Source organism: Prionailurus viverrinus, chromosome B4 (assembly GCF_022837055.1).
Source record: "Prionailurus viverrinus isolate Anna chromosome B4, UM_Priviv_1.0, whole genome shotgun sequence".
Classification (NCBI taxonomy): domain Eukaryota; kingdom Metazoa; phylum Chordata; class Mammalia; order Carnivora; family Felidae; genus Prionailurus; species Prionailurus viverrinus.
Genome location: NC_062567.1, coordinates 61,224,829 through 61,285,776, shown reverse-complemented (window position 1 = coordinate 61,285,776; position 60,948 = coordinate 61,224,829). Strand labels below are relative to the sequence as shown.

The following is a 60,948-nucleotide window of genomic DNA, read 5'->3' as shown; positions in this document are numbered from 1 at the left end:
CCATCGATGGATGAATGGATAAAGAAGATGTAGTATATATATACAATGGAGTATTACTTGGCAATCAAAAAGAATGAAATATTGCCATTTGCAACTACGTGGATGGAACTGGAGGGTATTATGCTAAGTGAAATGAGTCAGTCAGAGAAAGACAAAAATCATATGACTTCACTCATATGAGGACTTTAAGAGACAAAACAGATGAACATAAGGGAAGGGAAGCAAAAATAATATAAAAACAGGGAGGGGGACAAAGCATAAGAGACTCATAAATATGGAAAACAAACTGAGGGTTACTGGAGGGGGTGTGGGGGGGATGGGCTAAATGGGTAAGGGGCATTAAGGAATCTACTCCTGAAATCATTGTTGAACTATATGCTAACTAATTTGGATGTAAATTAAAAAAATAATAAAATTAAGTATTATGTTGAAAAAAATTAAAATTAAAATAAAATAAAATTTGGTCAATTGAAAAAATAATTTTATATTTTGATATCTAGGAGAGCATGTCCCATATGTTTATTCTTCTATTCAAAATATTTATGTGAATCTGTTTTTCAAGACATTCTTTAATTTTGTTGTTGTTGTTGTTTGTTTATTTTTGAGACAGAGAGAGAGAGAGATAGAGCATGAGGAGGGGAGGGGCAGAGAGAGGGAGACACAGAATGTGAAGCAGACTCCAGGCTATGAGCTATCAGCACAGAGCCTGATGCAGGGCTTGAGCCCACAAACTGTGAGATCATGTCCTGAGCCTAAGTTGGATGCTTAACCAACTGAGCCATCCAGGCTCACAAGATGTTCTTTTTTTATTATTATTATTAATTATATTCTTTGGAATTAATAGAGGTGGAATTTTGGAGTTGTTGGATATGTTTAATTTCAAACTGTTTCTCATACATGTTATACCAGTTTATACTCCCAACAGCAGGGCACAAATGTTCCCATTACTCACTTTCTCACCAATATGTTATTTTATTAATTTTTTGAAACCCAGTCATTTTGGTGGGTATATAAACAAAACTTATTGTGGATATAGGCACAACTTATTATGCTTTTACTGATTATTGCGGGATTAGCACATTTACCCATCTACTTGCCATTTGTAATTTCTGTTTTATGTAACGCTTGTTCAAGACTTTAGCATATTTGGGGAGGAGAGATCTATCTTCTCTTTGTTTTCATTATGGCTTTAAGTTTACATTTTTGATCCACTTATAATTAATTTTGGTGTAATGTAGGTTGTAGGAGTTTAACTATCACTTTGAATTGGCTAGTTACTTGTCATAATACTACTTACTGAATAATCCATCCCAGATCATTGATAACTATAGAATCAATTTTGTACATGTGTATGTGTGTCTGTGTATAGCATATGTGTATATATATTCTACGAAGATTTCCTTTGTATGCATAGAATACATAGATAAATTAGAGAACTTCCTTGTGTTTTGTTTGGTTTTTTTTTACATTGAGTCCTCCAATCCAGGAACACTGAATGTTTCTCCATTTATCCGGGTGTTCTTTCATGCCTTTTTAGTCAGTCTTATACTTTTCTTCCTAGATAGTCTAGTTTCTCTTACTGTTACAAAGATTTCTGCATCATTTGTTTTCTAATTTCTTCACTTATTCTACACACTTTATTATTTAAAAAAATTTTTTTTACCATTTATTTATTTTTGAGAGAGAGACCAAGTGCAAGTAGGGGTGGGGCAGAGAGAGAGGGAGACAGAATATGAAGCAGGCTTCAGGCTCCAAGCTGTCAGCACAGAGCCTGATGTGGGGCTCAAACCCATGAACCATGAGATCATGATCTGAGCCAAAGTCAGACGCTTAACTGACAGAGCCACCCAGGCGCTCCATCTTCTACACACTTTAAAAAATTGTGGTAAATATATATATAACATAAAATGTACCATTTTAACCATTTTTAAGTATGTAATTCAGTGGCATTAACTACATTCACAAAGTTATATGACCATCACCACTATCCTCTAATTTATTCCTATCTTTTTCTTATTTCTGGCTACTTACTGAAGTCTAGCCATTCTGAGAGCTCCTGGTGGACAACCTTAATTGCAAAAACTTTCAACTAAAAGTTTGAAAGCATTCACAACAAACTGTTATATTTTCTATAAATTACTTTTATAACGGAGAGCTTTCTACCAAGCCTAGACCAAGGCAATGAAAGATCTGATGACTTCAGGGATCTACTAGTTTAATCAAGAAAGAACAAGTGGTTCAATAATTGTTGACTGGGAAAGGCTGTGACAAGGCCAGATACACAACTCTTCTCCTTTGCCTGAACCTGCTTTCTACCTAGCCAACTTCTCTTTCCTTGTCTCCTTATTTTCAGCTAAGATTAGAACTATTTGTCTCTTTGCAACTAGCTAACTAGAGACAAAAGCATTTGTTACAATAACTGGCTGATACTGCCCCTGCTTATAAAACAACCTCGACTGTAAAACACCCCAGCTATAGCTGGTTTACCCTTGCCTATGAAAGTCTAAGCCAATATTACCCTGCTGAGATACTCTGATCTGAATAAAATCAATCCCCTTACTTGTGTGGTTTTTGTTTTTGACCACTGCAAAGGAATACTGCGTGCTAACAGGAAAAGTCACACTTAATCAAGATAAAGCCATCTTTTCTTTTTTGTTTTTTAACTTAAAAAAAAGTTTATTTTGAGAGGGAGAAAGAGAACAGGAGAGGGCAGAGAAAGAGGGGGGAGAGAGAGAGAATCTCAAGCAGGCTCTGCACTGTCAGTGCAGAGCCCGATGCAGGGCTTGAACTCACAAACTGTCAGATCATGACCTGAGTCTAAGTCAAGAGTCAGCCACTTAACCAATAGAGCCACCTAGGTACCCCAAACCATCTTTTCTTAAAAACTTTATTTTACACACCCACTCATTACTTTGCAAGATGTAGGAAGCAAAGAATATATTTATCAGAGCCACCATAAATGATTTATCTTCTTCATAGGGCCTAACAAACCTAAATCATATGAGGTGAATAAGGAATTGAAAACTTGACTTTAGTACTCCTGGGAAATATTAATTAAATCCTCAGGAATTCATCCAGAGAGATCATCTTATCCAGAATCATTAAAAGAAAGCTAAACTCTTTGTTTAGCTGTCTAAATTGCTCTCTCACCTCTTAGCTATTGACCTATGAGACAGAGGTTGGGGTGTGTAATGAGGCATCTTGTAAAATACATACCATTAGTTTATGAATCAGAAAATCTGAATTACAGTTCCAACTCTGATGCTAACTAACTTTAGCAAGTAAGTTAACTTTTAAGCATTTGATATTTTTCTTTACTATTTGTTTATTTATTTATTTATTTATTTATTTATTTATGTTTTGAGAGAGAGAAAGAGCACGAGCCAGGGAGGTGCAGAGAAAGAGGGAGACGCAGAATCTGAAGCAGGCTCTAGGCTCTGAGCTTTCAGCACAGAGTCAGATGTGGGGCTCAAACTCATGGACTGTGAGATCATGACCTGACCTGAAGTCAGACACTCAACTGATTGAGTCACCTAGGCACCCCTTTTCTTTAAAAACTCAAGGAGTTGAACTAGATTGCTTCCAGATCTCTTTGCATCCCCAAACTATAGCATGGTACAATTAGCCTATAATTAGCAAAGCACTTTTTTCAAGGAAACCTAGACTCTAGGCTTTATTCTTTCACATTTATCAGGTCACTGAGCACGACCTTTCATTTCTAATCTAGTCACTTGCTTTCTCCTGTTTTGTTCTGTTTTCTTCCTTCCCTCCTTCCTCTTCTCTCCTTCCCTCCCTCAATCCCTTCCTTCCCTTTCTTTTCTTTTCTTCTCTTTTCCTTTCCTCTCTTTGCTTTCATCATCATAAGGAAATTCATTATTTCACATAATGGAAGTCCAGATGTAAAGTATTCTATCTTTTAGTTTAATGCAACAAATACAAAAATGTTTGAGATTCCTTGGGGAAAAGGAAAACTTGATCTTCATTACCCATAGGATGGCCTAGGTATGGCTTGGGGATGTAGGTGCCTTTGGGGACCACCCTAGGTAAGCACACTAATAATGGTTACTTTTTGCCCACTAAGTTTAGAAATAGCCATTTAAATAAAGCTGCCACCTGAGTCCTCAGTCTTGTAATCCTCCCCCGGGGTTTATTAAATTCAGTTGTTAAGGGCTCTTTTTACAAGACAAATCTTTATGCTTCCCCATCTCACCTTACTAAGATCCCACAAGAGGACTCCACTATTTCCAATACAGTGAATTAAGACAGAAAAAAAAAAGAGCAGAATTATTCAAAAAAATATGACAGAAATTTGTGTTTCCCAAGAGAATTAATTTTGTCAACAAGTTAAGTTCAATCAAATTTGGATCCTCATTTACCTCTTCTTAAATCTTTTCCCATATCCAACTTGTCCTTGGTTTACTAATTCTTACCTCAATAGATAGCCTATTATATCTCAGTCTTTATTCCTGTTACAATCCAGGCTTCTCACTGCCAACTCACATACCTCACATATGCCATAATATGGGCTGTGGGAGGAAAAACATGATATAATCTTGACCTTATGAAGCTTGGAATTTTAGAGGAAGTGAGACATATAGATAGGAAGCTATTATAAATCAGTACAAAGAATTGTTTTGAAAATGAGAATTAATGATAAAAAAAATGGAAGTTCCCATCACACGCCATGAGCACTGAAAGTTTTTAAACTGAAAAGACAGGAAGCATAAAGAAGACAAGGAAATTTGACAAACTATAGATATTTACATTTGAAGAATCTCCAAATTAAAAGACAAACTAAAAACAAAAATTTAAACAACATGACAAAAGCTAAATATCCCTACATAGAAAACTGAGTATTAGAAAGTTTTTAGGCTCCTCGAAGAAAGATTGACAGTTCTACAGCCATGAAAACAGGATAACCCTCTTAAATCAATTTGCTTTTGTGAACATGAAAACCAACCAATCAGAGACAGCCCAATATTCCTGAAAGCCAGCTAGTCAGCAAGGTGTTGGGGAGGAAAATTTTTTCTCTATCATTCAAGATTCATCTGGCTGGTCTAAGAATTAATATGTCATGAGAGACATTAACAGAATTACAAAAAAAAAAAAACCCACAAAGTTTAATTAGGTGCACACGGAGGTCCAATGATAAAATTGAGACACAAAGAAATGACCAAGACAGGCAGTTTTTGAGGAATTGATAAGATGAGAAAAACTGGGAGCTTCAATTAATAAGGAATTCTAAACAGAATTTGTGCTGAGATAGTAAATTAGTAGAAGTAACAAGGTTTGTCTATATAGGCTTCTTCAACACTGAATTCCCATCTCTGGTGATAAGGATACTTCTCTCAGTCTTCAGGTAAAGGGTTGGGGAGGTATCCTTCACATGGGAGATTTATTTCCTGCATTCAGGGAGAAAAGGGGTCAAGATGCCTTTCTTGCACTGGCTGCTTTTCAAATAATTCAAAATAATCATTATGCCCTTGTGCCATATTTTGGGGTGGTTTGCCCTGGGGCCCCACAAAGGCTTGCCAGAATAACCCACTCTCTTCTTTGTTCCTAGGACAAGCCACATATCTAGGGCTGATACGTGACAAGCCACATATCTTGCCTCTATAATCAAGACAACCACTAGACAAATGCTTCCCATGAACCTCATAAGACAGTTTGCTTTCTTCAAGGATACTGTGCCTGAATCAGTACAATATTCCCCTATTTAAGTAAGTCATAAATTTCTCTACAGATATTAAGTAGTAGTCCCCACCTTTGATGGAGGGAGGTATAACTATGCAAAAATGCCATCAAATGTGCAAATGATATGAGACAGTAATTCATAAAGGAGGAACCCAAGTGCCATCCCCCAGTTCAAACTTACAGGTAATCACAGAAATTCTAAATAAAACATTATACTTTTTTTCCCCAAAAAGATTAATGTTGGTAAGGGTTTACTGAAATAAACACATTTTTTAAAGTAATTTCTACACCCAATATGGGGCTCAAACTCACAACCTCGAGATCAAGAGTCAGATGCTCCACTGACTGAGCCAGCCATGCACCCCCACAATAAATTTAAAGCCTTGAAAATCTTTATTTTACTCTAACTCAGGAGTCTTATTTTTATCCCATCTTCCTCCAGAGAAAGAAAGAGAAAGGGAAAGAGAAGGGGAGATGAAGAGGATGGGGGGGGAGGGTAGGGAGGAGAGAAGGATAAAGGAGGAAAAATGGGAGGATGGGGAGAAGGACAGAAAGGAGAAGAAGAAAGTTGATGAAGAAAAAACATGATTTATGAACAAATCTTTGCTGTGATAATAGACATATGAAAGATGTCTTTCATGGTCATTTGACCATGTTTTGATGGTCAAATTTATATAGTTACATGGATGAGTAAGCCAAGAATAGTCTTATATTCTTTTCTTTTTTTGTTGTTGTTTTGTTTTGTTTTGAGAGAGAGAAAGAGAGAGATCTCATACAAGTGTGAGCAGGGGAGGGGCAGACCGTGGGGGAGAGAGAGAATCCCAAGCAGGCTCTGCACTGACAGCATGGAGCCCAAAGTGGGGCTCAATTTAACAAAGGAAACATAAGATCATGACCTGAGCCAAAATCAAGACTCAGACACTTAACCAACTGAGTAACCCAGGTGTCCCTAAACCTTTCTTAATTCTTCCATGCAGTCTATAAATGAATTTTTAAAATCCAATCTTCTTTTAACAACTAAGGCATCAAATCATCTACCTTTACTTTATGAAATTAGTTACATAAAAATCTATGGGAAATCAATCAGCCATTCACTGGGTTAGGAGATCATAGGGAACCCATTGCAAAGCAGAACACTGCTTTCTGGCTGTGCTGAAAACAGCACACCAGACTTCACTTACCTAGTTAATGTACACATAGGGGGAACACCACTCTTCGCTTATATAGTTAATGTATGTATATCTAGGGGTTAGATCCTGTCAGTGCTCATAAATTTCTTAGATCATGTTATCACATGGAATATTTTACTCTGTTTTCTACAACTGCTCTTTTGAATTCTTGGGAAAGCCTTAACGTATTTTTCTGCATGTTTTCCATATGTTCCTACTGACATGTAGCACACTGATGTATTGCATATTGTTTACCTAAATATATGCTTAATAAATATAGGAGCTTGAGAGCAATTCAGGGAGACTTCCTTTGGCCTCCCTCTCATCTCTCTTGACTTGCATAGAGTCTTGAGTAATTCTTTCTGCAGCCATCGACTTTAAAGAACAAAGCCAAAAGCCGAACCCACAAAAATCTACCATCCTAGTTTAGGCTGTATTTACTTCCTACTCTTTTTTTGTCTTCTTTTGGATTAATTTTATTATTTTTCCTACTAGTTTGGGAGTTATATATTCTATTTGTTTTGGGGATGTGGTTTTTGTTTTCGTTTTTTGTTATTGATTACCCTATACATTGCAACGTGATCATTTAAATTACAATGTCTGAAGTTAATAAATATCTTTATCTCCTCCAGAAGATGGACCTGACATATATTACTTTGGATTTTTTTATTTTAAATATACATATCATTAAATGTCATCATTGTTTTATAGTTGATATTTGTTTAGATTTATTCAAACATTGGGGCACCTGGGTGGCTCAGCCAGTTGAGCACCCGACTTCAGCTCAGGTCATGATCTCGCGGTTCATGAGTTCAAGCCCCGCTTCGGGCTCTGTGCTGACAGCTCACAGCCTGGCACCTGCTTCGGATTCTGTGTCTCCCTCTCTCTCTGAGCCTCCCCCACTTGTGCTCTGTCTCTGTCTCTCTCAAAAGATAAGCATTAAAAATATTTTTTAAAAAATGTATTCAAACATTTACTACTTTTTTTTTTTTTTTACCTTTGTTTCTTCTTGAACTTAGACTTTTCATCTGGGATCAATTTCCTCCTACCTAACCTTCCTATTTTAGAGACTCAGTTTTGTCTGAAAATTATTTTATTATGCCTGCATTCTTTTTTTTTTTAAATTTTTTTAATACTTATTTTTTTTTTGAGAGAGAGACAGAGTACAAGCAGGGGAGGGGCAGAGAAGAGAGGGAGACACAGAATCTGAAGGGGGCTGCAAGCTCTGAGCCGTCAGCACGGAGCCCAATGTGGGGCTCGAACTCCCGAACTGTGAGATCATGACCTGAGCCGAAGTCTGATGCTTAACCAACTGAGCCACCCAGGCACCCGTAAAAAAAAAAAGATTTCTGAATGGAAATGATAGTATGTTGAGCCAAATGATTATAAAAATATCACAGATAGTAAATGCAGAATGCAACTAAATAATAGAGAGAAATTTATAAACTTAAAAAGCTTGTATTAGGAAGTAAATACAGTAAACTGGGAGAAACATAGCAAGACCTGTTTATTTGGATTCTTCTCCTTGTCTCTTTGTCCTTGGAGTAAGGGCACTCCTTTCCTTCAGCATAGGGAAAGCTCCTCTTATATGATGGTTTTACGACCTTTGTAGGGGAAGAGGACAGAGGAAAGGTCAAAGTGACCTTTCTGTTTCTGTTTTCTCAAACTCCTTTAGCTCAAAATATTCAATATGCCAACGTGTCATATTTATAGGTAGCATGTCCTAAATCCCAAAAGGAGAAAAACACAGAAATAAATCCAACTTAAAAGGAAGTTATTTTAAAAGAATACACAAGTCTGGCAAGAATGATAAGAGAGAAATGTGAACAGACACTTTACCAAAGAAGTTATATGAATGGCAAATAAGAACATCACTTAATCATTGGGAAATGCAAAATAAAACCATGAAATACCACTTCACACCCGCTAGAGTGATTCAAATTAAAAAGACTAATAATATCAGGTGTTGGTGAGAATGTGGAGCATTTGGAACTTTAATTCATTGCTGGTATGAATCTCAAAAGTATTATGCTGGATGGAAAGAGTCCAACACAAGTGATTATACTGTATGATTTCATTTACATAAAATCCCAGGAAAGGCAAGCTATATAGTGACAGAAAGCAGATCCACAGTTGCCAGAGACCAGAGTAGGACAGATTGACTGAATGAGCACCTGGCTGGCTGTCAGTAGAGCATGCAAGTCTTGACTCAGGGCTGTGAGTTCAAGCCGCAAACTGGGTGTAGAGATTACTAAAAGAGAGAGAGAGAAACTAGAAATAAGAGCTTAAGGAAAAATGTGGAACAAACGTAGGTTAGTATAAGTTGATGTGCAGCAAAGCTTAGGTCTTAGTGTTACAGGAGGGTGGGAGAGACGCTGGTCCTTGTCTCATGGAGTTGAAGAATGAGTCTCTCAGACAGGAGAGAGTGAGCAAAGCGATAGAGTTTGTTGAGCAAAAATACAAAGCTCTGAAGAGTGAGAAGGGTCCCCGACTGGGTTGCTGCCAAATATTTTTGTCTCTTTTTATTGGTACCTTATCAGGAACTGGACAACAGTTTGTGAGACTATTCGTGGCACCTAGCATGGGCAGGTCTGGAATGCATTTATCCTTTTTTTCCAAAACCCGCCCACAGCTAGAGCCTCCCACAAGCATGGTAGACACTGTGAGGAGTAGGAGGGCTGAGGGCCCCTAAGGTGAGCCTTGAAGTCTAGGGCATGGCCCAGGTGGAGCCACTGCAGCTGCAATCAGCCTCAGGGAGGGTCCCTTATCTATCCCTGCCTACTGCTAACCCTTTCCCTACTTATTGAGGTTTTGCTGGTGACACAATGATGGGATAATCTACTGCAGTTGTTTTCAATTTTCTTTATTTTAAAGTTTATTTTTATTTATTTTGAGAGAGTGAGAGAGTGAGCAGGGAGAGGCAGAGAGAGAGGGAGATAGAATCCCAAACAGGTTCCAAGCTGTCAGCACAGAGCCTGATTCCACACTCGAACTCACAAACCATGAGATCATGACCTGAGCCCACGTAAAGAGTCCTTCACTCAACCCCAAGTGAGTCATCCAGGCTCTCCAGTAGTTTTCAATTTTCAAGTTACAACCCATTGGTCAATTCATAAAACCATAACCATATGGTGGTGGGTTTTGACCAGAATTTTTAAAAAACGAAGTGGAATCAAATGGACTAGAATATAACAGAAAAGAGTAGACTATGAAATACCAGAATTCATTGCAAGATTGTCTTGCAATTACATTGTGAAACTTTTCTTTCAATTATATATGCATCTATGTCTATATTGGGTGGTGATATAAAATTGAACTTTAACTATGGGTTTACAACAAAGTTGAAAAAATGTTGACACACACACACACACACACACCCCACATTGACTTGGGAATTAATGTAGGAAGGGGTCTTGACAACACTGATCCTAAAAAGAACAAAAACATACTGAGGATATGATCAATCTGTATATTTCACAAAGGAAACAATAACAGAGGTAAAGTCATGCAGACAATGAGAGGAAAAGCTGAGATGAAACATTAAACTGCAAAACCATTAGCAATTATTGGTGTCCTATGTAGGGGTTGCTTAAATAATAGGGAGACTTCATAAATGATCACCCACATGAGGTCACCACTGAGAGTGAAAGCAGAAACCAAGACAACAGGTCAAATGGGGATCCTGCCAGGCAACTGAGGATATACTTAAAAACACATACTCACCAATTAACAGTTATTTTTTAAGTATGAAGAATGAATGAGTGTTAAGATTGACCGTCTAACTACAATGTTTCATCACCACCACTGAGTTATTAAGGGCTTTTTCAGTGTCTGCCTTCATTACCACAGCTTTGCCTAACTCTGTCTGCCTCTACTAAACCTATCCTTGTCACAATTAGGATGACTCATCTAGTTTAAAGTTTAAACTACTAATCTGATTGTGCCACTGTGATATTGTGATTTATTAAAGAAATATCTATTTCTTTCTGTCTACTGTTCCTGCAAAACCCTTGCAATTTTCAGTATTAAGAGTTTTAGGGGCATCTTTTGTTTACAGTATTGATTTGGGTTCCCAGTTCCTGAAATAGCTCCAGGTTAAGGAAGAAGAAATGGGTGCCATTTGTTATTCATGTAACAATCCCTTTTCAGCCACACCTGAGTTCAAGTTAATGAGACTTTTGGAGTGCATCTAAGAAGGGGGCTGATTGCCAGTGGAACAAACTCTGTGATTAGAGGGTTGGCACTTTCAGTCTCTCCTCACTACCCCCCATCTCCGGGGAGGAGAGAGGGGTTGAAGGTCAAATCAGTCCCCAACGACCAAGGATTTAAGCAGTCCTGTCTGTGTGATGAAGCCCGGGCCTCAGGGGTATGTGAGGGTGCTGAGAGTGGTCTTTCTAGAGAAGACACAGAAGCTAGGTGTACTTCCCCACCTTCTCCACATGCCCCGCCCCATGTAGCCCTTCATCTGGCTGTTCATCCGTATCCTTTAATGCCCTCTGCAATAAACTGAGCAAATTTGAAGATCTAATTGGCTTTATTCAATATGTGAATTGGACAGCATCCTTCCTAGCAAATAGGCTTTCTGAGGAATTGTACCAAACACAAGGTTTTTCTAGGCAAAAAGCAGGGGAGCAGGGAAGTTATTAGCAAAAGAAAAGGAAGGTTGTTTTAGGGCTTCTGTGTTTTGGGGGGAAGGGAATACAGGGACTTATGGAGATTATCTCACAGGTGCTGATCAGGACATTTCAGATCAACTGCTTAAAGGTCACATTTATTTCTGGGAGAGGTTCAAACTGCAGTTAAGGTTTGATGTGCTGGGGGCAAGTGACTACATTTGGGGCCCACTGTTTCTTTCTTCTTTTTTTATGAAATTTTCTTTCTTTCTTTCTTTCTTTCTTTCTTTCTTTCTTTCTTTCTTTAAGAGAGAGCAAGCAGGGGAGAGGGGCAGAGGGCTTAAGCAGACTCTGTTCTGAGTGGAGCCTGCTGCTGGACTCCATCCCATGACCTGAGCTGAAATCAAGAGCCGGATGCTCAACTGACTGAGCCACCCAGGGCCCCAGGAACTGTTGTTAACTCTTTTCCTAAGTTCTATGAGCCGCTCTAGCAAATTAATTGGAGGAGGGGGTGAACCTCTACGTTATAGCCTGTTGGTCAGAAGCACAAGTGACAACCTAGGTTTGTGATTGGAGTCTGGGGTAGAAATGAGGGGACAGTCTAATGGAACTGAGCCCTTAACCTCTGGGACCTGGTGCTATCTCCAGGTAGAAAGTGTCAGAATTGAGTTAAATTGCAGGATACCCAGTGGGTGTCGCAGAATTGCATGATGTGTAGAAAACCCATATATGGCATCGTGAGTGTTTGTGGAGTGTTCTTGGTGTGGGACACAAAGGCAGAAAGAAATGACAGATAAAATAAATTTCCTGAAAACCTGCAGCCCACTGACAAATACTTGAGGCTGGCAGAGTAAAACATTTCTCCAGGAATTCCCCAAAGCTTATGCTTTGCTAGAGGGAAAAACAACCTTAGCTTGACAATAGCTAGGCCTCCAGTATCCTGTGAGTCTTCTTTAGCATATGAAAATCTGATTGGAAGCTTGCCTTGAACTTTACATCCCCCAACTCCCAAGTTTATAACCTGTGTCTCTTCATGGTCCCAAGGCAGCTCTTTCTGCCCACGGGTCCTGTCCCCATGCTTTAATAAAATCACCTTTTTGCACCAAAGATGTCTTCAAGAATTCCTTGACTGTTGGCTCTGGATCCCCCCAATCACTCCAAAACCTCATAATTCTGAGTACTGAAGTGGTCTGAATATCTGGAGGTTAGTGTGTATAATATAAATGAAGACCTTAGTTTTCCTTTACAACCAGACACAGCTTTAAACTTTTTCATCACAAACTGGAAAAAAAGATTTGAAGCTCCATAGCATCGTATACAATGGAAGGCTCTTCATAAACTCTCCAGCCTCTCAGGTAGCTGATACTCTTTTGGAATACCCTTCCAACTTTTTCTTACCCATCCTTCAAAATTCATTCTAGCTTATCTTTTCCTAGAAGCCTTCCTCAGAGTCCCAAGATAGACTAAGAGCAGAGGTGCCTGAAATTCTGGGTAAGGGAGCTTTAGCATGGCAGCCTGTTTGGATGGGTTGAATGCCTAAGGGATTTATTTTGAAATACCATTTGTAAAAGACGGACACTTTGGGAAGAGGGAAAATATCCTCCCAAGACTGTTTGGTTCTTGTGACTGGTCTAATAATTAAACTGACACAAGACAGGTTAACAGTGAAAAAAGCAAATTTAGCTAATTCATGCAAAGGTCTCATAGATATTGGACTTAAGAAATGACCAAGGCAGGCAGCATTTATACTTTTTATACACAAAAACAAATATGTGAGGAATCGATAAGACAAAGAAACATAGGTTTGAATCTATCCAGAGACTTTTAATTTATTTATTTATTTTTATGTCTTTGGCCCTGAATTCCTGTCTCTGATAAGGATGCACGTTTCTACCTCTTGGTTCAGGGAGCATACCCTTAATATTGGAGGTTTATTTCTTGCTTTCTGGAGACAAAGGAGGGTGTTCTTGCATTGGCTGTTTTTATTCTTTTATTTTTATTTTTATTTATTCATTTTGAGAGAGAGAGAAAGGGGGAGCAGGGGAGGTTGAGAGGGAGAGGGAGAGAGAGAATCTTAAGAAGGCTCCACACCTCATGTGTCTTGATCTCACGATCCTGGAATCACGACCTGAGCCAAAATCACAAATAACCAATATGCCAATGTGCCTGCCCCAAGACCCAACAACATACTTTTTTGCCTTAGGAGGAATAGTATACTTTTCAAAAAAATAAGCATTAAAAAGAAAGTCACAGGCCCAAAATGGCATCATTTAGGTTAAGGCCCCAAGTCAGTAGAGCAAGATTTAATACCTAACCTACCTACAGTTCCAACTCTCCAGGAATGTAATCTTTAGCCAGTCAACGTGGAATTTACTGGTCAATACTAGAAAATTTATTTATTTAAGTTTATTTATTTATTTTGAGAGAGAGAGAGAGAGAGAGCATGAGCAGGGGAAGGGCAGAGAGGACAGAGAGAATCCCAAGCAGGCTCTGCACTGTCAGTGTGGAGCCTGACATGGGGCTTGATCTCACAAACCGTAAGATAATGATCTGAGCCAAAATCAAGAGTCAGACGCTTAACTGACTGAGCCACCCAGGTGCCCTAATACTAGGAAATTTATTGATATATCCCTTCTACACTGTCACAAGTATACTATTGTCACAGGCTAGATCCCAAGACCTGACTTTTACTGTACAGCTACTTGTGTACTCACTGACCTTTGTCCCACATTTTTCCTTAAGCTCTTCTTTCCAGTTTATTTCTTAACTTAGGCAAATGGAAAGCAAAAGCACCCCTTCAGCAATGGTGACAGCCCTGGCAAGACTTCCAGAGGCCCAGACCACCCAGAACAGTTTGAGCATAACCCTGACTCACAACTGTGCTGATAGACTATGCAGTGACCTCTAGAATGACCGACAATTACCTTTACCTCATTATAATACTAAAATCTCTGCCCAAAGAGGAGCACAAGCCTCATTTACATAACATACAATGTATGTGTAGGCATGTTTCCTTAAAGCACATGCACAACCTTATGCCCCTTGATATATATAAGAACCCCCTTTTTAAATATTTATCCTAACCCTAAATAAAAGGAACCCATCCACCGTCACTTGGAGAGTCACAGTTTTAGAAGTTATTCTCTGTGATCTCCTTATTTGCTGCAAATAAACTTTACTTTGTGCAACAACTCAGCCTGGTGTAGTTTCTATCTGTGACTCACCAAGGAATGAACTCACGTTGGTTTGGTCACTCTATGAAGATGAACACACACAAGATGTGTCTCTCCACAATGTCAGCTTTATTTAATTGCCAGAGTCCAGCTCCAGCAAGTCCAGGGGTTCCCGAAGGATGAACGGTGTCGGCGAAAAAGTGAAAATAAAACAAAACTAAAATAAAACAACTAAAATAAAAAATAAAAATGGACACAGACAACAGCAGTGTGTTGAACTGGCCGATTATTGCAGCAAACGTGGCATTATATTTGCTAGTGATTTCCTTGTAGCATACGTCATCTATGTTTTCTGGCATTACCCAATTCTAAAATTGTTCCTTTGTGTAATCATCCAATAAGGAATAACGTGGTTGTTTTTTTGTAACGTTCCCTCCTGCCCTTTGCTTATTGATTAATTTCTTTCATTGTTTTTATTACGTATCTACGTTTATCTATAAGCTAAGAAGTATTTGCTTTGCTGTTTTCATGAAAGGTCATCTATCTCTCAACACCTCAAGTGGAACAGTTACAGGGACATGACCTCTTAGTTGTTTCCCTGAACCATTCATGGTTTTGAAGAACAAAAGTGTTCGCCTGGGTCCAAGGTGCGAGGAGGGGGCCAAAAGGGCCTTAGGAACCCACGCCTTATGCATTCTCAGAGAGACAATGCACCTAGGAACTAATGAACCATTCTGTACCTTAACCGATTAGGTTCAGTCATCATCTGGAATGCCTCCTGGGGGCCAAGTGGGCCTACGGGTTAGAGTGACCTGTGTCCATAGATACACTCCTTAGTTGCCAGAGTGGGGCTTTCAAATCCATATGTCTCTCCTATACAGGCCCTCTTTGCTGGCAAATGTATGAGGCTATCCTTCCTGTAAGTAGAGGAGTCTCCATAGGGGATGGCGAGGGCTAAATGTAAGGCCGCACAATTTCTTACGGAACCTTATTTTCTTTCCTAACGGTTCTTTTCCCAGAGGGTCTGTCGAGGGCAATTCTCCAAAAGACAATACCCCAGGTAGTTTTAAGGCCAAATTACCTAAAAGCGGGAGTACAAGAAGCTTCACTGTCGGCGGGCCACCCTGTAGTCACCAATCCGTCCACAGCCCGGGCCTTGCCACTCAGGCTGGGATAGCTCGGCTTCCAGCATTTAATCATAAAACAAGGTTAACTTAATTGTAAAGCAGGTTCAGGATTCCAAACTCAATGGCATTTCACCACGCATTTAACTTGGCTTCATGCATATCAACAAAGCAAAGCACAAAGTCACACAACAAACAAGATACATCAGGAGGTAAGAAGTTAATGAGCCAGAGTAAAGTCAGTCTGTAAGTACACAGTTGAGATGAAGCCTGTCTAGTCCGGGTCAGCTTTTGGCATGTACTGCTTATTATATTCTGGCATTGGAGGCTCCCTATAAGGTTCGGAGATCAACTGAGAGGCAGGTGTCTTTCAAATTCGGTCAGAGGTGAAAGGGTCTGTGTCTGGAGAGTCTGATATTTAGATGCAGAAGTTCTCCCTTTCCAATGGAGTTTAATCAGTGTTAGGCCTTTGTAGGCCCTTTCTGGTTCTAGTGATTATCAGCTCCTGGTTCTTCCAGGTTCCAGTGGTCGTAGAGATTAGCAGTCCTTGGAACTGCTAGTCTGTGCTGGTTTTGGTGATATCTGGTCTTAGTTGCAACACCATTGGCTGCTTACATCACTGCTTGACATGAGTCATTGCTTGACATGAGTAAGTCCATCTTATTCTCTACACACTCCCCTTAAGAGGGCAACCTTGCCTAAACAATGCATTTCATGCTAATAAATTCTTTTCTTCTAGTTTTATGCACCTTCTCTGCCTTTAAAAACCTTTCTTTTGTTTAGTTCAAAGAAATTCCCTTCTACTTGCTAGATTGCATGAATCATTTAATAAAGCCAATTAGATCTTCAAATTTTCTCAGTTGAATTTTGTTTTTAATTTTTATTTTTAAATATTTATTTGTTTGTTTAAGTAATCTATATACCCAACGTGGGGCTCAAACTTACGACCCCAAGATCAAGAGTCATATATTCTTCTGACTAAGCCAGTCAGGTGCCCTGAATTGTGTTTTTTAGTAGAAGGAACAGTGAATGTGAGATTTATTTATTTATTTATTTTAATATTTATTTATTTTTGAGAGAGAGAGAGACCACAAGCAGGGGAGGGGTAGAGAGAGAGAGGAAGACACAGAATCCAAACAGTCTCCAGGCTCCGAGCTGCCAGCACAGAGCCCAATGGGGGGCTCAAACCCACAAACTGTGAGATCATAACCTGAGCCAAAGTTGGACACTTAACCAACTGAGCCACCCAGGATCCCTGAATGTGAGATTTCTGAAATGGGAGCAATCTTGACATTAGGCAACAAATTTGAATTCTGTAAGAAAATGGAAGACATCTAAATGTCATTTTCTATTTGATACTGCTTTGGAATGCAGAATGAAATGAAACAGATGTAAAATGAAATCATAGAATGCTGATGTATTTATCCTGCATGAAGTTTTAACTCATCACCAGGCATCCATGATCCTCTTCTTCACACACACCCCAGCTTTACTACTTAGCTTGAAGGCACCACTCTGACGTTCCCAATACAGTGGGAATGGTGGGAATGATGTTCCCACTCCCCACCCACAACCCCACGCATTTATTCACCCTTCAACTTCAAAATCAATTTATTAAAATCTCACTCCAAAATAATAATAATCTGGGGCACCTGCGTGGGTCAATTGTTTAAGTGTCTGACTTTGGCTCAGGTCATGATCTCATGGTCTGTGAGTTTGAGCCCTGCATTGGGCTCTGTGCTGACAGGTCAGAGCCCGGAGCCTGCTTCAGATTCTGTGTCTCCCTCTCTGCCCCTCCCCTGCTTGCACTCTTTCTCTCTCTCTCTCACTCTCAAAAATAAACATTAAAAAAAATTTAAATACTAATTCAATAACAGTTGCTAAAAATAAAATAGAAATGACTCTCGTTACTCTATTTTAGGATATTAAAGTTAAGTCGACTAAAATACAAAGTAATCCACCATGAAAGAACATTGATGGAACCAATGAGGTAAGTATTCATATAAGGCACACACAGTGACCCAAGCATATAAGTATGGAAATATGAAATGACTGTCAGCTTAATATTGTAAAACCTCTCTATATTAATATGAAATATTCTGTTAATCATCTACTTGATTTATGTTCTGAAGGGTCACATAATGCAATGGCAATAATATAAATTAAGCTAAACAAAAGACAGTGTGTATAAATAAAGATAGCTCCCAAGGAAGCTTCTGTTGATATTAACATAGATTTTCTGTATCAGAGGCCATTTTAGTTGAGGTGGCTTTTTGGAGAGGCCAGTAAAGATTAGGACTGCAAAATTAGCCGTTTACACAGCTAATTGGCAATCACGTGTTATATGAAGAAAATCTGCCTTCTGATGAGGCTGGAAATTCTTTAAGGGCAGGGACATTTTCTGTCTTACTCTTTGTTTCTCCAGCTGATATCCAATAAATATTGATGATAACTAACTCTTTGTTGGGGAGTACCAGTAGAGTAGCACAGTGTCTAGGCATAGGGAAAATGATCAATGTTGTGTTCTAAAGGATGCTGGAGTCAAAGCTTAGAGAACGAATCACCTGCTGTAGAAATACTGAGGAGAGGTGCTAAAATGGGGGAGGTCTACAGCAGTGAGAGTTTTAGCAATCTGTCTCCCAAGAAAACTACAGAATAAGTAGGCATCCTAGATTTGTGTAGGGGCTCTATAATGAGATTACCCAACTCTGTAATGAGATTAACCTGTCACTGCTGAGATAACTTTAAGGAATAATTTAGGGAACTGCCTTTCAAAACTCCCTTATTTCTTTTTTAATATTAGGCCACACCTCCTAGCCTGATTCTTTTTTATTGACTAGATAATGGGTCAATAAATTACCTGCAGCCTATTTTTGTATCACCTGTGGGTTGAGTGGCTTTTTAAGTGGTTGGGAAAAAAAAAATCAAAAGAATAATAATACTTAATGACCCATGAAAATTATATGAAGGTCACATTTTAGTGTCCATAAATGGTCTTATTTGAACATAGCCATGCTCATTCATTTATGTATTACCTGTGGCTACTTTTATGCTGCGATGGCATAGTTGAGTACTTGTAACAGACACTATATGGACCACAAAACTGAAAATATTTATTATCTGACTCTTTAAGAAAAAAAAAATTGTCAACCAGATTCACCCATCCATAGAAAAGTTAGTGTGAAGGTGGTAGGTTAGCCAGATAAATGGTGTAAAAACTAAATTCACAAGTTTTCTTTGGTGTTTTTGCAGTGAGAAGTCTTTTTTTTTTTTAAATTTTTTTTTTTAACGTTTATCTTTGAGAATCAGAGACAGCATGAGCAGGGGAGGAACAGAGAAGAGAGGGAGACACAGAATTCAAAGCAGATTCCAGGCTCTGAGCTGACAGCACAGAGCCCAATGCGGGGCTCGAACCCACGGACCGCAAGATCATGACCTGAGCCGAAGTCGGACGCTTAACCGACTGAGCCACCCAGGAGCCCCACAGTGAGAAGGCTTTAACCCACGGACTACTAGTGTTCAGTTCCCTTTCACAAATCTCATTTCAGCCTGATACCATTAAATATTTGATCATCTAGCTTCCTTTATTCTAATGATTTGGCTTCAAAGGTCAGACTGTAGAGTACATTTTAGGTACTTATAAGTTGTAAGAGTACAACTTATGTACATCATAAGGTTCTTGAGTATAGTATTTCCCCTCCCTGTCATAGTAACTTTTACCTTGTAAATTAATAATTGAGCCCTTGGTTGGGGTTGGCCTGCTGGATGGCTTGAGTACTGGAAGAGAATGTGCTCTTCATACAGAATTGAGCATTCTGTGCTCAATGTAATTGTAAATTGATACATTGACTCTCTAGTTTTTCAAGGCCATCTCAATAGCCTACTTAACACTAGTTCATTTTTCAGAGATGGACTCACTCCTGGTGAACTCAGGGCATTACCTGGAACATACTGAGCCCCTCGGAAGTTATACTGATTATTAGTATAGACTTACCTCTAGGGGAGACAATGCATTGATAGGAGTTCTTTTTCAATAAATTGCATTCTGGTTTATACACTACTTTGAGAGTCTATTTAGTATGATTTAGTTCTGTTAAGCTTGCTTCTTCCTGAACGTTTAAAGAAACTTGAGGTCCTGGAACTGCAAAACAAAGGATTAGAACCTGGAATTAGTTTGTCTGAGCATAATTTAGTCATTCATTATTCACTTATCTAACGTTCACTGAATATCTCCCATGTACAAATCACTGCACTGGCCTCTGGGGTTCACAATATGAATAATACATAATCTCTGCTCTCAGAGAATTTACAGCAGTGAAACAAAGTTATAAATGCAAAGATATAGATAGATATGAACAGAAGTTATCCCAAGGACACACGAGGAGCGCCTTAACATAATCAATGGAGACTTTAGAGAAGTAATGCCAGGGCTGAGCCTTAAGAAATGGATAGTGAGGGGCACCTGGGTGGCTCAGTCGGTGAAGCATCCGACCAGCTCTGGTCATGATCTTGCGGTTCATGAGTTGGAGCCCTGTGTCAGGCTCTGTGCTGACAGTTCAGACACTAGAGCCTGCTTTGGATTCTGTGTTTCCCCTTCTCTCTGCCCCTCTTCCCATCATGCTCTGTCTCTCTCTAGCTCTCTCAAAAATAGTCAATCTGAGAAGATAAAGACTCCTGGGAATAGAGGAGGTGAAGGCATGAACAAGGCAGAGACCCAAAGAACATCATAGTTTGTGGAAGAATGTATATTCCATTTGGTACACTGGGGTAATGAGCATGAGCCAGATTAAGACTTTGCCATCTTAAAGAGTTTCACCTTTAATATTTTTAGGATAATGGTGGGGAGTCACTGAAACTGCCACTAATATTTATTGAGCATGGTACTGTTTTACGTTTTTTAAAGTCATTTAATGTTTTCAGTGACACAGTAAATAGACACCATTATTATCCCCATTTGTCAGATGCAAAAACTAAGGCTCTGAGTAGTTAAGTAATTGTTCCAAGACTAGGTAGCAACACATGGCAGAACAAGGATTTGAAACAGTCTTTCTTTTTTTTTTTCTTTAAATTTATTGTTTCTTTTTGAGAGAGAGAGAGAGAGAGAGAGAGAGAGAGAGAGAGAGAAAATGAGAACATGAGCAGGGGAGGGTAAGAGAGAGAGGGAGAGAGAAGGAGAGAGGAATTCTAAGGAGGTTTCATGCTGTCAATGCAGAGCCCGACATGGGGCTCAAACCTATGAACTGTAAGATTATAACTTGAGCTGAAATCAAGAGTTAGATGCTTAACTGACTGAGCCACCTGGGGAACCCTGAACAGAAGTCTTTTTAACCCCAGAGGTCATGTTCAATAGAAGCACTGTGGAATAATGTCAAGCCCATGTATTTTGAAGGAAGTCATCCAAATACTGTCATCCATTCTTTCTGCCTTGATTTTCAAGTTAGACTTTGAAGAGTCATCCTCAAGCTTCCCTCCCCTTGAAAACAGGACACAAAACCCTTTTCATATGATGTGAATCTACTTGAGGAAACATATGTGGAAATAACACAAATGCCAAGTATGGGTAAATCATGTTTTACAAAATTTTTTCTATCCTGCCCTTTGAAGATAATTTCAAAGATGGTAAATATCCCAACTGTCTTTTGCTTTTCACTTACTCCTTCATCAAGCCCTATCCAAAAGGGCTCCACTCTTAAACAGTCAACATTTGAAGATTTCAAAATATAAAAGAATAAAAAATTAGTGTTTTAAGTGACTTCAAGGGATCAATTTTCAATGTAAAGGAGTAACTCTGAATTTACTAGCTCATAAATTTCTTTTAGGATTTTGTCTGGGAGAATATTTAATTAAAGTACAGTAGACACTTGAAATTTTTAGATTAACATTCATGATGTAAAAAAATCATCAGAAATATCCTTTAAGCAATTTGCAATTTTTCTGAGTCATAATTTCAGGTTTTAAGAGAGCAGACTGGTCTCAAAGTCCAGAGTTAAGTCTTAGATCAAAAGCTAAACTTCAGGAAATTAATGTCCACATCTTTTTCTAGTATCAAATCTTGCATGTCCTAGGATGTCCTAATGGACACTCAGAAGCTTGACTCTCTGTGGAAGACCACAAAATATATTTTCTTCTACAATTCTTGCTGTTCTGTAACTTGTGTTAAAATCTCTTATAGACTTTATATAATAGAATTGCAGGCCTCAAGTTAAAGCACTCCTTTTTCTAGGTAGAATGGAAACCAAAGCTCCAGACTAGCTTAAATTGTAAGTTTCTTGCTAAACTTGAACATAATTAACTCTCAAGCCATCTACCTTAGGTAACTAGAAATAAACTTTTGCCTTGCCTCACACATTATATTTTTGTTCCTCATAACCTATAAAGTTTCTGCTAACTACCAGAAAAGGGAGGAAGGCGAGTCATCTCAATTTCTGACTGACCCTTATAGGGGATGGAAAAATTTTCCTCTACCTTTCCAGATTCTTTTGGCTGGTCTACTAATTAAATTAACATAAGACAGATTAACAAGAAATAAACACATTTAATGATGTAGTATAGGGCACCATAAGAATGTGAGACTCATGGAGTGCCTGGTGGCTCAGTCAGTTAAGTGTCTGACTTTAGCTCAGGTCATGATCTCATGGTCCATGAGTTAGAGCCCTGTTGTGAGGCTCTGTGCTGACAGCTCAAAGCCTGGAGCCTGCTTCAGATTCTGTGTCTCCCACTCTCTCTGGCCCTCTCCTGCTCATGCTCTGTCTTTCTCTCTCTCTCAAAACAAATAAATAAACATTAAAAAAAAAATTAAGAATGAGAGACCCACAGGCAGTCAGGCAATTGAGGCCTCTATGCCATCTTGAGGTAAGAAGAAGGCAGTCAGGGTCTGAGACCTCAAAAGGGAAGAAGACAATTCACAGGAAGATGGGAAGAACAAATGTTTGGTAAACAAACATGGAGAGACAATGGACACAGAGAGTAATCTGATCCACAGGCCCTGACAAACTTCCCCCCAGTTTACCACACCTGGCCCATATTCTTTAGAGTTATCTCAGGTGATAGTTCTCTTCCTAGACCTTGCTCTCTATCTAAATTCTTGTAGACAGTTAAGAGGGGAGATAAAAACCTGAGTCTTTTGGACCTTGATTGATTTCAACTCAAAGTAATCCATCCAAAATGGCACGTTTTGGAGAGGCTTATTCTGAACCTCTTCACCTTTCAGCTGGCAGCTAATGCTATGTTCCCTTTTCTCACCTATTTTCTTGGGTCTTACTGTAAGACCCTGGACAAAGTGTTTAATCATCTTATGATGGCTATTAAGATCAAGAAGAGGTTTGATTGAATTGAGGTTATTGCAGAAGATAATGTAATGTACTAAGAGATTCATCTAGAAAAATATTTGTAAATGTCTCCAACTCTTAGTCAGACTTGAGATTGGTACACACCCCTCCCATGATGCCAGTGGGGCTTACACTTTCAGTAAGAATATTCCATTATTCTCAAGTTTCTATCTTATTTGGATCTTGGTAATTATGATAACTGAAACCAACATATTTCTCTGTTTCTATGTTAAATAATTCTGGAAGAAAGCATTCTTTCCTGCTTTTGTGCTATCAATATTAGGATCTAGCAAAAATAACTTAGCTACTTTCTCCAAGAAATACTTCCCCTTAGAAAATAAAACTATGAAACAACTAAAATAGCCTATTCATCAAGCTGACTGGTTAGTACTTACTCAAGAACATCATCTGGCTCTCCTAAACAATTCAAAACTATAATGGGATACATGTTATCTAATCCCACTCAACTCCTTGTTTTGCCAGACCCACCATAAAATCACCCTGCCCTGGCCTAAAACCTTATAAATATTGTCTCCTGACTTTTGCCTTTTGAGCTGCTGTTAGGACTCTGTCAATGTGATGACTTTCCTTATTGTAATAAGGCTAATAAACTTAATTTTGTTTGATTAATGGGGCTTTTAGCTGGTCTTTTAGGAAGTATATTACAAATTAAGGAGCAAAGTCCTGATTTTACCAAGGTAATTTGCCTATATCTCCCTTGTTTCCTCTTAAATAAAACACTCTCCTGGTCCTTCTCTCCTGATTTTCATGTTAATCATGCCCTTGCCTTTCTTTATAACTTTCACAAATTCCTTTTTCTCTTAACAAACAGAGAAGGAAAAAAGCTTTTAATGAGAATTATGCCATAAAGTACCTGGCAATTGTTTCTCTGCTCTCCAGCATTCTCAGCAAGCTAACCGCAGATTCACCTGGTCACTTCATTATTCTGGCAGTGGTAAGGCCCCAAATCCTATGCAATTCAATCTTGGGGTGCCATTTGCATTACACTAAGAAAGAATTTACTGATAGTTTTCAGTTGTGAAACACTGAGTGCAGCAAGAACAAAACTATCTAGATAAGAAAAATGCAATGTTGTCACTATTTAGCAAATGCTCACAAGACAGAAAAGAGTGTCTTCTGAGAGTTTTTAAGAACATCATCCGGGGCAATTTGGAGACATGGTCCTGAAAAACATATACAGGGTTGTAGTGTGCAAGCCTAGGACTGGATATCCAGCAGGAATACGGTCAAGGAGTGGGGAATGTTCTGTATTTTCTATTTCTGCTAACTGTGGGCTACATCTTAAGTCTCAGGAGTAGAGCAAAGCATAACACTTTTTTAAGGTAAAATGAAGATTCTCAGATGATCCAGGCTGCAAGGGAGAAGGGGTAAGAAATACAAAAATGCCACGCATAGACAAGAATCTCACCTCAGGTTAAACATGGCAGTAGGCATCGTGGGGGTGACATTCTCAGCATGTCTGTGTCTCTCCCAATCTGGACCAGTTGCCTTCTACCCTTGGCTCTTGATATTTATTTGTGATTTCCTTTCACTGTCATGTCAGGCATTCCCTTTGCCTCTGTCCCATTTCCTATGTTTAATACCTTGTTCTTTCTTAGTTTTCTCATTTTGGTGGCACATATCCTCCAGTGGTTTCTTTTTGTTTTTCATAATGTTTATTTTTGAGAGAGAGGGATAGAGTGCAAGAGGGGAGGGGCAGAGAGAGAGAGAGAGAGAGAGAGGGAGACAGGATCCAAAGTGGGCTCTGCACTAACAGCCCAGAATCTGATATGGGGCTTGAGCTAATGAACTGTGAGATCATGACCTGAGCTGAAGCTGGACGCTTAACCAACTGAGCCACCCAGTCACCCTTCCTCTAGTAGTTTCTTAAGGAAGGGTATATGGAGATTATTTTTATAGTCTTTGCAAAGTTTTCTTTTTTATTTTTTAGGTCTTTGCAAGTTTTTATATACACCAGCACTTTTTTGATAATTTGGCTAAATAGAGAGCTCTATGTTTGGGATAAATTTTCCTTCAGAATTTTTAAAGTACTACTCTAATGTCTTCTAGCATCTCAATGATGGGGTTCTAGACACACAACCCCAACATATGGCACCTTGGCATACTGAATATATTAATTTGGAGTTTGAAAAAACAGTAGAAGCAGGAAGGTCACTCTGACCTCTGTGCTGTCCCCCCCTTGTTTCCTCAAAGGAAGAGATAACTCCTCCATGTGAAAGATACCGTCCCTCCACTAGGAGAAAGAGAGGTGTTCTTATAACCAAAGACAGGGCATTTAGGGCCCGGAAGCCTGCATAAATAAGCCTTGTCGCCTATTTACCATTTACTACCCATAACCCAAATTCCTTTGTCTTGTCATCTCCTCACAAATTTATTGTCCCTTTGTCTAAAAGGTATCAAAACTTCCTGCTCTGGTCACTTTTTCTCGTCTTCGTTCTCTTATGAAGGCTCTTGTATACATGTAAGAATTCTACAAAATTTGTATAATTTTCTTCCATTAATCTATGTCACTTTAATTTTTAGACATAACCAAGAACCCAAACAGGGTTAAAGAAAACTTTTTCCTCCCCTATATCACATTGCTGCTGAAAAGCCCAAAGCAATTCTGATTCCTGTTGATCTGCTTTTTATCTCCTATCTCCTCCTGTCCCTTTGCTGGAAGCTTGAGAATCTCCTCTTTTACCTTAAATGTTTTAGATTTCACAATTATATGCTTTGGTGTAGGGCAATTTTTATCTGTTAAAATGGGCTCTCTTGATTTGGAAATTTGTGTCCTTCAGCTCTGGAAATTTTCCTTGAATTATTTCATCATTGATTTCTTCCCTTCTGTTTTTTCTTTCCTGGAAATCCTATTATTTGTCTGCTGAACTTCATAGACTGATTTAATATTCTTACCTTTTTTCTCCTATTTCATATCTCCTTGTCTTTTTTGTTCTGTGTCTGATTTCTTCAACTTTATCTCTTCAAATTTATTAAATTTTGACTTATTTTTAAAAATAATGTCTTGTTTTAGTTTTAAAAATAAAATATATTCTCTTACCTCTCTCAGGACTGAGAAATGGAAAACTACTGAAACCACAACTTGAAAAACAAAAACAAAAAGCACCAAGACCACATTTGCAAGACAGACAATTTCAGCAACAGCTCATGGGTTCAGGAAAGATAAAACCACAGACTCTTTCACAAACAGCCTTGCCTAACCAATCAAAGCAGTCAGAGGCTTAACTCACTTGCAAATTCTGACCAATTCTTTCCTGTCATAGCCCTACCCTTCCTTCCTGCCCCTCCCCCATTCTTACTAACTTCCACCTAAAACCATCCTTTGAATAACTCCTCCCCAACAAAACTTTATAAAACTTAAGTGCCAAAGCTTCTCAGAGTCCATTTGACTGATTTCATTAGGCCATTTCCCTTGTCTGGCACATTTCTAATAAATTATGCTTGGTATGCATTGTTGTAATCATAATAGACTTCTTAGGTGGTCTCTTCTGGGAAGTTTTGAACAGAAATTATGTAACATTTTCTTTCTCCAGCATATTGTTTCCTCAACAGGTGCTTCTTCTGCCTATTTGGTCTTTACCTTTCATGATAGAGACTTTCTTTAGAGTTCTGGTAATCTTTGGTTTTCTGCTCATGATTGAGGGCAAAAGACAGAAAAGCTGATTGGAAGTTCTGAGTACATGGAGAGCTTTTGTATACTTTGAATTTACTCTAGGGCCATTTATTTGTTGGGCAATCCTAAATGTCAGTTTCTCTTTCTTCTCTCTTAGGTTGCACATATTCCCTCAGAGAAAGGTGTGCAATATCCTGCCTAGAGGGTAAAGATACAGCTGCCATGGTTTGGAGGCTGAGTAGTTGATAAAGACTGTGGAGTGGAAGATAGAGTATTAGCACACACAATGCATGTGATTATGTTGCCAGAGGGGAAGACCTCCTTCTGCCATATGGTCCTTCTAGCTGGACTTAGAATCAAATTGACATGAGACAGATTAACAGGAGAAACTCAAATTTAACAGTTGTAAGTATGGGGAACCCACAGACACGAAATTCCAAAAAACAATGTGGCGACATGAAGCCTACATGAACTAAGGTGAGGGGTAGGGTCAGAGGATACAAAGTGGGGGAAGGCCATCATTAGCAGGAAGGTGAAAGATGTTTGTGCAGATAAGTTCCTTAGGTAAAGTGAAGTCTCTGTTAACAGTTCTCTTGCTGGTATAGGCTCTTCTTCACAATGTAAATTTAGGCAGTTGATGAGGAAGGAGACAGCTTTTCCTGCATCTGTTGGGTTTTGATTACTTTTAACTCAAAATAATCTTTATGCCAAAGTGGCCCATCTTGGGGCACCCTGCCCCTCAATGTAAACCTCCATTTTGCATGGTACTAATGACCTCAATTGTGCCTACTATTCCCCAGTTCACAGACTCATTTTTATCCTCTCCAGATATTTCCAGCCTCTACTAGAGTCAGGGAGAAATAGTCACCCACTAGCATGGATTTAGGGAGAGGATTTTTTCCACTATTGCCAGAGAATTCAGTTTTCTCAGTTCTTCTAAGTTAGTTTGCAATCAGTTTGCTTTCCAGTTTCCAAAGGTTTATTTTTGTTGTTACTCTCCCTATCTTTGTGCTTTCATGCCTTTTTTTTTTAAGATGCCTTTTTTTTTTTTAAGATACCACTATTGTAGTTTTAGAGGAGAAATAAAATTAGATTGGTATATTCTATGTATCACTTTAACCTACAATGCTTCCAATGCTTTTTTTCTTCATTAGCCATGTCGTCTTCCTTTGGCATTTCACCAGAAAAACATCTGTAGAGTCAACCATTTTGTAAAGGCTCATTCACTAATAGCCAAACTGTTTTAGGGAACATGTAGACAGATCATAAGATTAAGCAATGAAATGCTTTGACTACTTACCACTGAAATCTTTTTCATATTCAAAATTAAATCAGTGAATAGTTTAGGGAATGGATGCAGCAGACTTCTCTTTCAAAATCCCCCTTTTTGCATTTTCTGAATCACAAGTCAAAGTGGTGTTATTTAAGAATGTACTGGGTATGAGGTGGGGGAAGATAAGAAGAAAGAGGAAGGAGAGAGAAAAAAGGAAAAAGACGAGAGGAAGAGAAAGGTAATTGTCTGTCTGTACAGGGTATAGAGGAGGAAAGATATTCCCTCTGCCTTTCTAGGTTCTATAGTTGGATCTATGAAGTAAACTGATAAGAGGAAGACTACCAGGAGAAAGGATATATAAATTTATTGACTTTTAAAGTTACATGCACACAGAAATTATAGGGAAAAAGGAGTGAATACCCAAAAAAGCAGTGAGATTTAAGAGCTTATATATAGTCTTTTTAAAAAATATATACAGTCTTAATAGGGGAAGGGAAAGGAGGATTAGGCTGCTGAGGGGAGAATAAGTGATTTTTAGGAAAGAGGAATGGGTCCTCAGAAGACTATATGGGAGACATGATAGTTTGTGATAGTTTTCTAGTCTCTCCTGTGGTAAGAGCCAATTTTCCCTACTTGATGAAACTCTAGAGGAAGAGATCTGTGACAATTGAGTTTCTTTTGGAGGATCTGTCTATAGGCAGAGAAAGGGAATTTTAAAAAGTTTTGCCCTGCATTTTCTATTTTTCAAGTACCTTCAGCTCAAAATAACACTTATGTCAAAAATGCATATTTTAGGGTTGTATATTCTACCACCCTTCAAGGGCAAACTGGCCTGTCCATAGCCTTCTCATGCTGTCTGAGCAGGGTCATCCATTCTAAGGCCTGGTCTTTAGAAATTAAAATGATGGAAGAGGAGTTAAGATGGCAGATTAATAGGGGGACCTTATGTTTGCCTTGTCCCTCAAACATGGCTAGATAAATATCAAATCATTCTGAACACCCAAGAAATGTACCTGAGGACTGAGAGAACAAACTGCACAACTAAAGAGGGAAAAGAGGCTATACAATGGAGGGTAGGAGGTACAGAGACCTGATTGGGGGAGAAAAGAATCATGGGTGTTGAGGAGGGGAGGGAGCCCTGATCACAGAGAGCAGAAAGAAAGAGAGAGAGAATGAGAGAGAACAGTGCACAGGGGATTATGCAAGAAAAGCACTTCCCCAAAACCATTGATTAGGAAAATGAGAGGGACTGTTTATCACGGGTTTTTAAAAGCAGCAGAGCTTGAAGACAGAAATTTTAGACATCCACACTGTGACAGGTGTGGAAGCTGGCAGGCTAAACGGTACTCCTGTGGAGTAGAAGGGCAGTGGGAGTGGACAGTGTGGTTTATGCACCACTTCGGTTTCACTAGGAGAGATAGTTCTCTTTGTTGGAGTGCACTTGGGAGAGCTGGCAACGGCTCTTAGGGTACAAAAGAGCTAGCAGGCACCACTGCACTGCCCTATTACTTAGCATAGGGAACCTGCTAAGGGCAACTAACCTGGACATTGGCTTTTTGTTGCACATTCCTATAAATTCCAAGCCTCTGTGCATTTGTGCAACTCCCCTTCTGGGACAAACTGGCAGCAGTCATAGCGTGGTGAGTCCCTCCCCCAGAGGATCATCATGGGTCTATGCTGTGCAGGGTCCCTAAAATATTTTTGAAACTCAGCCAATATGCATGAGATAAAACACAGGGGCACTGTACCATTGAGGGGGCAGATGACCCAGACACAGGGTGAAAGCAGCGATCTGAGAGATGCCAGGGATAAAAGAGGGGAGATAGTTCACTCCTCTCTGAGGGCTTCCTGGACTACAGCAGGTAAGAACTTCCCTCTGCAGAGATAAGACAGCAGGTTGACACCAGTTTTTATCACCTGCCCATCAGCACAGATGGATTTCAGTGAACAGCACAGTGTCCACAGTGGAGGCTTGAGCTGCTTATACCGAGCCCCACTCCTGTGCTCTTCAGGTGATTTTTTTTATTAGAGCAAGTGTGCCTGAGAGCCAGAACAGCAGTGTGCCCCTCTCCCAGAAGACCAGCACAAACCCCCTGCATGCACCAAGCCTACCAACTATAGGGTGCTTCAAAGCTTTAGGTCTAGTGGAAATAGGATCAGGCTAATTTTAACAAGCAGACCAAGTACACCTAATTAAAATTCATCACACACTGGAGAAGGTCCAAACACTACCCAATGAGGGAAGGAAAAACTTTGCCGGGAAAGAGCAGCCAAAACACAACAGCAGATTGCACACAGCATACACCAGAGACACTTCCTAAAGCACCAGACACTGGACAGTATATGACCTCTTCTTAATAAAGCCATTACTTTCAAGAGAAGGAAACATAATAGGCTTTTCTAACACACAGAAGAAGTCAAAGACCTAAAAAAATGCCAAAATGGAAGAATTCATCCCAAAAGAAAGAACAAGAAAAGATCATGGCCAGGGATCTACTCAAAATTGATACAAGTAATATCCTTGATCCAGAATCTAAAGCAACAATCATAAGAATACTATCTGTGCTTGAGAAAAGCATAAAAGACACTGGGGAGTCACTTACTGCAGAGATAAAAGACCTAAAATTAGTTAGGCTGAAATAAGAAATGCTGTAACTGAGATGCAAAACTGACAGTATGCAATGAACACAAGGATGGAAGGAGCAGAGGAATGAATAATTAACATAGAAGATAAAAATTATCGAAAATAATGAAGCTGAAAAGAAGAGGGAAATAAAAATATTGGATCACAAATGTAGACTTAGGGAAGTCAATTACTCCATAAAGTGTAATAACACTCATATCATTGGAGTCCCAGAATAAGACAGGGAAAAATGGGTGGAAGGTTTTTTTGAACAAATTGTATCTGAAAACTTCACTAATATGGGGAGTAAAATGGACATTCAAATCCTGGAGGGACAGAAAGCTCTCATCAAAATCAATAAAGCAGGCTAGCACCAAGATATATTCTTAGTAAAACTGATAAAATACAGAAATAAAGAAAAAATCCTGAGAGCAGTAAGGGAAAAGAAATCCCTAACTTACAAGGGAGGACAAATAAGGTCAGCAGCAGACTTATTCACAGAAGCATGGCAGGCAGGCCAGAAGGGAGTTGCATGATATATTCAACATTCTAAATGGGAAAAATATGCAGCCAAGAATACTCTATATACAACAAGGCTGTCACTCAGAATAGAAGGAAAGATAAAGAGTTTTGCAGACAAACAAAAACTACAGGAGTTCATGAGCACTAAACCAGCCCTGCAAGACATATTAAAGGAGACTCTTTGAATGGGAAAAAAGACCAAAAGCAACAAACATAAAAAGGAACAGAGAAAATATCCAGAAACAATGACTTTACAGGTAATACAATGGCACTAAATTCATATCTATCAATAATTACTCTGAATATAAATGGATTAAATTCTGCAATCAAAAGACATAGAGTGTCAGAATGGATTAATAAAAACAAGATCCATTTATGTGGTGACTGTAAGAGATGTACTTTAAACCTAAAACACTTACAGACTGAAAGTGAGGACATGAAGAAACATTTATCATGCAAAAAGACATCAAAAGAAAGCTGGAATAGCCATACTTGTATCTGACAAACTAGATTTTAAACCAAAGATTGTAACAAGAGATGAAGAAGGGCACTATATCATAATAAAGGGAACCATCCAACAAGATCTACCAATTACAAATATTTATGCCCCTCAACTTGAAACACCCAAATGTATAAATCAATTAATAACAAACATGAAGGAACTTATTGATAATAATACAATAACAGCAGAGGACTTTAACAACCCATTTACAACAATGGATAGATCATCTAAGCAGAAAATCAATAAGGAAACAATGGCTTTGAATGACACACCGTGCCAGATAGACTTAATAGATATATTCAGAACAATTCATCTTAAAGGAGCAGAATACTCATTCTTTTAGAGTGCACATGGAATATTCTCCAGAATAGATCACATACTAGGTCACAAATCAGGCCTCAACAAACACAAAAAGATTGAGATTATACCATGCATATTTTCCAACCATGACACTATGATACTTCAAGTCAACCACAAGAAACAATTTAGAAAGACAACAAATACATGGAGGTTAAACAACATCCTACTAAAGAATGAAAGGGTTAACCAGAATACTAAAGAAGAAATAAAAAAATACATGGAAACAAATGAAAATGAAAACACAACCACCCAAAACCTTTGGGATACAGCAAAAGTGGTTATAAGAAGGAAGTATATAGCAATTCAGGCTTACATCAAGAAGCAAGAAAAGTCTCGGGTGCCTGGGTGGCTCAGTCTGTTATGTGTCCAACTTTGACTCAGGTCATGATCCCATGGTTCATGAGGTTGAGGCCCACATTGGGCTCTCTGTTGTCAGCATGGAGGCTGCTTTGGACCCTCTGTCTCCCTCTCTCTCTGCCTCTTCCCCATGCGTTCTCTCTCTCAAAAATAAATAAATATTAAAAAAGAAAAGAAGAAGCAAGAAAAGTTTCAAATATACAACCTAACCTTACACCTATAGGAGGTAGGAAAGGAAGAGCAAATGAAGGCTAAAACCAGCAGAAGAAGGGAATAATAAAGATTAGAGCAGAAATAAATGATACAGAAACAAACAAAAAAAACAGTAGAACAGATCAATAAAACTAAGAGCCGGGTCTTTGAAACAATGAATAATATTGATAAACCCCTTGCCAGGCTTATCAAAAAGAAAAGAGAAAGGAGATAAATAAAATCACAAATGAAAAAGGAGAGATCACAACCAACACCAGAGAAAGGCAAAAAACTATAAGAGATTATTATTAAAAATTATATGCCAACAAACTGAGAAATCTGGAAGAAATGGATAAATTTTTAGAAATATATAAACTACTAAAACTAAAACGGGAAGAATAGAAAACTTGAACAGACTGATAATCAGCAAAGAAATTGAATGAGTAATCAAAAATCTCCCAATAAGCAAAAGTCCAGGGACTGATGGCTGTTGTAGACTCTAAGTCTAAAGTTCTTTCTTGTCTACCAAAAAAGCAGGACACAGGATTAAAATGCGAGAGATGGCTAATGTCCGGGAAAAGACAAGAGCCCTGAATAAGGGCCCTTGCCCTGTATTTATTAAGATCAGAAGGCTTGCAAACATGATGGGCGTGTACAAAGAGACAATGAATCAGTGAACATTAACTCATGAGCATGAGGGAAAAGGGGGTTTTGAAGATATATGGTATTTGGTGTTTGGGTCAATATAAAACAAAATCCTGGCTCTGGGCAGATGGGCAGATGGTTGTTAACAGCAGACAGGAGGTGCCATGTCTGTTTATCTTAGCTAGCCTAGGGGATAAGACAGATAGGGGAAATAACCTCAGGGTTAACAGGGCACTTTTCTTCTGCTAATCAGCTCTGCTCTGGGCAACATGGCAGTCTATAGCCCTATATACCTGTTCATCTAATTTTGTCCTTCCATCCTGTGAGAGCAGCTTTCTGCTATAGTACTAAATTGGGGGCACTTTTGCCCTGAATGCCTTATCTTGCTTACCTCATAAACTGTTGTATTGGGGCCTTTGCCCTTCTGTATTCTGGGGCCTTTGCCCCTCCCTCTCTATTCTGGGGGCCCTGGCCCTTCCCTACTTTACTCTGGGGGTCTTATGTTGTTTACACAAGCTTGGGTGAGAGCATCCTATGGCTTTGTAATTCTTTATGACTTGTTAACCCATTGGTGTAAACCCAGGGAATTTCTAAGCTTATTCCCCACAATGGCTTTCCAGAGAAATTCTATCAGATATTTGTAGAGGAGTTAATACCTATTTTCCTAAACTGTTCCAAAAAATAGAAATGGAAAGTGCCAGGAGCCTATCCATCCAGCCTTCCGATGGCACAGCCCGGGTGGTTGGTGGAAGGGCAACGCACAGTGACCCTCTGAATGGGAAGCTACTGGTATCCCCCCTGTTACTCATCTTGGCCATCCTCATGGTCCAGTTGGCACTGATGATTCAAAATAAACCCATGGGGGCAAACTCGGGGATATTTTCTGGGGAAGACCCCCAGGAAAAACTCCCTCTGGGAAAAAACCATGAGAATCCGAGGATGGATAATGAAACCTCATATCCAGCCGGTGCCACCCGCCTGTCCATCCCCTACCTAAAGGAAGGATAGCCCCCTATATTTCCCAGCCAAGGAGGGGGGCAAATGGATTAGAAACCCCCACTCCCGCAACAAAGGAATGTATCTATGGATACAAGTTACTCCAACCCCTAGGCCCACTTGGCCCCCAGGACGCATTCCAGATGATAATTGGACCTGGTGGGTTAAGGTACAGAATGGTTCATTAGTTCCTAGGTATACATTGTCTCTGGGAAAGCATAAGGCATGGGTTCCCAGGGCCCTCTAGGCTCCCTCCTGGCACCCCAGACCAAAGCGAATACTTTTGTTCCTTGTACTGCAAATGGTTCAAAGGAACAATTAAGAAGTCATGTCCCTGTAAATGTTCCACTTGAGATGTTGAGAGCTAGATGACCTTTCATGAAAACAGCAAAGCAAACGCTTTATAGACTATAAATAAACGTAGATACATAGTGAAAGTAGTATGAAGAAATTAATCAATAAGCAAAGGGCAGAAGGGAATGTTACAAAGAAATAGGGGCGCCTGGGTGGCGCAGTCGGTTAAGCGTCCGACTTCAGCCAGGTCACGATCTCGCGGTCCGTGAGTTCAAGCCCCGCGTCGGGCTCTGGGCTAATGGCTCAGAGCCTGGAGACTGTTTCCGATTCTGTGTCTCCCTCTCTCTTTGCCCCTCCCCCGTTCATGCTCTGTCTCTCTCTGTCCCGAAAATAAATAAACGTTGAAAAAAAAAAAAAAAAAAAAAGAAATAACCATGAAGTTCCTTAATGGGTGGTTACACAAAGGAACATTTTTAGAATTAGGTAATGCCAAGAAACATAGATGATGCACACTACAAGGAAATTGCTAACAAATATAATGCCACGTTTGCCACAATAAAGCGGCCAGTCTAACACATTACTGTTATCTGTGTCCATTTGTCAATTCGCCGACACCGTTCATCCTTCGGGAATCCCTGGACCTGCTGGGGCTGGACTCCGGCAGGAAAGAAAACTTTCAAACTCATTCTATGAGGCCAGCATTCCCCTGATTCCAAAACCAAAGTTTCCATTAAAAAACAGAACTAGAAGCCAATATCCCTGATGAATGTGGATGCAAAAATTCTCAAGGCAAACAAACAAACAAACAAACAAAAAAACACCTGGCAAATCAAATGCAACTGTACATTAAAACAAGTATTCACCACTATCAAGTGAGATTTATTCCTGGGCTACAGGGATGGTTCAATATTCACAAATCAATCAACGTGATATACCATATTAATAAAAGAAAGAATAAGAACCATATGATCCTCTCAATAGATACAGAAAAGTCATTTGACGAAGTACAGCATCCATTCTTGATAAAAACCCTCAACAAAGTAGGAGTAGAGGGAACATAGCCCAACATAATAAAGGCCATATATGAAAGACCCACAGCTAATATCCTCAATGGGGAAAACGGAGAACTTTTCCACTATGGCCAGGAACAAGACAGGGATGTCCACTCTTATCATCATTATCTAACATTGTACTGGAAGTCCTAGCCTCAGCAATCAGACAACAAAAAGAAATAAAAAGCATCCAAATTGGCAAGGAAGAAGTCAAGCTGCCACTATTTGCAGACATGATAGTTTATGTAGAAAACCCAAGAGACGCCATTAAAAATTGCTGGAACTCATAGATGAGTTCAACAAAATTTCAGGTACAAAATCAATGTACAGAAATTGGGGCACCTGGGTGGCTCAGTTGGTTAAGTGTCCAACTTTGGCCCAGGTCATGATCTCACAGCTCGTGTGTTCAAGCCCCACATTGGGCTCTGTGCTGAGCTCAGAGCCTGGAGCCTGCTTCAGATTCTGTGTCTCTCTTTCTTTGCCCCTCCCCTGCTCATGCTCTGTTTCTCTCTTTCTCAAAAATAAAGAAACATTAAAAAAATCAATGTACAGAAATCTGTTGCATTTCTATATACCAAAATGAAGCAGCAGAAAGAGAAATCAAGGAACCAGTCCCAGTTACAATTTCACCAAAAGCTATAACATACCTAGGAATAAAGCTAACCAAAGAGGAGAAGATCTGTACTTTGAAAACAGTCATGGATTGGAAGAACAAATATTATTAAAACGTCTGTACTACCCAAAGCAAACCCCACATGTAATGCAATCCCTATCAAAATATCACCAGCACTTTTCAGAGCTTGAACAAACAATTCTAAAATTTGTATGGAACCACAAAATTCCCCAAATAGCTAAAGCAATCTTGAAAAAGAAAAGCAAAGCTAGAGGCAACATAATTCCAGACTTCAAGCTATTATTACAAAGCTGTAGTGATCAAGACAGTATAATAGTGGCACAAAAACAGACATTCAGATCAATGGATCAGAGTGGAAAACCCAGAAATGGACCCGCAACTATACGGTCAACTAATCTTTCACAAAGCATGAAAGAAATCGACTGGCAAAAAAAGACAATCTTTTTAACAAATGGTGTTGGGAAAACTAGACAGCAATATGCAGAATGATACTGAACCACTTTCTTACACCATACACCGAAATATATTCAAAATGGATGAAAGACCTAAATGTGAGACAGGAATCCATCAAAATCCTAAAGGACAGAATTGGCAGAAAAACCTCTTTGATCTTGGCCATACCAACTTTTTACTAGATACGTCGCTGGAGGCAAGGGACACAAAGGCAAAAATGAACTATTGGGAACTCATCAAGATAAAAAACCTCTACACAGGGGATGCCTGGGTGGCTCAGTTGGTTAAGCGTCTGACTTAGGCTCAGGTCATAATCTCACAGTTTGTGAGTTTGAGTCCTGCATTGGGCTTTGTGCTGACAGCTCAGAGCCTGGAGCCTGCTTCAAATTCTGTGTCTCCCTCTCTCTTTGCCCCTGTCCCACTCCCAGTCTGTCTCTCTAAATAAATAAATAAATAAACAAACAAACAGGTTTTAAAAATTAAAAAAAAAGACTTTTCAAAGCAAAGGAAACAATTTGCAATATATTTGCAAATGATATATTGGATAATGGGTTAGTGTTCAAATCTATAAAGAACTTACCGAACTCAACACCCAAAAAACAAATAATCCATTTAAGAAACGGGCAGAAGCCATGAATAGACATTTCTCCAAAGAAGCCATAGAGATGGCTAACAGACACATGAAAAGATGCCCAACATCATTCATCATCAGGGAAATACAAATCAAAACTACAATGAGACATCACTTCATACCAGTCAGAATGGTTAAAATTACCAACAGTGGGATGGGAAATAGGTCCTGGCGAGGATGCAGAGAAAGGGGAACCCTCTTAGACTATCGGTGGTAATGCAACCTGGTGCAGCCAGTCTGGAAAACAGTATGGAGGTTCCTCAAAAAGTCTGAAATACAATTACCCAAGACTCAGCAATTGCACTATTAGGTATTTACTCAAAAGATATAAAAATACTGATTTGAAGTGGCACAACCACCCTGATGTTTATAGTAGCATTATGAATAATAGCCAAATTATGGGAAGAGCCCAAATGCCCATCAACTGATGAATGAATACAGAAGATGTAGTGTACATATACAATGGTATATTACTCAGTCATCAAAAGAATGAAATCTTTCATTTGCAATGGCATGGATGGATCTAGAGTATTATGCTAAGTGAAATAAGTTGGAGAAAGACGACACCATTTCACTCATATGTGGAATTTAAGAAATAAAACAGATGAACCTAGCGGAGGAAGAAAAAAAAAGAGGAAGGCAGACTATAAGAGTCTTCACTAGGGAGTACAAACTGAAGGTTTACATGGAGGGAAGGTAGGCAGGGGATGGGATGGCTAAATGTATGATGGGTGTTAAGGAGGGCACTTGTGATGAGTACTGGGTATTAATGTAAGTGATGAATCACTAAATTCTACTCCTGAAACCAATATTACAGTATATTTTAACTAACTAGAACTTAAATAAAAACTTGAAAAAAAAGAAATTAAAATGGTAAATATACATTTACCGCACATTTACATCACAACCTCAAGAAGTTCATTTATCCATTCTTTCATAAAGGAATTAATGTTGATTATGTGTCATCCTCTATGCTGTGTGCTAAGGATACAAAGGTGAAAAAAAAAAAGACATAATCCTAGCTTTATGGTGCATATGATCTATATGTAGAGATACCTGCTTTTGTATTTGTTATTTTATAGTGATAACAATACCATCAATGAGTATGCCAGATGTTATCTGAAAGCACATTATCTGGTTCTCAATCAAGTCAAACAGGTATAAAATCCTCTCTTGCATGCCTTCCAGATTCAATGAGAATTTCATGTGATTCAGCTTCTTTTTTATAGATGCCTCACAGCTCAAGATGGTCAAAAATATGCCTCTGCAGAGAGAATGAAATAACATTCATTAGATGTCTGCTTTCTTTTCCAATCATGTCCTTCTGAGATTACCTCTTGCTGATTTTTATTTATTTATTTATTTATTTTTTTTAAAGAGAGCATGCATGTGAAGGCAGAGAGAAGGAAAGAGAGAATCCTAAGCAGGCTCCACACTGTCAGCCCAGATTCCTACTTGGGGCTCAATCTCACGAAGCTTGAGATCACACCCTGAGTGAAAATCAAGATTCCAGCACTTAACCGACTAAGCCACCCAGGCGCCCTACCTCTTGCTGATCTTGGAGTTGGGGCATTCCTAATTTTTTTTCAATATTTACGGCACGCAAAAATGTATAAAGAATAGCTCAGCAGGCACAGGACTACCACTATCTAGCTGCTGAAATAAATTACTGCCAATGCATTTAAGTCCCTGGTTCATATACCTCCCCACTTTTCCCCCAAAATGAAGCACTACCTTGAAGGTAGTGGGTTATCATTTCATTAAGTACATGTTTAATTTCACAGTTTATATATGTATCTTTAAGCAAAACATAGAATTGTTTTGTGTGTTTTTTATTGTATGTATTGGTATTATATTATACTTATTACATCACAGCTTATTATTTTGAATGAACATTATATATATATATATATATACCTAAAGATGAAACTTCATATAAACTCTAAGAACATCTTCAAATTTACTATATAGTATCAATATATCTTTCAATATTGCTTTAGCAATTAGCAATCTTCATTACCCCAACAATATATAAATTCCTGTTGCTTCACATTGTACTCCACATTTGGTATTGTCCAACTTCAAATTTTTTGTGACAGTGGGTTTAAAAGTGAATCTGGGGGCGCCTGGGTGGCTCAGTCGGTTGGGCATCCGACTTCAGCTTGGGTCATGACCTCACAGTTCGTGAGTTCCAGCCCCGCTTCCAGCTCTGTGCTGACAGCTCAGAGCCTGGAGCCTGCTTTGGATTCTGTGTCTCCTTCTCTCTCTGTCCCTCTCCTGCTTGTGTTTTGTCTCTCTCTGTCTCTCAAATATAAATAAATGTAAAAAAGAAAAAAAGTGAATCTGATTGCTGCTTTGATTTATATCTCCTTGCTAATCAATGAAAACCTTTTCATATATTTATTGGTTATTTACATTCTCTATTTTTGTGAGTTGCATATGTGTAAGAGTGTAAGTTTCCTGAGGAGAACTTTGTATCCTCAGTGAGCAATGTCTAATACATTGTAGATATTAAATATATATATTTAAAAATATTTTGCTTACAAGTATATATAAATTTATTGCATACTGTAGGGAAGAAAAATTTTCCTTGAACCTCTTACTATTCCTGACTGGGTCTTAAATTTAAACTAACAAAAAAAGATCAACAGGAGAAAAAGCATACAAATTTAGTTAATAAAAGTTTTACATGACATGGGAGTCTTCGTAAGAAAATGAACACCTGCAGAAGTAGTTAGACCTGAGTATTTTTATGCTAGGTTTGATTGAAGAATGGGCAATGGAGGAATATGATAAATTGTGGAGGTTATATGATAGGTTAAGGAGTATGAAGTAACTGCAATAAACTGGGGGACACTTAGCAATCCCTGTTTGTTGACATTCTTCGTGGTGTCCCTTTGTCTTTGGAGATAAGGATGCTCCTTTCCTCTAGGTATAGGGAGGGCACCTCTCACATGAGGACTTTATGATCTGTTTCAGGAAAGAAAGGGAAGGGAAGGAGGAGGTCAGAGTAACTTTCTTGCTTCTGCTGTTTTTTCAAACTCCTTCAGCTTAAAATAGTCAATATGCCAAATTGCCATATTTGGGGATAGTATGTCCTAAACCCTATCAATATGTTTATAGCATACATTTTTAAAAATTATCTTTTTCTTAATAATTTGTTAGATATTTTAATATATTTTGAATGCTAATCTTTTATGGGTTACATACGTAGCACATATCTTCTTTCAATTTGTGGCTTGCCTTTTCCTTTTTTTTTTTTTTAAAGTGACTCGGTGCACAATTTTTCATATTAATACAGGTTTCTATTTAATATGTAAAAGTCAAGGATGGATATTCCAACTTGCCAGGTAGCTCTAGTCCTTATAGTCATTCAGGAGTCCAGGTTTCTTCCAATTTGAGTCTAAGCCACTTCCTAGGACTTTGATTCAGTTTTTGGTTCAAGCAAGGTTGCAGCTATAGTCCTATTTCAGCTAGGAGGAAAAGGTAAGACGAAAGTGGAGTGGGCACACATGCCCTGCTAAGGAAGGACATTGTATTTATACTGTCTGCTCTTCAGTTGGGGAGAACTTATTCACATAATCATATCTAACAACAAAAGAGGGAGAAACATAGTATCTAGCTAGACAGCTACACACCTCTTCCCCTTAGAAAAGGTGGAGTAAGATTGTACATATGTACATATGTTATGTATGTATGTATGTATGTATGTATATATGTATTTGTAAGTAGGTTCCATACCCAACACAGGGTTCAAGTTCATGATCCTGAGACCAAGAGTTGCATGCTCTACTGAGCCAGCCAGGTGCCTCCTTTTTTTGTTTTTGTCTTTGTTTTTGTTTTAGGGGGAACAGATTTTAATGCACATTTGACAGTTTTACTTTCCCTCTTTTTCTTTTACTTGGAAGAGCTTGTATGGTTACAATGATCTTTCCTTTAAAGGTCTAATATAACTGACACAAAAAATCTTAAGGGTCTAATTTTTTTTCGTGGGAATGTTTTAAATTCATTATTGGAAGTACTTTACTGGTGATAGAACTATTTAGGCTTTTTATTCTTCTTGAGTAAGTCTTGGTATGTTATATTTTTCTTAAAAATCTGAAATTTTGATCTAAATTCTCAAATTTATTGGTATAAATTTATTTGTATAATTATTATTTATGCATTATATTAACATTTGCTAAATCTGCTATTACATTTCCCTTTTTTCAGATCCTAATATTATGTGTGGCCTTTTTTTTTTTTTATCTCAGGAGAAGTTTGTTTTATTGGTATTTTCAAATAACCAACTTTTGGCTTTGTAGATTCTTATTGTGTCTTTGCTTTCTAGCTTCTTATTTTCTGCTCTTTTTTACTTTCTTTTTCTTCTTCTTCTTTTTTTTTTTTTTTACATTTATTTACTTTTTGAGAGACATAGAGAGACAGAGCACAAGTTGGGGAGGGGCAGAGAGAGAGAAGGAGACACAGAATCCAAAGCAGGCTCCAGGCTCCGAGCTGTCAGCACAGAGCCTGACGTGGCTCGAACTCACAAACCCTGAGATCATGACCTAAGCCCTGACGTGGCTCGAACTCACAAACCCTGAGATCATGACCTAAGCCCAAGTCAGACGCTTAACCGACTGAGCCACCCAGGCGCCCCTACTTTCTTCTTTTGTTTATTAAATTGTTCTTTTGTTTGCATCTTAAGCTTGTTAATTTCCAGCCTTTCTTATTTCCCAATATAAACATTTAAAACTAAAAAATTTTCTGTATGTGCTGCTTCAGATACAGTCCAGAGGTACTGTTATTTGGTATTTACATTATCACTCAGTTTAGGATTTCTTCATTTCTATCAAGATTTCTGCTTGGTTCCATGCGTTATTTAATGTTACACTTTTATTTATTTAAGGTGTTTATTTTATTTATTTATTTATTTATTTATTTATTTAGAGTGTGTGTGTGAGTGGGTGAGAGGGGCAGAAGGAGAGAGAGAGAGAGAGAGAGAGAGAGAAAATCTTAAGCAGGCTCCACACTCAGTGTGGAGTCCAATGTGGGGCTCCATCCCACAATCCCAGGATTATGACCTGAGCCTAAATCAAGAGTCAGACGCTCAAGCGACTCAGCCACCCAGACGCCCCTAATATTACACTTTTAAATTACCAAATAAAATTTATGTTACCTTTTTAAAAATTAATTAATTACATTACAGTCAGAGGTTGTGCCCAGTAGACTATTCTGAGTACAAGGCATTGTTACCTTCCTTTCTTACTCTAGCACCTTTTCCTTGAACTAAACTGTCCTTCTTAACTTTCTCTTCCTTTAGGATAAATTTCAGAAATTTGTCTTCTCCTTACACCTGGTCATTAGCCCAAATGACATACAACACTTGCTTGAATCCTAGAGTGAGTGGAGCATAGGCTCAAACTCCAACTCATGCCACATACGTAATTTTAGCCTGCTATAACTTGCATTACTTGTAATACTAGTAGACAGTGTTTACTGAAGCGTCACTATATGCTCGGTATAGGACTAAAAATCTTATACACAATATCTTATTTAATTATCCCAACAATACCATTATTAACTCCCATTTTGCAAAGAAGACAATTGAGAAACCAAAAAATTGAATAACTTTTCTCAAATCACACAGCTTCAAGTGGTAACATCAAGAGAAGAACCCAGTGTTGTTGGACAGAGCCTATGCTATATAAGCACTCAAATGAGGTTTGTTGAACAAAGAATTCCCCCTTTAAGTAGTTTATGGCTAAAACGAAGTTTATTACCACTGAGTCATGCATTCACATAATTCTTTATTATCACTATACATAAAACACTCAATGCTTGTTGAAAACACTTAGAAATTTAGGATTACTTCTTTTTGGACTATTTCAAGTCATCTATGAAGCAACAATATGAAGAATTAAAAGAGTTGTTACCTATCTTTTAATATCAGCTGTTTTGGAGTTACATGTTTTTCTGAAAAACCAATAGACATCCTCTGACCACATCCTTCTTCAATATGTTCCCTGTTAATGCTGTGACATCTCAGGCACTTGCAAATTTTCTAAATTGTTTAAGATAATTTACAATCTTCCTTAAAAGTTAATTTTTTGTCATTTCTTGTCACATAATGTGTCTTTTTCTTCATTATATATATTTCCACAATTAATTACATATTTATTTTAAAATTTTTATTGCATATGTTCATATGTATAAAATTAAAAAACAAGAAAAAATTAAATACATGTTATGGAGTTTACTACTCATTTTTAAAAGTTTGTGAGATTTTTCTTTTTTGTTGCTTCCTTCTTGAACTTAATGACAACAAGCAATATTTGAAATTACCTTTTGATTTTAATTATCTACTATTTCTGCCATAAAATGAAAGAAAAACTTATGTACTAGTTAAAATAATAGTGCTATAATGATTATCTACATTTTTTATTGTGATAAAAATACATAACACAAAATTGATCACTTCAGCCATTTTTTTTACCATTTATTTATTTATTTATTTATTTATTTATTTATCTTAAATCCAAGTTAGTTAACATATAGTATAATAATTATTTCAGGAATAGAATTTAGTGATTCATCACTTACATATAACACCCAGTGCTCATCCGAGGTGTCCTCCCCAATGCCCTCACTCCTCTAGCCCCTCCCCACATCCAACACCCTGCCAGCAACTGCCGCCTTCCAGCAGCAAACAGAAGAAGAATGAGGCACAAACAAGTCAGCTGCAAGAGAAAGGGAGCAGGGGTCAACAGTTGGAAGGACTGTAGCCCCGAACAACTCCTCATTCCCATATTTATTGGGAAAATGATATCAATCATCAAAAGACATCAAGATTCATTACATTGTTCAAAGAGTGTTCTCAAGAGAAAAACAGAACTTGCTTAAGCATGTAGTGGGAGTAACTTATGGTTGAGCAAGCACAATCAATGAATCTTATCAGATCCATTGCAGGTGGTCATGGTCTCTGGGGAAGCAGAGAAGTACAAACAAAAGAAGCAGGCAGCCTTCCACCCTGAGCAGGCCAGGCGTTCCCAGCTGCTCGGCTTCCGTGAGGTACATAAGCCGCCTCTCCAGAGAGACCTTTCAATATTACATTTTCTCAAGGCTATATTATTTATGACATAGCTCTGCATAATGTTTTTCTTCAATCATCACATTGTTGTCAGGGGCCATCACAAGCAACCCTCAGTTTGTTCTCTGAATTTAAGAGTCTCTTATGGTTTGTTTCCCTCTCTGTTTTTATGTTATTTTTTGCTTCCCTTTCCTTTTGTTCATCTGTTTTGTATCTTAAATTCCACATGAGTGAAATCATATGATATTTGTCTTTCTCTGACTGACTTATTTAACTTAGCATAATACACTCTAGTTCCATCCATGTTGTTGCAAATGGCAAGATTTCATTCTTTTTAATCGCTAAGTAATCGCTGAGTGTATATATATATATATATATATATATACCACATCTTCTTTATCAACAGTTGATGGACTGATGGACATTTGGACTCTTTCCATATTTTGGCAGTTGTCGATAGTGCGGCTATAAACATTGGGGTGCATGTTCCACTTCAAATCAGCACTCCTTTGGAGAAATACCTAGTAGTGCAATTGCTGGGTATAGGGTAGTTCTATTTTTAATTTTTTGAGGAACCTCCATACTGTTTTCCAGAGTGGCAACACAAGTTTGTATTCCTACCAGCAGTGCAAAAGGGTTCCTCTTTCTCTGTACCCTCGTCAACATCTGTTGATGCCTGAGTTGTTAATTTTAGCCCTTCTAACAGGTGTAAGGTGGTATCTCATTATGGTTTTAATTTGTATTTCCCTGATGATGAGTGATATTGAGCATTTTTTCATGTGTCTGTTAGCCATCTGGATGTCTCTTTGGAAAAGTGTCTATTCATGTCTTTTGCCCATTTCTTCACTGGATTATCACTTTAGCCATTTTTAAGTGCAAAATTCAGTAGCATTAAGTGCATTCTTAGTGCTGTACAACCATCACCACTATCCATCTCCAGAACTTTTTCATCATCATAAACAGAAACTGTACCCATTAAATAATAGTTCCCCATTATCCCCTTCCCCAGCTGTTGGTAACCTCTATTCTACTTGTTATCTCTACAAATGTACCTATTCTAAGTGCCTCATATAAGTGGAATCAGGGCACCAGGGAGGCTCAATTGGTAAAGTGTCCTACTTCAGCTCAGGTCATGATCTCATGGTTTGTGAGTTTAAGCCCTGCATTGGGCTCTGTGTGAACAACTCAGAGCCTGGGGCCTGCTTCAGATTCTGTCTGTCTGTCTGTCTCTCTCTCTCTCTGTCTACTCCTCCCCCACTCACATTCTGTCTGTCTCTCTCAAAAATCAACACAAAAAAATTTTTAAAAAATAAGTGGAATCAGACAATAATTGTCTTTCTGTGTCCAGTTTATTTCACTTAGCACAATGTTTTCACGGTTTATCTGCATTGCAGCATGGATCAGAATTCCATACTTTTTTAAGGCCAAATAATATTCCCAGGATATATATCACATTTTGTTTATCCATTCATTTATTGATGGATTTTTAGGTTGCTTCCACCCTTTGGTTAATGTGAATAATGCTTCTATGAAAACTGATATACAAGTATCTGTTGGAGTACTTGCTTTCAATTCTCTTGATTGAATACCTAGGAGTAGAATTGCTAGATCATGTGGCAATTCTACGTTTAACTCTTTGAGGAACCACAAAACTGTTTCCACAGCATTAAATCATTTTATAGTCCCACCAGCAATGCACAAGAGTTTCAATTTCTCTCTATCCTTGCCAATATGTGTTATTTTCACTTTTGTTTTGTATGGTAATAGCTATCTTAGTGTGTGTGAAGTGGTTTCTCAATCCAGTTTAACTGTCTACATGTAAAGTCTCATTTAAGAGGTAAGGGAATTGAAATTAGGAGCAACAAATAGAATGGCCCAAATACAGTTAGTAGATGGTAAAGGAGAAACTAAAGTCAGGGTTTCCTAACCCGAACAAGGGGTTTTCCTTCTTCCACAATCTTGCCTTATCATTTTCTATCTGTTTGGCTCTTTCTATATTTTGTCTGACTTACATTTAGAGATGAAACAAGGTAGTGTCCATGTAGTATTTTGTCTAAGTTTATGAGAGTGTTGTTTTTGCAGGCTGACACAATAAAGTACCAAGAATTTTCTATGGCTCAACTTAGTATTGAAACATGTTCCTTTTATCATAAAGGGGATGTTAGGGGGCGAAGAGTAACATTTCAGAAGATATCTACAAATACATTGAAAGAAAAGTTGTTTGATGGACTTTGGAGGGTGAAGAAATTGAAGACTTTCTGGATATATGGAGTAGTCCATAGTTCTTTTAAATTTGGATTGCATTAGAACTCTATCCATGTAGACTTTAAAATATGTTCAACGTATTTCCTTCTAATTCTAAAGACCCTTAAACTTGATCATATCCTAAGACACATAAATGTCTATTTTGTTGAATTTTAAAGACCTTTAGGCTTAATGTAAGCCAGCATCATTTTTATATTCTCAGAACCACCCAATTTTTATTCATATTTAAATGATATATGAGAAAAAAAGGGTTGTTGTGTAGCAGGTCAGCAATTAATTCTCTTTTGTTACTGGGAGGCACTTCTGGGAAAGAAGGAGAGGAGGAGATCTGATATAGTTTTCTTGTGAATATTCTAATAAATAGACCTCCTGGCAAAGAAGCTAATGGTACTTGCTAGCTGAAGAGTCCTTATGTATGAAATGCTTTTAGCAGAATGCATCTAGTTGACCAGGACTGTTATGGTAACTAACTTGGAGTCTATGAATTTATAAGTCTTCCTGTAAAATGTCATGTAAACTATGCAACTATCTGAGTATAAAATGGATATTTTGTGACTAAAATGTTGTGGGTTTGTTTTTGTTTTTGTTTTTTGTTTTTTTTTTTCATGTCACCTGAACACGTTGCTTAGAAACCTCACATGCTAATCTTGGCCAGAGCTATATTGATCTGAGGGATGGGTCTCAGATCTGTCCCTACCTCACCAGTGCTTCATGACTACTTATATCCTTGAAATTAGAGGAAAACTTAATATTAGAGAAGCCTCTTGTTTGGTGAGTTTGATTTGTAGTCTGATCCTTTGTGCTATCCCAATATGTGAATTTTGGATGTCATCCATAGCTTTTCTGATTCATAGCCACATCATATATAAGATACATCCAAATGAATACATACAATAGGTGTTGACTCTTTTTAACACCTGCATAGGATTCCATTGTGTGTAGGTCATAATTTAGATCAACTTATCTACCCGGTCTCCTAATGAAGAATATGTAGATTGTTTCATGCTAGAGTAAAGATTTTTGTTAACAGATCGACTGGCACAGTTGGGAACAGATCAATAGGGTAGATTCTCAGAAGTAGAATTTCTTTTTTTATTTTTAAAAGATTAAAAAAATGTTTAATGTTTATTTTTGAGAGACAGAGAGACAGAGCATGAGCAGGGGAGGGGCAGAAAGAGAGAGGGAGACAGAGAATCTGAAGCAGGTTCCAGGCTCAGAGCTGTCAGCACAGAGCCCAACGCAGGGCTTGAACTCACAAGCTGTGAGATCATGACCTGGGCCGAAGTTGGATGCTTAACTGACTGGGCCACCCAGGTGCCCCTTAGAAGTAGAATTTCTGAGTCAAAAGACATATACATTTTCAATTTCAGGAGCTAGCTATTGTCAATTTGTTTCCTATAGAAGTTATACTCCCATAAACTATATGAGAAAGTGCCTATTTCTCTATACTCTCGCCTCACCTCTTCCAAACCAATAGGCAAAAGTTTGAATTGCTCTTCTCTTACAGGTATAATTAAACATTACATAAATACATCTTTTTAAAAATTTAATATCTCATTTTAGGTCTGGGACCTGGATTGGTAATTTGGGCATAGGCTGAAACCCAGGTGTTGCTTCATTAAAGATGTCCTTTTTCACAGATGTTTTGTGTCTATAATTTTCCACAAAACCCCCCAATTTGGGTTCAGGTATGAATTCCCTGTTAAAATAAGCTCTCTGTAGAACAATGGTAACTATCAACCTTTGGATCTTAGTAGGAAAGAAAACTCCAAGGCTGGGGTTAGCTAGAAAGAAAAAGATATAGGAAATAATGAGAGAAAGTTTTGGAAGTGGTAGAGAATCATTCCATATTAGTGAAGAAGAAAATAACATCCTACAGTTTGCAAAGAGACAGTGGACGGATTGAAAGATTTAAATACAAGATGACTTTTGAACAGTTAGTAGAGTTGACTACAGCTGTAGGAGAAAGCCAAACTAGATATTTTATAGGAAGACATAAAGAATCTAGACTAGGGGCGCCTGGGTGGCGCAGTCGGTTAAGCGTCCAACTTCAGCCAGGTCACGATCTCGCGGTCCGTGGGTTCGAGCCCCGCGTCAGGCTCTGGGCTGATGGCTCAGAGCCTGGAGCCTGTTTCCGATTCTGTGTCTCCCTCTCTCTCTGCCCCTCCCCCGTTCATGCTCTGTCTCTCTCTGTCCCAAAAATAAATAAACGTTGAAAAAAAATTTTAAAAAAAAGAATCTAGACTAAAGATTATGTACAGGGAGAGAACAGGTTGTTTATTTGTTTGCTTTTATCTAAAAGTAGGTAATCAACATCATCATCATCATCATCATCATCATAATTTTTACATAGATAGTTGTTTCACCATTGCTCTGCTGTTGTCAGCCAAGGTCCATCCAAAACAACAGGGTAATTGAGAAACAAAAAGGCACTCCTTATAATGGTGTAGGAACAGTGAAGAGAAACCAAAAAAGGATGATGAAGCTTCTCAGGACTAGAAAGAGCATGGAACAGTTACTACCCTTGGACCCAAAAAGCCATGGGACAGAGTAATTATAAGAACTCAAAGAACATACTTCAAGCTGGAAGAGAGGGCCACTTGATAGAAGCCATGGCCTTCAGAAAGGGATGCGGCAAGGAGCAGGGAGGGATCCAGAGAATAAATACTTCAAACTTACTTTCTTCATACTCTGTTTTTTTTTTTAATTTTCTTAATGTTTATTTATTTTTGAGAGAAAGAGAGAGAGAGAGAGAGTTCAAGCAGGGGAGGGGCAGAGAGAGAGGGAGACACAGAATCTGAAGCAGCCTCCAGGTTCTGAGCTGTCAACACAGAGCCCGACGCGAGGCTCAAACCCACAAACTGTGAGATCATGACCTGAGCTGAAGTCTGGCACTTAACTGACTGAGCCACCCAGGCGCCCCAGTACTCTCTAATCTTGTCACCACCACCTCCCCACTCCCAAGGACTGAATCCAAATGGTAATTATGTTAGACAGAATAATGACTCTCCAAGATGTCCATGTTCTAATCCCTGGAAACTGTGAATATTTTTCTTAACATAGCAAGGGACTTTAGAGATGTGATGAAGAATCTTGAGATGGGGGAGACTGGGGTGGGCCCAATGCAGTTGTAAAGGTCCTTATAAGTGAAAGAGGGAGAAGTGAAAGCGAAAGAAGAGTCAGAGAGAGGGATTTGAAGATGCTGTGTTACTGACTGTGAAGATGGAGGAGGGAGCCATAAACGAAGGAATGCAGATGGTCTCTAGAAGCTGGAAAAGGTAAAGAAACAGATTGTCCTCTAGAGCCTCTAGAAGGAATGCAGCCATGCTACCACCTTGATTTTAGCCCAGTGACATTCATTTCAGGCTTCTTATTTCCAGAACTGTAAGATAACAATTATGTGTTGTTTCAATCCACTAAGTTTGTGGTAATTTTTTATAGCAGCAATAGAAGACTAATACAAAAACCAAGGACAAGGCAACCTGTTGATGCAGTCCATAATGATCCAATCCCATGGACACAGAATAGGATGGAAACGGACAGGGCAAATATAAATTTGCCATGGTCAAATATAAATCACACAGCACTACTCTTTTTTAATCCTCACCATGCATTCTGTTCTTAGACAAAATGAGAAATTTGTTCCTCAAAATAAGAGACATACAAAGTACCACCAGTCACCATATTATCATGGGATGATGTCAATTCAGTCATACTTTCAACATGAAACCAAAAATATTAGCAATTTCCAGAACTCTTTATATAAGTTGTCTGGGGAAAAAAAAGAAGGGAGGAAAGTCATTAATATAAAATGTGTCTACTAATTTCTCAACTGCTGGATTTAGTTGCACAGTTAAGTTGATAATTGTATCTTCTTTCTTCTAACTGCCCCCCCCCCAATTCCATAATCTCCTTACCTTTGCTATCCTCTTGTTTTATACAGAGTCCTTTACCTGGTGGGGTGACCCAACCATTGATGATTCTATCTTTGTTAAGTTCCCAGTTTTCCACTGACCATTATTATGAGTCATGGCAGTACTGAAATGTACCCAGGTAAATCTCCTTGGTTCTAGATGTAGTCTTCCTTGATTTCATTTCCAGTTTTCCCCTGGTAATCATGATCAATCAATTTGGCCAATAGAATGACCAACTTCTCTTTCTGGTGGTTCAGTGACATGAAGAACTCCAAGTGTCAGGGGGAGTCTCAGTTTCCAGTTTACCAAAAACTTGACTCTTTTCCCAGGACGACACACACCTCTCCTGGGTGCTAGGACCTGTAACCACACTAAGCCCAAGAATTGCAGATAGGAAGCAAAAAATCATTCACCAGGTGTTTATGTGTAATAGTGAAAAAGTTATTCCCACTTTATCCCTTTTGCTCTCAGAATTATGTATCACAGTAGTAGAAGAGATGGACCTGAATTGCCACAAATAGTTAGATCGTCAAAACAGACTCACATGAGTCATAGATCTTACCAAAATCAAACTTTGCCAATTGGCTCAATTGATACATATAGGATATAGATACAAATGTAACATTTATCCCTGGAGGGGTACATCTTCCCAATTTCCCCTTTATTCCACCCTGGGATGTATTTTGGTTTTGGAGCAACAGATGAGCACTTAACAGTGCATTTTCAGAGAAAGTCATTTGATAAATAAAAAGGTTTGCAGGAGAAATTCTCATTATGTACACCAATCCGTAAATTCCAGATTTATTTACAATAAGAAATCTAGACAGACAAGGTATAGCCATTTTTAGGTAATGAATTCCTTATCTATTTCCACTAGTAAATACCTTTAGCATGTTTACAAGGCAGGATGGTTAATGTCAACCGTGTCCCTGGTAGGGAGGAAATGAGTCACAGGCCTGGCATTAACTCTTTTCTTCACAGAAACATTTAGTAGTTACTGGCTTAAGGCATACACAGCATACTGTAGGATGGTGTGCCAACTTCACAAGGCATCCTCTCCTGACAGGCATCTTCAGCAGCTCTGGGTGATGGGATACATGTTGAGACAAGTGAATATTACAGGCATGAGCACACTGTCACAATGTTTTTGCTGTAGAATGAATGCCCTGGTCTGAGTCTGTGTGTGGATACCACACACAGAAGCTGGTGGAAGCATTTTTGGCAGGGCAGGTAAAATTATACCTGAAATGTATGTCTATCCCTATGACAACAAGCTGTTCCATCTCCATGATGGAAGGGATTCAGTGTAATCCATCTGCCAAAGGTTTGCCTGGTTTCTTGGGGAATGATGCCATATTCAGGCTCATCACTGGCCTTTATTGTTGGTAGTCATAACCTCAATCTGATGATGAGAAGATGTAGTTAAACCCATGTGTATTACTTTGACAGAGCTGTCATAACAAAATACCACAGACTGGGTGGCTTAGACAAGAGAAATATTTTCTCACAGTTCTAGAGGCTTAGATGTCCGAGATCAAGGTGTTGGCAAATTTGGTTTCTCCTGAGGGCTCTCTTCTTGGCTTACAGATGGCTGCCTTCTCGTTGTGTCCTCATAGGACCTCTTTGTGTGCACTCATCAGTGTTTAGTTGATTTTCAGGTATAGTTGATCTTCGTGGGTGTAGAGCCTTCTTGAGATTCTCTCTCTCCCTCACTTACTGCCCCTCCCTCAGTCACACACATGTTATCACTCACTCTCTCTCAAAATAAATAAATAAACTAAAAAAAAAAAGTCAACCCATTTCAGCATCACCCCCCACATCTCAGATCTCATCTACTAAATATTAGCTAAATTGGAGTCCCCTGGTGGCTCAGTTGGTTAAGCATCCAACTCTTGATTTTGGTTTAGGTCACTATCTCACGGTTTGCGGGTTTGAGCCCTGAGTCAGGTTCTGCGCTGATAGCACAAAGCCTTATGGGGATTCTCTCTCTTCATCTGTCTCTGCCCGTCTCCTGATTATGCTCTCTCTCCTCGAAATAAATAAACATTTAAAGAATAAAAATAAATAAATATTATCTAAATCAAGTATAGGTGAGACTCAAGGTATGATTCATCTTGAGGCAAAAATTCCTCTCTATTGTCTGAAGATGTGAAATCAGACAAGTTATCTACTTCTGATATACAATGATGGGATAAGCAGGAAGCGGAAATTCCCAGTTCAAAAGGGTGAAGTCAGAAAGAACAAAGGAGTCACAAGTCCCAAGCAAGTTCATAAGTGCGGCAGAGTAAATTCCATTAGATTTTAAGGCTCAAGAATAATCTTCTTTGGTTTGATTCTCTGTCTTTTGGTCCCACCTGGGTGGTGGTCCTGCCTTTTTGGTCCACTGGGGCAGCAGCATCACCTAGAGGCCCCGGACAGTAGCCGTGCTCTGAAGGCCTTATCTGTAAATACCAGACACATTCTGAGGTACTGGGTTTAGGCTTCAACATTTGAGTTTTTCACAGAAGGGTACAATTCAATCCATGACGCTAGGCATAGCTTCTTTTCTTGCCACCATGGACACTTGTACATGGGACCATTAAGCAAATGCTGGAGTAACTGGGGAAAGAAGGTTACTCATATGCAGAGGATAGGCCATCTTGTCTACCTGATTACTGAACTCTTCCTCCAGAATGGACGCCCTCTCGTGGCACTTCCATGGGAAAAAAATATCTTCACATTCTATACCCTTTATGATAAGTCCATCCCCACACCTTTCTTCTTGTCCTCTTTTTGTCAATCTTCCAATCCTCTTGTTATCAAGTTTCTGTGTAACTGATCTACCATTAGTTATGAATTAGTGTAGATACAGATCTCAGGTCACCTCTCTTTTATGAAGTGCACAACCATTATATGATCCAGATTTCTGCCCCAGGGAGGGTTTCTCAACCACCTCAGAATTACCCTTCAGTGGAGCTATAGTGCAGTGGCCTTCCATTTTTGGCTTATGTCAGCATATCATGAGTCTCACCCACAAACCAGGTCTGCATTTTTTCTTATTCTGCTTTCTGGGCATAGAAAACTCCATATAAAACCTTAAATGTGAGATGAAGACAAGACAGCAAATAGTATATGTAGTTACTACCAAGCAGCTCTGTCTCACCCACTCGTACAGTTTAACTGTACTTCTTCAATCTACTTGGGCCTTGTCTTATATATAATATTGCCATTATAAATAATGAAATGCTATAGCAATTAAATGTCGTTGTACCCATGTAATGTTCTGATTTGATCATCATGTCATTCTAGTTTATGACTGGCAGTTTGAGTGAACTAAATACTTGGATGTTTCACATTTAAGGACCCAGTCTCTACCAGGTCCTAGGAGTAAGTGAAGAGCTACTTTTCAAGAGAAAAATTGGCAGAAGAAGAGGGTGTGTACTTCTTCCAAAACTCTAGGGCTCTCTAACATGAGTCTTCTATTAAGGTTTCCTGAAGGCTGAACGCATCATTTCTGCCTCCCAAACATACTTCCAATACCATTGGGACTTCTGTCACCTGCACAAGTAGCAGGGAATCTTGCACTGTACCCTAGACTTGCTACAATAACTTCTAACTCTGGGCTTTACTCAAAACTAGAAACCTTATGGGTTACGTAGTAAATGAGAGGGAGCACCACGTCAGACAGAATGTAGGTTGTCAGTTCAAAGAGGTCCTCCAAGTATGATGCTTCTTTCTCCCTTTGGTGCAATGCCACATTCAGCAACTTCTTTCATTTCAGAGGGAAATCCCAACATAGCCTCAAGCCACTGGACCCCTAGAAATCCACCACAGAGGTAGGTCTTGAATTGTGTGGGATTTATCTACTGTTCTCTGGCAGACTGTGTCCATAACGGTCAATCTTCTAGGAAAGGGTAAGATAGAGAAGAATAAACACTATATATGGAGAAGAAAAAGATATAGTCCAGAGGTAAGATGGTAAAGGTTTATTGCTATCCCTGACACATGATGGCAAGCTGCTTTTGATTATCATTGCTAAAAGGAATTGGAAAGGATTATTTACTAGGTCATTAGCTCATACCAAGTGCCAGAGGCTATGTTGATTTGCTCCATAAGTACACCACACCCAGGATCACAGCTGTGATTGGCATCACTTTCTGGTTAAATTTCGGGTAATCTACAGGAGCACCTGGGTGGCTCGGTCAGTTAAGCTTAAGTGTCCAACTTCAGCTTAGGTCATGATCTCACGGATGGTGATTTCGAGCCCTGTGTTGGGCTCTGTGCTGACAGCTCAGAGCCTGGGGCCTGCTTCAGATTCTGTGTCTCCCTCTCTCTCTGCCCCTCTCCCACTCATGCTCTATCTCTCCCTCTCTTAAAAAATAAATAAACATTTAAAAAATTTTTTAATTAAAAAAAAGAAATTTCCAGTAATCTACAGCCATTTTCTAAAACACATGTGGCTTTTGCACCAACAGATAATTAAGTGGGATTGTGGTAGAAATCACCACTTTGCATCTTTAAAGTGTATGTTGGTAATACAAATCTTTAGAATTTTCCTACTGAAGTATAATAACTTTTGGAACACTATCTTAGTAGGCTTCTACTTGAACCTTCTTACTGTAATGGCCTTCACCCTATCAATCAAAGGACAGTTAATAAATATTCCTTTTTCATCATGTATTCTGAGAGGTAGGGAAGTAACTATAGGATGGCTCCATCACGACATTGGACCCACTGTGAAATTGATTTCACAGGTGAATTGATTTGTCACCTGACCTCATAAGATCTAATACTGAGTAGTAGACTTGGTGGATTTTGTTTGCTTTTGTTTTGTTTTATTTTATTTTGCTTATTTTGTGTCTCTGAGGATTAGAGATTAGCTTCAATTTGAAACCAATGTTAAATAATCCCAAAAGATATTTATCTTTTTTCAGTTTACAGTCATACTGGCCCCACTTGTCATTGGGGAAAACTTTACTAAAGATTCACAACTGTGATCATATTGCAGAATCCTTTGGGGCTCCAAGTCTGTGAATGAGTTTAGTTCTACAAACTGGATAAGAGGTTGTGAATCCCCATTATAGTGACTTAAGTTAGGTTTTTGCCTATTAGACCTAGAATCACTATCTGAATATGCCAAATGGCATGTTGGTAGGCTGCCCTTGTATTTATTTCCTAAGGTCTTACGACCAATTATACATTGTCACATATCCCTATAGGTCATACACTCTGATTATTGCTTCATCTCTGTGGGTTATTCTGGTAATTGTACTCACCTTGTTACTGAAGCCTAAGTATTGCTATGCTTCTTCCACTTCTGTACCTCTTCATTACATTTGAGATGGCAATATACTTCACTGACATCTCTAGCTGGCAAAGTACAGCCACCAGAGAGCTTTATATGGATGTTGGTGTCCTCCTTACTAAAGCATTCTGTAATGCATTGATATAAGGATTATCTTCCAGGTTTGCCCAGGGAGGCATGTGGTTCACAGTGGGAAAGCAAATAAATCATAATAGATTCATGTCATCATTCTTGAAAATAAACAAATTACTATTATGACACCTAACCATGCCATCCCATAATAGCAGAAACACCTTTCCTAACACCCTTGTAGTCATCACACCTTAAGGCCCAGATATATTGGAGAAGCAGGAGATCCTTCTGACTTAAAGAATCTTCAAGTCAGTAAATGTTTGTTGAGGATCCTTGCTGTATTATGTACCATGCCAAATGCTAGGGAAAACTGGTTAAACACAAAACTCAAGTAGTTCTTGCTTTTGAGAAGCATGTTTTTGTTAATTTCATAGGACCAGTTAGAACCATGGGGTCAATATGGGCACCATCTCTAGAATTTTGCTGAGAAAACTTTTGCCTGTATTGGAAAAATGACCCTCTACTCCTATTCCAATACTATCTCCAACTCCCTTTTAATTCAAGGCCTTCTCCATTACAATCCATATCCCAAAATCAAAACATAGACTTAAGAGTAGACAAGGCACAGTATAGGCCTAGATATAAAATGGGAGGCCAATCAGAGATTCCAATTTAATCACATTTCATATCTCAGATAGGAGGAAAAGGGCTTCTCTCATTAATTAAGAAATTCCTTTGGGGGCACCTGGGTGGCTCAGTTGGTTAGGTGTCCAACTTTGGCTAAGGTCATGATCTCACAGTTTGTGAGTTCAAGCCCCATGTCAGGCCCTGTGCTGACAACTCAGAGCCTGGACCTGCCTCAGATTCTGTGTCTCCCTCTCTCCGTACCTCTCCTCCTTTCTGCTCATGCTCTGTCTCTCTACCTCTCTCAAAAATAAACATAAAAAAACTTTTCAAAAGAAAGAAATTCCTTTGGAGATTAATGCAGAAGGAATGTAGGATGTACAAGAGGATAGTCTCAATTCTAAGATCTGTTAACTTAGAATAACAACCTAGAAGAGACCTAAAGTTTTAGTCATCATGATGTTTTCTGGCTAGAGCAGAAAAAAAAAAGAAGAAAAAAAAATTAGGTTTCTCTAGCCAATATATTTATAATCTTTCAGGAAAAAACTTCCTATAAAGCAAAAGATTCATGTTTGACTACACAATACATATATATTAATATATACATATATATGTATATATTATATATAAGTTTATTATATATGTATATATACATATATATGTATATATACATATATAATAAACTTATAAATAATAAGAAAAAGTACAATTTAATAGAAAAATTGACAGAGGATGTGACCCTACTATTAAAAAAATAAATATTAATTGTATATAAACAAATAAGAAGATGTTCAACTGTATTCATAGTTAAACAAATGCAAATTAAAACAGCAAAATATCATTTTAACTTTGATAGATAAATTCATGGTGCTGGAGAATTTGTTGGAAAAGAGACATACTTACTGGAACTACAAATCTTTGCAGCTTCTTTGATGGGCAAATATTGGAAATATATATCAAAATTGGAAGCATGATACTGTTTGCTTCAGCCATGTCCCATTTGCTCTCTGCTCCATTTCCTACCCTCCTGCTCAGATTTGTCTCACAGGGGCTGACTCCTGCAAACTACAGACCCCAGGCTCCTTTGCCCACTAGCTTCCAGGTAGATTCGGTCAATAGGAAGTACCAGCAAGAGATTGAAGAGCCAAAGAATAGAAGAAGCTAGTATGTTTCTTTTCCCTTTTCAATTCCAGGGCATTCCCAGCAGTGGCTGCATCTGACTCATGTATGACCCAGTGCCTGCCAGGCAGGACAATCCAACTCCCACAAAGTGCTTCTGGCTCCAGCCTCTGGTCATACTACCACCTCTTTGTCTCTCCAGTCCCTGGTGGCTTTATGTTGTTACAGATCTTTGAGTGACCTATTTGCTCTTTCAGGCTCCCTTCTATGTCTTTGAAACTGGCTCACCATATTGAGTTCCCTCTATTAAAAGTAACCTGGAGTGTGATTTTAAATTTTTGTTTGTTTTGTTCTGTTTTTAAAATGTATTATAACTGATACATTCTTTGACTTAGCAGTTGTGGTAATTTTCCCTAAATTTTTAGATATGTGAGCACCTGTGGGCAAATACCTCAGTACAAGGATACTCAGTGAAGCATTGTTTTTAAGCGCAAATGCACAGAAATAACCTAGATATTTACTGATTGGTAACTCATACAATGGAATACTGTACAGCTACTAAAAGGTATGAGGTAGATTTATAAATATGTTGATATGGAAAGATAGCCAAGATATCATTAAAAGAAAATAACATGCAGAACAGTATGTATAGTGTAAGATTAAAAAAAAAAATACAAATGTGCATTTATGTGTATCATGGCTGAGGGGTGCCTGGGTGGCTCAGTCAGTTAAACACCTGACTTCAGCTCAGGTCATGATCTCATGGTTTGTGGGTTCGAGCCCCACATTGGCCTCTTTGCTGATGGCTCAGAGCCTGGAGCCAGCTTCAGATTCTGTGTCTCCCTCTCTCTTTGCCCCTCCCTTGCTCACATTCTGTCTCTCTCTTTCTTTTAAAAATAAATAAACATTAAAAAACACTTTGTTTTTAATCATGGCTGAAGGACACTTCTCTAGAGACAGATTGCTTGGGATTACATCTCAGTTCTGTAACTTGATAACTGTGTGAACCTGGGCAATTTACATGAGCTTTCTCTTTCCTTATCTGTCCCTATTTCTTTACCTGTAAAATGGAGATAATAATTCTCATATTTTTTTTGAATATTAAGTAAACTAATGCAAGAGTTGAAAAACATTAGCCCATAGGCCAGATGTGGCTGTTGCTTGTTTTTATAAATAAGATTTTATTAGAACATAGTCACACTTGTTAGTTTATGTATTTTCTATAACTGGTGTCCTTCAGCGGGGAGCAAAGATGGTGGTGTGGTAGGAGGACTGTAGACTTGCCTCATCCTTCAAACACAGCTAGATAACTACCAAATCATTCTGAATATCCAAGAAATTGACCTGACCACTGACAGAACAAGCTGCACAACTAGAGGAAGAGAGGAGGCCACATTAAAGAAGATAGGAAGTGTGGGGATGTGGTTTAGGAGAAAGGGATCAAGGGTGCTGCTGAGGGGAGGGAGCCCTGGTCATGAAGAAAGGTAAGAGAGAGTGGAGCATGCAAGGATATAGACAAGAACACTTCTCCAAAGCCATTGGTGGGAAAATGAGAGGGGTTGCTTTTTGTGAGTTCTTGCAACCAGAGGGGCTTGAGGACTGGAGTTTTGGAGGTCCATGGGCTTGGCTGGGATAGAGACCTGAGGGTGTTGCCCTACTCCTTGAGAGAAAGAAAAGATTCTTTTATGAGAGAAAATCCATGCAAGGAGAGAAGACATGCAAGCCACCCGGGGCAGATGATGCAATCTGAGGATTGCCTAGAGCACATGGGTGAGACTTCCCTTCCTCTTAAATTTTTTTATGTTTTATTTTTTATATTTGAGAGAGAGAGACAGAGAGAGACAGAGAGCAAGTAGGGGAGGGGCAGAGAGACAGAGTCAGAACCTAAAGCAGGCTCCAGGCTCTGAGCTGTCCACACAGAGCCCAACACAGGGCTTGAACTCACAAACTGTGAAATCATGACCTGAGCTGAAGTGGGACGCTTAACCAACTGAACCACCCAGGCACCCCTTCCTTCCTCTTGGAGCACATCTGTGAGAGGTGGCATTACCTCTCCATAGAAGAAGGAGCCAGTGGGCACCATTTCAGTCCCTTGCCCCTCGGCACTGACAGAGAAACATGCTGCTGGGCGCAGCTAACTCAGACACTGGCTATTAAGCCTGCTTTCTCTAAATCCCAAGGCCCTGTGTTCTGGTGTGACCGCACTTCTGGCTCAAATCTGCATTGATCCTAGCACGGCAAGACCCTTAACCAGAAGACCAGTGCAGGTCCCCACCACAGCAGGTCCCTAAAGTTTGGAGTTTTAAAAGTCAGCAGGCTTGGCTAGAATAGAACCCAGAATATACTGCACTGGTCCAAGCAGGCAAGCAACCTGGACACAGTAAGAAAACAGCAATTTGAAAAATGCCAAGGACATACAAGAGGAAATTATTTACTCTTCTGGGAGGGCTTCCCCAAGAGCAGCAGCATGGACTCCCCTCTACAGGGACAAAGGAGATAGCAGGCACCATTTCCCTCCCCACCCTTCAGCATAAACCAACTTCAGTAAACAGCACAGCAACCAACACTGGCTGCCTAAACTGGTTATACCAGGTCCTGCTCCCCTGTGCTCTGCTGGCTCTCCTTTTCTTGGGCAAGTGTGCTGTAGGACCAGTGCAGCAGGTCTCTTCCCCAGAAGATGAGCAGAAACCTCCACACACACCATATCCACTGACCACAGAGTTCTGCAAATCTTCAGGTTTTTTAAAAATATTTTTAAAATAAAATTTATTATTTATTTATTTATTGTTGAGAGAGACAGAGACAGAGCACAAGTGGGGAAGGGAAAAGAGAGAGGGAGACACAGAATCTGAAGCAGGTTCTAAGCCATCAACACAGAGCCCAACCTGGGGCTCGAGCCCATGAGCTGTGTGATCAGCCTAAGCCAAAGTTGGATGCTCAACTGACTGAGACACCCAGGCACTCCTGCAAAGCTTTAGGTCTAATGGAAATAGCATCAGGTCTCATTTAACAAGCAGACCAGAGCACATATAGTTAAAACTCACCACACCCTGGCCAAGTTCCAAATATTCCTCATTGCAGGCAAGGAGAGCCTCTGCAGATAAGCCTCTGACCTCAGGGGCAGAGCAGTCAAAATATAGAAGTAGAGTGCATGCAGCAAATACCGAGACACTTCCTGAAGTATCAGGCCCTAGACATTACATGACCTCTTCTTCATAAAGCAATTACTCACAGGAGCAGGAAACATAACAGGATTTTCTAACACAGACAGAGACCTACACAAAATACTAAAATGGAGGAATTCATCCTAAAATAAAGAACAAGAAAAGGTC

General features: G+C 38.9%; 1 long non-coding RNA gene across 1 annotated transcript; it reads right to left on the bottom strand.

Annotated features, from left to right (window-relative positions):
• Positions 1–8,421: 8,421 nt before the first annotated feature.
• Positions 8,422–38,528, bottom strand: LOC125171320 (uncharacterized). Its single transcript, XR_007154259.1, has 3 exons — positions 38,364–38,528; positions 19,768–19,914; positions 8,422–8,467 (listed from the first exon to the last, which is right to left on the bottom strand). It is a non-coding gene; the product is annotated as an uncharacterized LOC125171320 (long non-coding RNA).
• Positions 38,529–60,948: the final 22,420 nt, after the last annotated feature.